Source organism: Leopardus geoffroyi, chromosome B1 (assembly GCF_018350155.1).
Source record: "Leopardus geoffroyi isolate Oge1 chromosome B1, O.geoffroyi_Oge1_pat1.0, whole genome shotgun sequence".
In the NCBI taxonomy this organism is placed as follows: Eukaryota; Metazoa; Chordata; class Mammalia; order Carnivora; family Felidae; genus Leopardus; species Leopardus geoffroyi.
In genome coordinates, this window is record NC_059327.1 from 14,928,748 (window position 1) to 14,984,976 (window position 56,229).

At 44.6% G+C, this 56,229-nt stretch overlaps 1 long non-coding RNA gene across 2 annotated transcripts; it reads right to left on the reverse strand.

The window, feature by feature from the left end:
• Positions 1-12,663: 12,663 nt before the first annotated feature.
• Positions 12,664-54,323, reverse strand: LOC123585099. 2 transcript variants are annotated; one of them, XR_006705904.1, is made up of 3 exons: positions 52,161-53,574; positions 26,835-27,042; positions 12,664-13,022 (listed from the first exon to the last, which is right to left on the reverse strand). It is a non-coding gene; the product is annotated as an uncharacterized LOC123585099 (long non-coding RNA). The 2 variants fall into 2 exon arrangements; XR_006705905.1 differs by lacking the exon at positions 12,664-13,022 and having other exon boundaries at positions 26,831-27,042; positions 52,161-54,323.
• Between the last annotated feature and the right edge of the window lie 1,906 nt (positions 54,324-56,229).

The window sequence follows — 56,229 nt, forward strand, 5'->3', positions numbered from 1 at the left end:
AGAGGCTCTGAAGCAGGCTCTGTACTGACAGCAGAGAGCCCGATGCAGCTGGACTTGAACTCATGAACTGTGAGATCATGACCTGAGCCGGAAGTCGGACACTTAACCAGCTGAGCCACCGAGGCACCCCTGTCCTATATGAATCTAACTGTACCTATAATGACATCTTCTCAAGAGATGCTGTTTTACTTAAGGAGGAATATAAATCTGTGACCTTTCATCACAGAAATGCATTAATTTCTCAAGGGATTTTAGATCAGTGCATTGGATAGATGCACATTAGATAATGTGCATTGGAAATCCTCTGTAGATCCTGTTAAAATCCAGATTCTAATTCAGTAGTTCTGGGGTGGGGCCCAGGATTCTGCATTTCTAATTAGCTCCCAGATGATGGCCAAAGTTGCTGATCCTTAGACCTCACTTTGAGTGGCAGGGTTTAGATAACCTCATTTTTCTTTTCTATAATACCCCTGGAAATGCTGCAGTGAAATTATTAATATTATTTTTATTGTTGCATTGACTTTTGAACTCACACTTCTTGGCTTTTGAACTCATGGTCCTGAGCTCTTGGCAGCTGAACATGTTGCTTCTCACATCCATTAAATATTTTAAATATGTATATGAAATTACATATTAAAATTTTTTTCCCAGAAATTAATTTAAACTCTGTTTCTGAAACCATACAGGCAGTGGCCAGGAAAAAGTCAGCAAAAAAAGGCCATCACTTGGGGCGCCTGGGTGGCTCAGTCAGTTAAGGGTCCGACTTCTGTTCAGGTCATGATCTCGTGATCCGTGAGTTCGAGCCCCGCGTCGGGCTCTGTGCTGACAGCTCAGAGCCTGGAGCCTGCTTCAGATTCTGTGTCTCCCTCTCTCTCTGCCCCTCCCCTGCTCATGCTCTGTCTCTCTGAAATAATAAACATTTAAAAAAAGAAAAAAGGCCATCACTGTGTCCCCCAGAGCCCAGCTGTGGCTCCTGTGGACAGCTGCACAGTTTGAGGCATGCTTTGATTGTTCATACAATATGTCTCTCCAACAGAGAACTGATTGCATCTCCATGAGAATATTTATTTCCCACAACAGCCCACTAAGTTGATAATAGCATTCCCATTTTACAGATGCAGAAACTGAGACTCAGATTAAGTAAAGTGCAGCAAGTGACATGTCTGCTGAACTGCGATTCAGACCTGGACCAAATCCTGTGCTTCTTCCACCCTCTGCCTAGCCCCTTGCCTTGCCGTTCCCTCCTTGAGTGTTCCAGGAGCACTGTCCAGAAGCTCTGGGAACAGGACTTGGTTCTCTTAAACCATGGGAGAAAGAGAAGAATCCAGGGGAAATGAGACCTAAAGCTTGGCTAGTGGAAGAAGCAAGGTACAGGGAGGACACAAACAGGACAATTGATGGGAGAATGTTTGTTTGGTGCCCAGCATTTATTGTACAGACTTTCTTCTGCTCTTGTTTCTATGAGGGATCATTCAAGGTACTTTCCAGCAACTGTTTTAGACTCTTGTTTTGATGAGCAGGAATGATAGTGGTTATGTGGGTGGTGGGAGCCCCCTTTCTCACTTTTCTTGCCTTCTTTCTCTGCCCTGAGACCAGGGGCAATGAGTCACCCATAAAATAGTCGAAGAGTGTGGCAGGCCTGGACAATACCCAGGCTTGTGTTACCATTTCTGTATAATAACTACTCATGCCTCCTACCCTTTAGCAACATGGGTTGAGGGCTTTGGGGGGAAAAGCAGATATCTTCCATAACCATGACATCTTTGCTCAACATTGACCATTAAATGAGAGTTTTGCTTGTGTCTGCAGTAAGGTAGTCCATCTGAAAGCAGATTTCTATTGGGAGAGCTATTTTTCTCAAGTTTTTAACAGGTCAAAAACCCAATTAGATGACTCAGATCATTTTTCCACACAGGTAGAGAAAAATCCCCCTGTCCTTTGATGACAGATAAGCTGGTTAGGCTGTAATTCTTAGACAGAAGGATGCTGTGACATGAACGAACTGGAAAGCCCAGAGCCTATCCCTTCTGGAACTGAGGGGCTGCAGGAGGAAAGGAAGGAGATAGATTAAGGAAGACAGACTCTGGGTCTTGGCTCGTCTCCTGTCTAAGGACCTGCTTGAGCAGGAAGAAAGGAGCATTAGAAACACTCAGATCACTGAAGGGAACCTGGAACCCCAAGATTGATAGTCCATTTCTCTGGAAGGGGAAGTTTCAGGTCCTCAGAGAACACCAGCCTTCAGCTCAACGCCACATCCAAAATGGCACAGTAATGGCAAATGGGTGAAAGATAAACCCAAGGCAGGGCTTCTGGATGTCCTGGGCCTGCACGTGGCATACTGGAGTGCCAATAGTCCCAGGCGCTCCAAGAAGGGAACACAGCCATGCTGAGAAAGCCATCAGCTCTCCGGGATCTGGGATCACTCCAGCAAAGCCTTGGAGATTCTAGACCTCAAGATCACAAAAAATGGCCAGGTCCCCAGACTCCCGTGGGGGCTGTAGCACCTCACCCCCAAAGGGCTGGATGAGAACAGCAGCCCCTCAGGGGCACCGAGGCAGAAAGTCGTCCAACCCAGTCACCTGTTGCTATAGTCTGGTGTGTAAATGGTGGACGCAAAATGAACCCAGCGGGCTGCTCTGCCATGAGGTTGTACGAACCGTAGGCCTCTTCCGTAACCAGGTGAACAACCTTGACAATTCACGCCTGTTGTCATGGCATAGTTATTAATAGTGCTCACCTTCTCTCAAGCTGTAAATTGATTGACATGAATCGTTGTAAAATAAACATTATAAAGTGCCTATAGTGATTCCATTTGTTAGTGAGGAATATAAGTCACCTACAGGTATAAGGCATCTTTGTGCCTATGCATGTGCAGACAGCATGTGTAGGACACTGTTTGCAGTAGTTACCTGGGGACTGGGCGGAGACATGGAAAGCATTGCACTGTTCTCATATGCATGGCTGCTTGTACCAGGCATGTTTTTTTTTTTTTTAATATTTATTTATTTATTTTGAGAGAGAGAGAGAGAGAGAAAGCATGGGGTGGGGGGAGGGGCAGAGAGAGAGGAAGAGAGAGGATCCCAAACAGGCTCTGCATCGCCAGCACAGAGCCCGATGCAGGGCTCAAACTCCCGAATGGTGAGATCATGACCTGAGCTGAAATCCATAGTCAGGCGCTTAACCAACTGAGCCACCCAGGCACGCCCCCCCCCCCCCGCCCCAGGCATGTGTTTGTAAAAATGAAAAAAAAAAAAGTGTCTCATTTGAAGGATGAATTCTAATGGTCACTCTGTTCAGAATATAGGTATCATCTTGGAGAGAAGCCAGGGAGGGCAATGGAAACTGAAAGCCTGAGCATCTCTGCTAAAGGGACTGAGCATTTTTTAAAAAACGGGGACAGTTTATGTCATTGCAAACAGACTGAGTTCCCCAGATCATTCTAAACATAGTCTAGTTTGTTTTTCCATGGTGGGTATGGGCTCATGAGGAAAATCAGATCAGCCAGAGAGAAGTAGAAACATTTGCTATGTCCGTCAGTAGTTTTGTGACCATGCTACTGTTGAATTCTGACTAGTAAACCTGAAAGATGGGTTACTCATTTTTTGCAGTAGACAGAAATTATACTATTCTTCTGTGAGAGCATAACCTGCTTTATTTCTCATTTTAAGGCTTTTGCTCCTGGTCCACACCCAGGCCCGTGACCAATGCCAGGTTCCAAGTTAGGAGAGAGCAGCAGGTCACAGAGTACGGTCACAGTACCTTCAGCCTTCAGGAGGTCAGGTAAGGCTGGGCAGCTGCCACCGCCCCCCAACCCCCAACCCAGTCACTTCCAGTCTGGAGACGCGTCTCCATTGACCCCAATGACTGCATAAATGTTAGCATTTGCTATGTGTGCCATGACATGAAGAAGACTGGGAGGCACTCATGAGCACTATCTCACAGCAAATGAGATCTTGGCAAGTGTTGGGGTGTCAATAGAAGTATTATTACCCCCAAAACTAAGAACACTGTGATACAAGTTGCCTTACCTTGTATAGACTCTCAAGGACATTTTCATGACTTCGCGACAGCAGTTAGACCTCAGAACCTTCCTCCTGCCCTATCACATGTGGCCCCAAAGCTAAACATAAAGGGAGACCCACGGTCTGTAGAAGTTGGCCATTGGGGAATCCCTCCAAGACCAAACTCTTCTCTGGTGCCCTGCATTCCTCACTGTAGGAGGAAGATGTACCTGTGATATGTCACTTAAACTTTATACTGGGGAGAGGGAAAGAAACACTGACATTTACAGAGTTACGAAAAACCGAAAGTGTATTGTTCATACATATGTCTCCCATATATGCTACACAATAGACTAGTCTTTCAGTCTAATCCTTCAGCTACTCTATGATATGCCATATTTCATCAATTCTAAGACACATGTTTCTTCCCCATCATTTGACATCTCTGAAACTGAGAACACCTTAAAATCAACAGCATCTCACAATCATTGTCCACCAAGTAGCAGTCGTGATACAGTTACCATCGCCTAAAAATGATAGAACGTGAGAGGCAGCAGCAAAACTTGAAGTGACTTGGAGGAAAGTCCTAGAAATAATCTAATACACTTTCAACTGTAGGAATCTAATTACTGTGAAGAGGAGGCGGAGGAAGTGGTGAGTCAGACAGTTGTGTTCAGCAACATTTCCGAAGGAGGAAAGGAAAACTAGCCAAGGCTGCATAACTGTAAAGCCAGCTTAAGAGTCAGACCAATGGTTTTGGTTCTTCAGTGGATTATTTTAAGAAATCGCTGCATCACTCATGTTTAATGTCATGTAGGTCACTTCGTTGTCTAATGCGAAGCACTTTTGTTTGACTTGCTGTCTACTACTGGGTAAAAAAAGTTTGTGTTTTGTGGAGTTACATGTTAACTCATACGTTTTGTCTGGTAGAGATCCAAATGACCTTTGTCCATTAGAAAAGATATCTCGAAAGTATATTTTATTGCCCTGTAGGACATTAACCAGCTTTGTTTCTAACCTAGCCAGCTTATTCCAACATATTTTTCTTTTTTTTTTTTTCAGTTTCATTATTTTTAAAAATTTGAGTATAGTTGAGACACTCCAACATATTTTTCCAATGCTCATAAAGCCTTTGTTCCTGTAATTCTCCAAACCAGGTGTTAAGCTTTGACAGTTGTTTATTCTGTAGTTGCATGAGAATCTTGTTTTTTTTTTAACTTTTTGAAACGTGCACACATCAACAGCTAAATGGAAAAGTGATTCAAAAGAGTTAGGCTCTGAGGGTGCCTGGGTGGCTCAGTCGGTTAAGCATCCGACTTAGGCTTAGGTCATGATCTCGCAGTCCATGAGTTCGAGCCCCACGTCAGGCTCTATGCTGACAGTTCGGAGCCTGGAGCTGGCTTCACATTCTGTGTCTTCCACTTTCTCTCTGCCCTTCCCCTGCTCCTGCTCTGTCTCTGCTCTGTCTCTCTCTCAAAAATGAGTAAACATTAAAAAAAAAAAATTAAAAAAAAAAAGATTCTTGATGTTGGCTCAGGTCATGATCTCACAGTTGCATGAGTTCAAGTCCAGCATTGGGCTCTCCACTGACAGTGCGTGCAGAGCCTACTTGAGATTCTGTCTCTTTCCCTCTCACTCTGCCCCTACCCTGCTCACACACTGTCTCTGTCTCTGTCAAAAATAAACTTTCCAAAAAAAAAAAGAGGCTCTGAATGTAAAGAAGTTTTTGGAATGCCTTCACCAACTTGTTCTACATTTACTTTCTTTTTTAGGCTATGTAAAAGGTGATTAATATTCAAAATATAATTAAGGGACACCTGGATGGGTCAGTCGGTTAAGCATCTAACTTCGACTGAGGTCATGATCTCCCAGTCTATGAACTCGAGCCCCCGTCAGGCTCTGTGTTGACAGCTCAGAGCCTGGCACCTGCTTCAGATTCCATGTCTCCCTCTCCCTCTGCCCTCCCCCACTTGTACTCTGTCTCTCTCGCGCTCTCTCTCTCTCTCTCAAAAACAAGTCCAAGAGAGGACTTTCAGTAAGCTTAAAATAAAAATTCTAAGTGGTAAGTAATCATGGTGTCATAATTTAGTTGATGGTGGTACACAAGGGAATGAAATAAATGTAAATCCAACTATAGCAGAAAAAGAAGTCATCTCCAATTTCATTGGGGGTTCAGAAGGAAAAATAAGCAAATGTCTCAGTCCCAGAGGTGTGGACTACTAGACCAGACCGTTTGAAAGGCATGGACTTAATGGAATGGTGCCTCTAAATCACTCTCCCATGTGCCGTCAATGCCATAAGTTAGGATCAGGACTGTGGCCCCAATGGTCTTACAAGTAACCTTGGAGTATCAACATAGGAAGCAGAATGGACTTGGATTGGGTTGACACGATGGTTTCTTTACAGGGTAAGTGTTTTCTAACACCAAGAAAGTTTGGATTAATACGTAAATCAAACTCATTATTAATACTATTGTATTGTGTTACAGGATAATCTGTTTGCTTGGAATTTAATGTACTGATCCTGTGAAAGATAATTTGCCCTATTGAAGGGTCTAACTATTGGGCCTTGTGATTCCAATTTAAAATGCGTTTTTGAAGAGGAATCAGACCTATAAACACTGAGAACAAAATGATGGTTGCCTGAGGGGTGGGCCGTTGAGCAAAATGGGTAGAGGGGAGAGGGAGACACTGGCTTCCAGCGTGGAATGAATAAGTCACAGAGATGAAAAGTATAGCACAGGGAACACCGTCAGTGGTATGTACTAATGTTGTATGTGACAGATGGTAACTACACTTGTGAGCACAGCGTAAGATCGAGAGTTGTAGAATCACTATGTTGTACCCCTGAAACTAATGAAACGGTGTGTGTCAACTATACTCACAAAGTTTTATTTAAATGAGTTTTGAGTTTTTTACACTTAATGATTTCTTTCATGTTAATTTATTTTTGAGAGAGACAGCGCACGAGCGGGGGAGGGTAGAGAGAGGGGGAAACAGAATGCGAAGCAGGCTCCAGGCTCCCAACTGTCAGCACAGAGCCCGACATGGGGCTCGAACCCACAAGCCATGAAATCAGAACCTGAGCCGAAGTTGGACGCTTAACCGACTGAGCCACCCAGGTGCCCCTACACTTATGATTTAAAAAATAATGGCATAATTTTTTTAAGTTGGGAAAACAATATTGGGTCATTTCAGCAACTTAAACTGCCTTATTTATAGGTTTGTTTTATCTGATTTTGAAAAGTTATCTAAAGTATTTGGGGAAACTTTTCATTCAGATATGGTCAAAAAGATACCCGACTATAATAAGTTTATAAAAGAAATTACAGTGTTTGAAGAGGTCCCATGACAATCTCAATTAGCCCCCTTAAACATTTTAAGTGGATTTTTCTCATTTTATTTTTTAATATTCAGGTTTGTTCTGAAGTTTTTCAGTTGCTGATTGACAGACATTCCCAAAGAGTATCTATGACTGAGAATGTATTTTAATTCTAAATAAAAGAGTAAGTTTTGGAAGCTGAACTTAAAACCTAAGAACTAGCATAGCCTTTAAAGTTTGTAACTTCCGTAGGTCGAATATTGATTTTTAAAACCAAATCGTCTTTGAATAATCTTTTCTACAAACTAAAGGATCCCCCCCACACCCACACCCCCGAATTCACAGCGGTGCCCACGCTCACTTTGGAGTGGAACAGGCCTGGTGTGGAGCCAGAGGCTGGGCCAGCCCGGCACGACGCACCTTTCTGAACCTTCGTTGCTTCACAAGAAGCCACTTTTCAACAGATGACAGCTGTTCTGTTTAGGATCTGTTCTTCCCCTCACGGCACGTTTTTATTTCCCTTTCAGTCCTGAAATTTCAAACACTGGGTGTCAGTATTGCTCAAAAGCACAGACCTATTCTCTGAGAAAGGGTGTAGTTTAAATCCACTGACATCTCACCCAGGAAAGCTTCTAAATAGGTTTGCCAGCTTGAGCGCAGAAGACAACTGGTGCTCAGATCTCTGAAGCTGGCCGGCGGGCCCCACCAGCTCTTCCCCCTGACCCTGACCATCTGCGGTTCTGCTGGGCGCAGTTGGGAAACAGCGACTCTCCCACCCCATCTGCCCCTTCCCGTGCCAGGGACCCCTTGTCATAAAACAAATGAGGGACTCTGGATTGTTCGTCCCCTTCCCTAAGAGCAACTACAACATGCAGGTGTGAAAGCAGGGGGACCAAAGGGATTTGAACACAAACAGAGTAGAGGAGAAATGAACAGTGAAACAAATGAGTTGACCTCGGGCTCACGGTTCCTGGAATCATTCCCAGGTGCCTGACTTTCACCTCCAGGATCAGAAATGCTTTTTCCTTGGTTCTCCCCCTCTTATTCTTCTGCTTCTCTGCCCCCAAGCTCAGGTAGAGATTTCGATCTGTTTGGCTGATAACTTGTTTTGTTTTAACTACAACCACCTAGGACCTAGGACCCAGATTATTTTCTCTCTGGGTTTTCAAATTAGACTCTTTATCCGGTTGTCTTATCTTAGTTCGTATCTTATTTTACTGTTCTTCCCACCCTCCACCTGGAGAAAGGGCATGAATTCACTCAGGTTCTAGTGCTGCCGGGGGGGCAGGAAGTTACTTAGAAATAACAACGTTGTCACTTGTGAATATGGAACCCTCTGGTCATTTTCTTCTCTCTCTCTCTCCCTCTTTCTTCCTTCCCTCTGTTCCTTGTCCATAATGTAAAATCGAGCTATTCCATTAAAGGGTTTCTAACTCTTACTTAATTTTCTAACATTCATCTTGACTTTCAAGGGAGACTCACTACTTTATGTGGCATGCCATGTGCTTTCATGACTATGAGCCAGTTTCTGCATTAGCCAAAGAAAAAGGGACTTGCGGGTAGTAACGACCTAGTGTTGCCCCCAGAATGTGGCCTGGTGCTCTGTGCTCCTTACGGGAAATGAGATGAGCTAAGCCTGGAATACATGTTCGCCATCCAGCAAATCAGAGGTGCCCCGTGCAGTTGGGGATCACACTGTAGTCTGCAAAGACCTTCTGGCAGGAGGAGGCCATTGCCCTTGTTCTGACAGAGTCCCTGCTGAAGCAGCTACAGGGAAGAGACCAGACCAACCGTAGGCTGGACCGAACCAGCGAGGGATCAGAATCTCCGGGTAGAGCTGAGCCAGCTCCAGTGTGAGGTGAGACAGATCCGACCCTCAGCCTCTCCATTAGCACCCTGCTCGCTTCTGCTTTCCGCTTAGCTGCCTTGCCAAGCCTTCTTCCTCAAGTTCTCTGGCCTCCATAGTTCTACCATCTTAGCAGGACCATCGTTGCAATCACTGAGATTGTTTGACTTTGGTATTAGCCTTTAAAAAGCTTTTTGGCTAGCCCACTCACATTTTGGAATCTGACATCTCTGCTCTGGGCCCATCAGTGGACAGGTATTTAATAATGTACACACTATTTGGTATTCTGCCTTTTCCCCTTGATGTTGTTGTGAACATTTCCTCTCCACTATTTAATAGACTTCCCAATATTATTTTGATGTTTGTGTTATAACACGTCCTGAGGTATCTTATGATGTATTCCTTGCTGCTGGACATTTTGGCCAGTTCCACATTTTCACAACTAACACCTTGATAAGTATTAGTGTCACAAAATCTTTGCAATCATTTTCTAAAACACTTTTTTAATGTTTATTCATTTTTGAAAGACAGAGAGACAGAGTGCAAGCAGGGGTGGGGCAGAGAGAGAGGGAGACACAGAATCCGAAGCAGGCTCCAGGCTCTGAGCCATCCCCACAGTGCCCTATGCGGGGCTCGAACTCAAAAACCTCGAGATCACGACCTGTCGCTTAACCAACTGAGCCACGCAGGCGCCCCATTTTGAAACAGTTTTAGAACACACACGTAATAAATGAATACACGCTGTTGGCAACAACGTAAAACATTATAGATATGACTAAAGTCCCCATTAATGACCCGTCTAGTCACCACCACTCTTACAGAGATAACGACTGTTATTGGTTGGTGCATACCCTTCACTGTTTCAGTGTGCTTACGTATATTTCCACGTATCTAAGTAAAGTATATGGTGCTGCATGGTATTATTATTTGTGAGGCGGGGGGTGGTACACAGATGCTCTCATGCTGTCTCTGTTCACTGGACGGAGTATCTTGCAGATGCTTCCCCAATAGCACATGCGATCAGCATCCCTCTCCGTAACTGCTGTGTAGGGTCCCGTAATAAAGACAAACCACTGTTTACTGAACTATTGCTGTGTTGTTGGGTATTTGGACTCTTTCTAGTTTTTTGCTAAGACCAGCAGCGCTACGTTAGATCTTTTCCTCAAACACGCGTACACATGTTTGAGATTCAGAACAGTAGGACTGTTAGGTGGTCGAGGAGGCACATGCCTTGTTTGTGCAGATAGCGTCAAATTGCCCACTGGCGTGGTGGCACAGTAGCACTCCCTCCAGAGACCCAGTGAGGGCGTGTGTGTTGCACAACCCAACCCACGCTTTATCTGAGCAAACTTCGGGTTGTTGCCGCTCTGATTAAACATGGTATCATACTGTGTTTTATATGCATTTTCCCGATTTCTAGTGAGATTAAGGATCTTGTCAAGTGTATTGACCATTTTTGCTCACATTCCTCAAAGTTTCATTGCCGGGTCAAAGCATATGCAGTGTGTGTGTGTGTGTGTGTGTGTGTACGTGTCTATATTTCTGTAGCTATCTTCTGTACCTGTGTATTGATGTATGTGTGATGCTGTCCCTTTAAAGGTTGTTTTTATCCCCAAATGCCCTTCTGTGATAATTGAACCAAATGTATATTCTCATCACAGAGTCTATCAACTCTATTTTTTCATACGGTCTATAGCACAGAATTCTAAATCTGTTGTTTTTGTTCTCTTTGACAATTTGGTAGGGAAATATAGCATCTTATTTAGTTTAAGTTGCTTTCATTAAGAGCATGTCAGGGTGCCTGGGTGGCTCAGTCGGTTGAGTGTCTGACTCTTGATTTTAGCTCAGGTCATGATCCCAGGGTCATAGGATCAAGCCCCACATCAGGCTCTGTGCCGAGTGTGGAGCCTGCTTAAGATTCCTTCTCTCTCTCCCTCTGCCCCTCTCCCAGTCTCACTGTCAATCTCTCTCTCTCTCTCTTAAAATAAATAAACACTAAAAAAAAAAGACAGAGAGTTAAGGTTGTCTACTTATAATTTGGGGCATTTTATATCTCTTTTTGCGTGAATGGCTTATTTATTTCTCCCATTTTTGTGTCGGGTCAATCGTCTTTATTTCTGCACGGATTTATAAGAACTCTTTACAGACCTTAAGAATATTAACCTATGTCTGAGGACTCAGTAAGCTTAGGATAGTTCAATAAAAATAATATTCTTAATATATAATATGCATTAATATACCAATATAATAATATAAATTCCTAATAATGTAATAAAAACCATAAATAATAGTGTAAATTCCTTACAGTGTAATAACATTCTGCCGTGGACGGGTGCCTCTGGGAAAGTCCACTTGGGAGATTAGAGCCCCTCAAACAAATAAATATAACTTTTTAGAAGACTGCCCTCCTTCATTCTCCATATTGTCTCCTTACGTATAAAGGTGGCTGAGATCGTGTCATGATAAAGCAGCAGACTGTGTTTGAGTGTGATGAGACTCCAGATGCTCACTGTGGAAGGATCGGTAGGTGACGTGTGCCGGGTGGTCCCAGGTCCCAAATGCCTGGCCACTCTTCAGAGGAGCCGGGACCGCTTACGGCCCCGGGGCTGTCTCTGCTGTCACATGGGCTGGAACATGTGGCCACCACATCCAGCTGGGGGGGACCTGTAGCCCTTTACTTTTCCCTCTTTGGGCAGTTAATCCTCCCTTTCTCCCCATTAGAGAAAGTTTGCCTTGATTTTACTTGTTTCTTGAAGGGCCGTATTTTCTAGGGAAAACCTCACTCAATGAGGAGTTGAAGAACCTATCCATGGTGTTCTCTCTAGAACTAGAAAGCTAGTTGGTAATGGAATGCACACAAATGGCAGACGGTATGTAAACTAGACCTAAGGTGCACTAGCGAGCTCCTTTTACAGCCCTGACTCTAGCCTGGAATCATCTGCTGTGGGTTCAAACCCCAACCTCAGCTTGGCCGATACACAGCTTTGACGCGGGGCCCAAACTGCTAAACGTCAACTCTGTCCTCTGTAAAATGGCAATCATGTTAGTACCCACTTTAAGGCAGGTGTGAGGATTAACTGGATCCTGGCCTAATAAGCATTTTATGTGTAATAGCTCCAATCATTATTTTTCCACTTATTCTCAGAATTGAGACCGATATCTGTGTGTGAATTACACTTTCCCACATAGTACGAAGAGGCATATTAGAGCATATAAATTTCTTCTAAAACACCATAGCTGTAAAGGAGACCGGTATGGTTAAAAGGACCTTTCTTGTTTGTCCTGCCTGGATATGACATTAGGTTTTAAAAAAAATCTCCCTCCAGTTGAGGAGTCTAGCAACCCTGGATTACCCAACAACGGTTACTATGGCTGCAAAAAGGAAGCAGAAAGACCTCACAGCAGTGTTTACCAAAGAAAAGGGAGTCCGTGGCTCCGGTAGTTAACTAAATGACTGTGCTTATGTCCTTGAGACCAGAAGACAGGAATGACTGCAAAACACATAGAGACACGCAGCCACGCTCTTTCCACGGACATTACAGAATGTACTCAGTGCACCAAGAGAACCCCTCCACAACTCCGTCGGTATTTCCCCAGATGGAAAAGCGGCAGAGATCTCCTTCCTTCAACACTGTGGTGATTTTCTGTCGTGAGTTCCACTGTGTTCTATAGTCATGTCTATGCTCTCGGCCTTGGAGAGATGCTCCTTCTCATGAAGTGAAGATTGATGATTCATACTGGCCCGGATTTCTGGATTACTTGCAAGAATTGTGCAAATAGGGAGAAGATTTCATAAAGTCACTGATGCTTCCCTGACCTGTGTAGGGCTGTTCTCAATGATGGTTGGTTTTCATCTGTCAAATGGGGATATTGACAGCTATTAAGGGAGCATGACCTTTAGTGGCGCAGATTTGGCTTTGAATTCTATCTCTACCCGTTAGAGAGTGTGTGACACCTGTTATTTAATATCTCTGAGTCTCCGTTTTCTCATCTGCAAACTGAATGTAACACTTATATTGACTATCACACTCACACTACAGGGCGTTGTGACATTATCTATATGTCAGTGAGCAGTGAGCATCGTGTATGGAATACAGTTGCATTTGGTGGTTGATTGGGATGTCTATGTCCTAATCTCTGGAATCTGTGACTGTTACCCTGCATGGCTAAAGGGGTAATTACACCAAGACTCTTAAAATGGGGCAGTTATCTTGAATTCTGTAGGCTGGCCTGGTGCAATCCCAAGGACCCTTACCTGAGAGGTAGGAGATCAGAATGAGTAGTAGCAGAAAGTGATGTGACCATGGAGGCAGAGACTGAAGCCATGTGGCCACAAGCCAAGGAATGCCGACAGCTTCTAGAAGCTGGAAGAGGAAAGGGAGGGACTCACCCTGGAGTCTCCAGAGGGAACTAACCTGGCCAACACCGTGATTTTATTCCCACAACACACACCCGACCTCTAGGACCACTATAGGATAATAGAATTGTGTAGTTTTAAGCTACTAAGTTTGTGGCAATTTATCACAGCAGCAGGAGGGAACTAATACAATTTTCTATAAATAGTGGCTTTTATTATCGAGCATGATAATGTTCATTCAAAATGTGGAGGGACACCTGGGTGGCTCAGTTGCTTGAGGAAGAGACGAAAACTTAGAGGAAAAAATGCAAAGACTGAGGAATACTGAGGAAAAAGCTAGCTTTGAGGGTAGATCCAGGAGAGTAGACATATGATTACGGATTTACAGTCTCTTATCTGAAAACATCGAAGCCAGAAGAAGTTTGGGAATTTAGATTGTTTCAGCTTTTAGAAATAACACTGAATATTATATATATTTGTACGTATCTATGTATTTGTTTTTATGTACATCACATATATTTCTTACATACATTTTACATTACATACATTTATATAGTTATAGTACATACTATATAATATCCCCAGAAGGACATGGGAAGTACTCAGAAATCAAACATTTTCAGCACCAAAATATTTGGAATATTCACACACTACTATCTTTTTTTAATTTTTTTAAGTCTATGTATTTATTTTGAGAGAGAGACAGAGACAGCACAAGTTGAGGATGGGCAGAGAGAGAGGGAGAGAGAGAATCCCAAGCAGGCTCTGTGCTGACATCATGGAGCCCGACAGCTGGGCTGGCTGGCTGGCTTGAACCCACAAAACCATGAGATCATGACCTGAGCCACCCAGGTGCCCCTCACACTAGTATTTTTTAGTAACTAAAAGTAGTCTCACATCAGTTCAAGTTATGTTTTTCCAATAAATGTGTTGGCTGGAAATTTATTTATTTATTTATTTATTTATTTAATGTTTATTTATTTTGAGAGAGAGAGAGCATGAAAGGGGGAGGGGCAGAGGGAGAAGGAGAGAGCGAGAGTGAGAGTGAGAGCGAGAGAATCCCAAGCAGGCTCCATGCTGTCAGCACAGAACACAACTCGGGGCTCAATCCTATGAACTGTGAGATCATGACCTGAGCCAAAATCAAAAGTCAGACGCTTAACCAATGGAGCCACCCAGGTGCCCCTGGAAATTTATTTTTCAAAAGGCGCGCGCGCACACACACACACACACACACACACACACAAAACAAAGCAAAAACACAAAGATACTTTAGAAAAGGGATTGTGATCCTCTGTTAGAATTTCCAGTACAAGGAAAAGGTGTCCATGGAGAAGAAGTAACCATTAAAGTGGAGGGAAATTGTCCTTGGCTTGAAGAAAGGCTAAGCTGATTTAAAACAATCTATGCAATGTATTAAATACAACGTGTATTCTGAGGCCAGCAGTGCCCCTGCCTGGGGCAGAGCAATGGGATTCTGAGCTCCAGGACAGAACAGCTGGTGCCTTCAGAGAGAGCTCTCCAGAGGCGTGCAGACGCTCCCCCTGGAGACCTTGTTGGAACACTAATGAGAGCATACCTGTGAGGACGAGAGAAAGTCCGCCCAGAAAGAATGCGGGCAGCATGACTATCCTGGCCACAGTCATGCCCATTCAGTTGCAGTACAAGAGCAGAGCTGAGTAGTCAACACAGACTTGTGACCCTAAGCCTAAAGTATTTACTATCTAGCTTTAAATAGAAAAAAAAAAAAAAAAAGTCACTGCCTCCTGATGTAAGTAAGGGATAAAAATACTTTTGATTTGAAATTACCTGGGCTCAAATCCCTTTTTCATCACTGTGTGACCTTGAGTAAATTGCTCAGTGTCACCCTCAGTTTTCTGTCTGTAAAGATGGGCATAATCTAGTCACCTTCCTCATACATTCACACCATGGAAGCAAAAGACTGAAAATGCTCAGAACCCTAACTGGCATCACAGTGAAATAAATCAATGAATAGTTTTGTTTTGTTTTGTTTTTAAGGTTAACCTTTCATTTAGAGGCAATTTTCAGTTGCTTTGGGGTTTCCATCGTAAAATCAGCAACGTGACTTATCTCATCCCAAGTATTAGTTCTCTCTCCCCAGCTTCTATATTGTAACTAAGGGAAGTGGACCAAAATGAGGTTTTTTAGTACTATTTTTAGCTCTCTGTATAGGCACGTTTTAAAATCCAAATTCACATAGTCCCTGACATCTTATACTTAAACCGGATAAAACACGTCTCCAGGGAAGATCCGATTTCTTTACCTCTTTGTCCCTTCCAGGGCCAAGCAGAGGCTCTTCCATTTAGGAACCCTTGATAAATGTTTGGGATGGGCGAACGGATGCAGGGAGGGGTGGATGGATGGGTGTTGTAAGTCATTTCATTGAGGAGACACCGGGAACAGTTCTGTGAGGTGAATGCACAGAAGGAAAGGCACTGGTTTGCCTGCCACCCCCTCCCATCCCCCCCGCCTCCTCCTTCACTCACTGCCAACAAAGCGTAAGGCTTTAGCAAAGCTGAAGTTCACAGTTCATACCTCTTTGCGGTATTTTTGAGGGGTCTGTCTTGGTTTTGTTTATTTGTCGGCGGGTTTCGTATCTCTGGCTACAGAGGTTGAGGATATAGAATTCATGACACGTTGCCATTATCGGTCCAGACAAGGTCTTTCCTTTGGTTATTTATTAGCTTTTACTGCTTACTTCCCCGTAGATAACCACTGAAACACGTTTGATTATGAATTTTTGTTTGTGCCCATTTAAAGAAAGTTGTGGGTGTAGGCCTGTATCTTTAATTGACCTAAAGCCAACTGCGTCCTGTACCTCCTGCCGTTTCTCACCCTTTTCACTCAGCACTGCCTTCGTAAGATCCAACCGTGCTGTCGCGTGTACATCCATTCCACTGTTTTGTTTTTTTTTTTAAGTTTATGTATTTATTTTGAGAGAGACAGAGACTGTGTGGATTGGGGAGGGGCAGAGAGCGAGGCAGAGAGACAGAGAAGCCCAAGCGGGCTTCAGGGCACCAGCACGGAGCCTGACACGGGGCTTGAACTCATGAAACTGAGCTCATGACCTGAGCCGAAACCAAGAGTCAGACACTTAACGGACTGAGCCCCCCGGGGGCCTCCATTCCGCCGTTTCTAAGTATTCCATTGCGTACGACCGCACATTAGACTTGGTGCTCTCTGTATTTTGTTTTCCTAGGGTATAGTGGAAAGTTATTGCCAGTTTAATCAATCCTGTTTCCACGGTTTGCAAAAAGATTAGGCACTCCGTCTCCTTGACCGTGACTGGAATAGGAGTGAGCCCCTGGGGGGAAAGAGGTCAAGGAGAGGTCAGCCTGGGTGTAGGAGCAGCTCCATCACCCCTGGTTGTCCTTGGCCACTGGCCTAGCCTCTCTGTTTTCTCACCTGCAGCAGAGTCAATAATCCCGGCCACACCTATCTCACGAGGCTGATATGAGGTTTAGGAAAACAACAGGTGAGAAAAAAAGACTCTGAATAGGGTTCCTAACCACATATAGGGAGTCAGCCCTCATGGTCCCTTCTCTGGCTGGCACCCAAGCCCGACAGGTGACTGGAAAAGCAAATGCACCCACCCCCGTGCCACAAAGAAGCATCATTCTACTCTCAGGGTTGTGCAATCCACTAAGTGTTCAGTCCTAGGCAGACTTCTTGTGTCCCCCTGGTCACACCCCACCTCCTCATGGGGTGACCTTCCTGGGACTCCACAGGGAGGTATATGCACCCTCAGGCAATCAGTCCCAACCTCTGTTTCCTCCTAACCTTCTCCAGTCACCTTCTCCCCTCCTCTTACACCCCCTGCCATTATTTCTATTCTATTCACTTGTTTACAACCTTGTGCCTGGGAACAGAGTCCCTCCAGGTTTCCATCCCTAGGGGTAGCCCACAGGAGAGAATCGTGGCTGGCTTTTGTGACTATTAGCTCAATCTTCTTCCACATCCCCTCACCAGGAACAACAACAAAAACATGAATTCTACGTTTCAACCAAAAAAAAAAAAGCCAAAGAGTACACCCAGCGGGGTAGGTGCGGTCACAGCCTCTTAACTCCTTTGTACAAAGATCTAGAGCCACTTCCCCTGGGGGCCCTCTCTGCTCAAGGCAGAAGGACTTCAGCCAAATCCACTCAGCAGCTTTTCTCGCAACCGGCCCCCTCTCTCACTCTTGCTCCCTTTTTGCTCAGCATTCCCCCGAGGACTGGCTTCTGTGCTTCCCGTGCCCCTGCTCCGCTCCGGTGTGTAGTGTGGCCGTTGTCACTCAGTATTACTGATTGGCTTGCAGGTCTGGCTTTCCTCCGAGACTGTGAGCTTCCTGCAGGCTGATGCCAGTCATGTTCCTCTCCGCCGACACCTGTGAGACAATACATTTCTGTTGCGTAAGCCACCAGTCTGTGGAACTTTGTGCTGGCAGCCTTAGGAAACTAATACAGGGGGCAATCATGTCCTGATTCCTGCATGTTTTTTGTTTGTTTGTTGCCACCGCATCCGTAGAGCTTAGCATAGCAACTAAGGCATAAGGAGAGCTCCATACATTTTTACTGGTAGAAAAACCTGTACTCAGGAGAACAAAGAGGAGATGTGCTTCCCCGCACTTGAAGGTCGCATAATGCGATTGAAAACACAAGAGAATGAGAAAGACCGTTCACAGTACATGCTTAATGCCAGGTCAGACACATGGGCGGTTGGGCTACGCGAGTGCCAAGCCCTTAACTCAGATAGGGTGGGCAGTGCTGGGCAGTCATCCCAGAAATCTCCCATAACCTGAATCTTGAAGTAAGAGTTAGTCAAGCGGAAAAAGAGAATTGGAACAGAACGAAACCAAACAGCAAGGGAAAACTATATGGACTATATGTGGACCTCTGAGATAAGCAGGAGCCTGAACATCAGGGGTCTGGTACAACCTGCTGAGTCTGAGAACCAAAGAGTGCATTTAAACGGGGGAGTAACGTGCATGGTCAGGCTTAGTTCTAGAAACTTCTCTCTGGCAAAGTGAGGATACATTCCAGGGAGATATGGCTCACCACCAGGAGGTTCACTGTTCTCTGTGAACATTAGAAATTGGAGGAATTCTTTATCAGTCCTCAACGTCAAGGGAAGGCAGCACCCCCAGGGCTGGGCCTCACCGGGAAAGCTGGGAACGTATATGCACGACCCCACAGACCAACTCCTATTTTGTCCTTTTAATGGGCAGTAATATCCCCTCACCAGATGTGTTGTGCTACTATTTTTAAGTTCAGGCAGTCCCCACCCTCCTAGAATCTGCCTCTAATTCTTGGAAGTTGGGGTAAAACCACATGTTTTTCATCATTCCTCAAAACCACTAGCTCAAAGCACATACGTAGTTCTGTGACACAAGGGAAGAGGCTGTGGACATCTGTGTTGTGTTTCTGTTCCCATTCATATTTCTCTGGTGTATTAAAGCCAAATTGCACTAGGCTATAAAGACCATCGGGGAGAATCAGCGGGCAGACAGGATCCTGAAAGAATAAGGTTCCCCAGAGAAACCATTCCCCAAAGGGGACAGGAGGCAGCGGAGAGGCTCCAGATCCCGGGCCATTCCCTTCACGGCATGACGCACATATGGGGTCTGATCAAAGTAAAGTCTATTTTGGGCCTGTCGTCCTGTTCTCATTATTTCTATCACCTCTCAGAGGACACGTGGTTGCCCTGAACACCGTGCTCACGACAGGAGGGAAAGCTGGCTAACACCACTCATTCTGCAGGGCAGGGAAGGAGAGCCCACTGGCGGGGCCCGCAACCATCAGCAGAGGGCTTCTCCAACACTGTTCCAGCCCAGCCCGGGGCCCTGCAGAAGCCAACTGGATGGGCACAGTCTCAGCACTGCAGGTGTTTCCAGTACTAGCGCCCCTGCAGGCCCCACATGCCAGAGGACACATCTGCTGACCTTTAGATTATGACAGGGGCTGGTATTGACATTCGCATCAGCACATTAAGGCAGCCCATGCACAGAGGCTCTGCAAGATAGCTACAGAGCTGGGCCTCTCTGCGGAGCCCGGCTGCCACCAGTGGTGTGGGTAGACCCTGGCTACATGGAATTTCCCTGCTGTTCTGGATGGGTTTTGATGGGCTTTCCTTTCACTTCCTCTTGTAGACCTCTGGACAGTGTCGTTACTGATGCAGTGGACGCCACGTGTCCTGTGTCACCCCAGCAGGGCTTGCCTTGCAGCAGTGGGAGGCTTTGCCCCATGCCCAGAGGGGCACCTCCTAGGAGTGAGGGCTAGGGGTGCCCTCATCGGGCCCTGGGGACCCGCTTTGCCGCAGAAAGCTGTTGAAGCCTCTCACCCCTGCCCACCTCACAGGATGCTCAGGGGAATTCAGCAAGCCATGTATTCTGAGCCCCAGGAGATGGAAAGGAAGGAAGAGGGAGAGTTGGAGCCCTACAGGTCAATGTTATTAGCGTTGTCAGGGACAAATATGTAGATGATGTATGACAGCAGAGTGTTGAGACAACAGACCCTCAACTTCAATGTCATAAACTTACAAAGCGGTTTTTAAAAACCTGAACTGCTATCAGTATTCCAGTTGAGATATTTCACACGAAAAAACAATCAAGATTTCCATCTCATCTCAGATAAGAAGACATAGCAACACTCTCGGCCCCTCTAACTGCGGGTCAGCACCCAGCTCCAGCTCGGAAGTGGCTGTTCCCTCCCAAGGGACCCATGTTCTCCAATCTGCCAGAATCCCACCCAGTCTCTTGTTAACAGTTTCTATTGTTGCCTGGTCCCTACAGGCAGTAGAGTTGGTGGGATCATGCTTACTCAGTGGACCCCAGGAATCCGATCTGGGGAGTGCCGGGCCAAAGCCCATTCTGGTGACATCCAATCCTCCGGCATGGGGTGGTGATCCTGTCTGCTTGTCCTTCTCGCAGAGGGCCGCCATCGGCTTTCCAGCCCTTAGGAACAACTGCACAGAGAACGCTACAACTGTGAGGGAGGAAGACCCAGCCACTTACAGTCCAGGCAAGAGTGCAGGTCTCGGTGCAACTTGCTCTAAGTTCTTACGGAGCCAGGAATCGTTGCTTCTCTCTTTGTACCGTCTTCCATCAGTGCCGCCAAAAGGGGGCAAAGACAGAGTCCCCAGGACAGTGCACAGTTCCATCTGGTTAATGGTGAGGGCCCCGTTAAGTGGGAGCAGGCTGCCCCAAAGAACAATTTAAGCTTGATCTCTCAGGAAACGTCTGCTCGTGATTTTTAAGGGGTCCGTTCTCCAGAATTTTTCCTATGAAATTATTTCAAAACAACCAAAGACTGAAGATTTCGCATCTATTGACCTCATGTCATGTATCCCGGTGTTTGAAGATACTGCAAAGTGCAGCCCACAGTAACAAAGGCTAAAAATTCAGACCCTGATAATCAAAGATGGTGGGGGGGAGGGGAGGTGGTTCCCATAAGGCTAGAGCATTCGGCCTGCTGTGGGCATGGAAGAGGCCATGAGAAAAAGAAGAACTCGTTACCTTCTGTTTACATGGGTGCACAGCGTGTCTGTCTTGCTTGGCCTCGAAAGAGTAACAGAACCACCAAAAGGTGCCGGCTTTGGGAAATCCCATGTCTTCTCCGATGCTGACTGAGAAGGGCAGCAGACCCTCTGCCACAGGTTTGCTCCCTGAGGTCTGCTGACCGCAAGCCCGGGCTTTAGGGACCACCACCTCACCCTTACTTAACAGCCTGGCGCGAGGATAGGCGTATGGCCCTTCTGCGAATACCCTCCCTCCGTGTTTCTTCACCCACCCACTTTACACAGCTAACACAACACGGAACCGTTGAACTGGAAGGGCTTAATGGAACGGGATGGCAGCTCTCTGTGAACGCACGGAGAATTCCGAATATCCTGAAGTAGGAGATACACCACCGTGATCTCCAGGGTACCAGCAGCAAGCTGCCCTCCAGACCCTGGGGTCTTAACTGAACTCCTACCACCTAGAATCCTTTAAAGCATTTCTTGGTTCCTCCAATTTCAGACCCAAGAAGCCAGGCTCAGAAAAGCCTCAGGATTCTTTGTCTTACCTGCCAGAGGCCCACTTTCTGAATTCTGTAGACCCGTTTGAGGACCCGCCCCTTCACAATAACTCACAACCGGCAAGCCCGTCCGTGTGGAAGACCGGGTGTGCCCGGTTGGACCATGACATCGTGTTTAATTTCTGGACTAAAACCGGATAATCACCTCCAGTGACAGAACCCAGCCATTTGTCCTAGACACTCATGTGCGTGATGTGGGACCCTCGCTGTTCAATTAGAAACGTAGTTCTGCCGTGGCTGAGGATATCCAAGCTTTCCTGTGAACGGAGAGCTGAGTGTGCTATTGGCTTCTTCGCCCTGAAGAACTTTCATCAGCTAATTCAGCGAAGTGTGGCAAAGCCCTGTGCCCTGCTCCTTCTTGAAGCCATACTCTCCAGTGCGATAGAAACGGACTCCTCAGAATAGCAGGAAACGTGTGGGATTTACGGGGTGAAGATTGAAGTTCAATCTCCTCTGCAATTTAAATTCTCTACAGCTCACTTTCCTCACCTGTCTGCTCTCCCTATCCCGTGTGAGGCTCAAATGACCTAACACCAGCAAAAAACTCCATTGTAAATTCTCATATAAAGTTAGTTATTAACTAGTACTGAGAATGCATGGAAATTTCTGTGAGATGATTTATAATGATTACATACGTGCCAAGCGGGCATGCACAGCCTCCTGAGACGTTCATTCTGTGTGTCTGCATTGTGTCTCTCAAGTCTGATGAATGTTTCCGGGGTTAAAAGTCTAGTTTCATGGGTTGCTAAGAAAATAAGGCCAACTGGCAAAGCAGTAATATCTATTGGGAGACCTTTTAGAGAATCCTGAATAAAGAAGGCCAAAATTAATTTTTTATTTCATTATTAATTACTAAGTGGTTGCTTATAATTATTACAGATAATTATTTTTCATTAACTTTAATCATATTATTAGTTACTTAATCACTTGCAATATGCTTATTAAAATAATTATAATTATTGATCAAATAATAATTAATTCTGCCATGTTTGTTAATGAATGAATGATGAAGAGGGTGTTGGAGGCTGTAATTAAAGATAAAACAAAATCAGAGGGAGAAGGCGGTTCATGTAATCAGACTTCCAGAGAACTGTAAGAATCCATATCTTGGAACTAGAATACACATTTTCTTCTAGAATGAATTCTCTGCATAGGTGTTTTAAAGCTTTAAATAGTTTTATCTTTTTTTATTTAAGTGTATTTATTTTGAGAGAGAGAGATGGGGAGGGGCAGAGAGAGAGAGAGAGAGAGAGAGAGAGAGAGAATCCCAAGCAGACTCCTTGCTGTCAGCATAGAGCCCAAGTGGGGCCTGAACCTAAAATCATGACCTGAGCTGAAATCAAGAGTCGAAGCTTAACCAACTGAGCCACCCAGGTGCCCCATTACCTGATTTTTAAAGAACGAATAATCATTTGTGTAGAAATTTTATTTAAAAAAATTCATGTTCCCTGGGGCATCTGGGAGGCTTAGTCGATTAAGCTTCCAACTCTCAATTTCAGCTCAGGTCATGATCTCATGGTTCTTGGGTTCAAGCCCCACTTAGGGCTCTGCATTGACAGCTAGGAATCTGCTTGGAATTCTCTCCCCCTCCCTGTGCCCCTCCCCAGCTTGCTCACTTGCTCTCTCTCTCTCTTTTTCTCTCAAAATAAATACAAACATTTTTAAAAATTCATGGACCCCAAAATATAATCAGCTGCAAACATGTTATCAGGTGAGCATTTTCTCATGACACAAAATTTAGGACATAGAGAACGTGATTTCTCCAGGATACGGGGAAAAGTTGAAGCCCTGGGCACTCAGGAAATTAATTCAATCTGGAAATAGGGAAATCATAACCTATTGCCCTAGGTTACCTGTTTATTTTAAAAAATTTTTATTAAAATTTTTTTATGTTTATTTATTTTTGAGAGAGAAAGAGAAAGAGAGAGAGATATGGAGCTTAAGCAGGAGAGGGGCAAAGCGAGAGGGAGACAGAATCTGAAGCAGGCTCCAGGCTCTGAGGTGTCATCAAAGAGCCTGATGCAGGGCTCAAACCATGTAATCATGACCTGAGCCAAAGTCGGCCATTCAACCTACTGAGCCACCCAGGCGCCCCTTAAAAACTTCTTTTTAATGTTTACTTATTTATTTTGAGAGAGAGAGAGAGAGAGAGGAGGGGCGGAAACAGAGGGAGAGAGAAAATCCCAAGCACAGAGCCAATGCTGGGCTTGAACTCACGAACCATGAGATCGTGACCTGAGCAGAAATCAAGAGTCAGACACAACCTACTGAGCCACCCAGTCACCCCCAAGGTTACCTGTTTAATATGAGGGCTAAGGCTTTCCACCAATATCTGTGGAGGAAACTTTTATTAAGATTTTCTTTTGCCCTGATATGTAGTTGCTTCTGGGAGTCCTTAAATTCCTTGAGAGCCCCTGACTGGGGACAGGGGGCCTCAAGTTCAAGTGACTGTGGGAACTGAGGGGCTGGAACAGGAAAGGAAAAGTCTGTCAAGGTGGACAGAAGGATGAAGGAGGCAGGGGACTTAAAGGCGGATACATGAAAGGATTCAAGGGAGCTAAGGGAAGATCAAAAGTGGTACAAAGAGGAAGGAGGAATGGAAGTGATGTGAAGGGAGAGGTCTTAGATTAGTCAGTCCGGGGAAGCTACCAAAGTTCCAAATTATCCCGAGTAAAATCATGCCAGCGAGACATTAGCACGGTGGCGGTGAAACATACAGTCAGGAGGGATTTATGAAGGGGAGGTTCAGCTGACTGAGAAGTTCCTGTAGAAAAAGGATCAGGAGGCGCCTGGGGGGCTCAGTTGGTTGAGTGTCCAACTTCAGTTCAGGTAATGATCTCACAGTTTTGTGAGTTGGAATCCCACTTCGGGTGAGCACAAACCTAGCTTTGGGTAAAACACAAGCCCCAGGTGAGCCCGCCTCCCTCTCTCTCTCTCTCTGTCCCTCATGGGATTCTCTCTGTCTCTCTGCCCCTCAATCGCTTGCACCCTCTCGCTCTCAAAAATAAATAGAAAGGAAGAAAGAAGAAAGAAAGAAAGAAAGAAAGAAAGAAAGAAAGAAAGAAAGAAAGAAAGAAAGAAAGAAGAGGAAGGAAGAAAAGGAAAGAGAAAAGAAAGAAAGAAGGAAGGAAAGAAAGAAAAAGAAAAAAGGAAAGAGTCTGAAAGAGAAAGGAAGAGAAAAGAAAAGAAAAGAAAAGAAAAGAAAAGAAAAGAAAAGAAAAGAAAAGAAAAAAGAAAATTACTAAGAGGAGACATTACAGGTAGGGGATTCTTGCTAAATTGACTTAGGATTCTTGCAGACAGCAGACCAGAGTGGTCAGATATCAAGGGTGGGGGAAGTCACTAAAGTGACTTAGCAGGATTCTTGCTACAACTGGTCTAGGGAGGCCAAAGATAGGGCCCACTGGTGAGGCCCAGTGAGAAAGAGGGCTCAGAGGGGCCTGGCTAAAGTTTGGTCAAGAAGAGTGTCTTTGCCAAAGGCCGCTGAGTATGGTATTTATGATGGGGTTTTGGCTGGTATTAACAGAGCTGACACTGTGGCACTTTACTAGCAAGTCATAAAACATCAGGTCATGTAAGAGTTTCAGAAAGAAAATGTTGGAATTCAAATGAATTACTTGAGGCAAAAAAATCACTTCCGTGGGCAGATTGCACTGATGAGCCGGTGAAGGAACCAAGCTCTAAGCTCTTAATGCATCACCTTTGAAATAGGGCTGATCCAAGGCATAGGTGTGAGAAGACAGGCCTGTTTGTCTACAGACAGATTCTGTCCAAGACTCCAGACCACAGACACAGGAGAGAGAGGGCTCTCTTAAGTCCAGAGCCCAGTTGTAGGTCTGGGTCCCCCATCCCCTGACTGGGCTCTGATTAGAAACAATAAAGTGTCTTAACAGAAATGCTATAACGTCTGCAATGACCCTCAAAGGACTTCAGCATAGGCAGTGTGGGATCAGTCTCTGGTGCAGGTGCAGGTAATGTTGAAAGACTCTACCAGAGGATGAATACACACTCCGGGGAACGTTTGTTGGAATTGGAAGGGGTATCAGATGCTCTAGAGGCTGCTAGAAAGCACTTCCCCTGTCTCCACTCCCCATAAGAACCAACGGCTTTGTTGTTTAGCATAATGGATCTTAGAAGTAATGGTCATTGGTGGCATTAATGATGGTCAAAATACATGAGTTTGTTGAAAATACTGTATCAGACACAATTGACCTTACTTAAAACAGGGTATTATCGGGGCGCCTGGGTGGCTCAGTCACTTAAGAGTCTGAATCTTGATATCAGCTCAGGTCTTGATCTCAAGGTCATGAGTTCAAGCCCCGAATTGAGCTCTGAGCTAGGCATGGAGCCTACTTAAAAACAAAACAAACAACAACAACAACAACAAACAACAAACAACCCAAAAACAAAACAAAGTATCAACACAGTTGATAATGCATGCCCTTCCCAATGCAATCTCTGTTTTAGGATTTGAAACTGATCTGTATCCACAGCTTTGTAGGAAGTTTCTCTCACCTGACTCTGACTGAATGTGGAGCTAAATCTTGCTGTTAGAATGTTGTCACGTCTGCCTTAAGCGAGTCTGTTATGCAAGGAATTTGTCTGAGAGCCAGTAGGACAGAGAACTGTACTTCAGTGAGTTTACAGAACTGGTTGTACAACTTTTTCATGCCTGCTGGCTTCCAAATGTTTATTTTATGGCCAAATTCAGTCTGAGACTTGCTTTCATTGTAACAAAGCACCTGGTAATGAAGTTCAGAAGCACATAAGCCCACATACGAATGTCTGTGTCCCTTAGTTTAACGAGTTCCCCCCAAAGCTCTAGAAAGCAGGCACGTATTGTTAAGGACCTTTGTTGTAACAGGTGTTGTTATATTTCTAGGACCTTGCATATTGGTTCTTCACCATTAAACCCTTTTATAGCAAACCTCCCCAGCTCGTTTATTAGAAGGAGTAATAAAACTAACTAAATGGCATTGAGCTAGGGGTGAATTAAAAGAGGACACGTTGCTGCCACTCCAGGAACCATTTTTTTTTAAATGTGTGTGTTCCTGTTTGTATGTTCGTGTGTGTGGATGAATCAGTTCAGCTTTTGAATGATACTAGGATACCAGACTGGTGTCCTGCAGCCAGCAAAAACCCCTTGAGGCCACAGTTTCTCCCCTCTGGCCTGATTCCAGTGTTCTTTTTACATCATTTCAAAAGGCACAGAAAACCTCCCCGCTCAAACTCACTTTTGCACTATTTGCTGGTCCTTTTAATATCGGTACGTGCTGCCACCCATTGTGGTCTGCTTCTTTCTTTGTTCCCAATCTCACATCTTTGTACCACGGATACACCAGTGTGGGACTCTCCGTCTGTGTCCATCAACTTTTGTTTTGCTAAGTAAGAAGATGCTTACTTCTGGCTGTGGAGTGCGCCGTGAAATTCCTTTGGGGAACCCTGCAAATAAAATAAATAAGACCATCAGGAGTCTTTAGACTTATTAAAATTCCAGACTCTCTAAAAACAACATTTCCTGTCTAATCTGAACGTTAACAAAATGATCAGTTGAGAGCCAACATGTGATTTGAGGATGAGCTCTTTTGGGCATTATCTGCGTGACATTTAGAATGGCCAAGTCATGGTCTACCTTAACTGGTCAACGTGAAACTTCCATTCTTCTCAGATGCACTTATAAATATCACATAAAGGTGTGTACGTGTATGTGATGTGTGAGGGCTCACCCACCGCAAAACAGCAGAGAAAGCTGATAGAAAGTCATACTATCAGTTTAACTTCTTTTTCACTCCTGGCCTTGCACTTAGCTTTGTGACCACTCCGAGAACAAAACCAACAGGAACATAGGGTCCCACAAAATTGTCATGTGTTGAATGATTCCACAGAGGTGTTACTGGACAGCAAAGTTTTCAGAAAGGGCCTTTGCTGTTTGTTAGTGGCAAAAAAAAATTTAAAAAAATAAAAAAAATAAAAAAAATAAATTCCTTGAAGGGCAACTACCTCTTTAAAAGCCAGAGGATGGGAAATAGGGAAGGGAAAAGGCTGTGTGATAGGAATTTATGCCAATGGAATGCAGACGAGTTGTACTTATAAGGCCTTGTACTTGTCCAGCTGGGAGTGGGGCTGTTCAGGGAAGCCAAGGAGATGGTGTGCTTTTGGACACAGAAAAATCCAGTGATCATTCTTGATAAAAGCTTGTGATATTTATCATCACGTTTGATGTAGTAGAACGATTCCTGGAATTTGAATCAAAACTCTGGGTGGGAGGACCACTTACCTAGTTCCTTAACCATTCTGAGCCTAGAGCTTTCTTTTGTTAAATGCAGATAGTATCTCTCACCGAGGTGGACAGCCTAATCAGAGGGGTAAATGAAAGTTTCTATGCCAGCACCGGGAACATAGGAGATCCTCCATGAAGGTTAGTGCTCCTTTATTAAAATCAGTAATATAAGTGTACTTTGTGTATAGCCTTAGTTAATTTTATGTTTGATTCCCAGTTATAAAATCTTTGAGGGTTGGGACCTTTTTTTTTCCTCTGAAAAATTAATAGCAATAAACATAAAGAATTGATGTGTATTAAATTTTTGTTAAATGAATTGCACTTCTTAAAAATACGTTAAAAATGCTAATATAAGGCAACTTCCTCTTACCTCTGGAGACAGCCTGGAGGTTATCTTTATGACTCAGTGAAGAAAACCCCTCTGTACTGATGGGATAGCTGAGCTGAAGTTAGGAATTTAGGGAGTAACAAATCCCCTCTCCAAATATAAATTTGTAGAATCCCTTTCTCTGTACTCTAGGACAGGAATCAGAGTGCAAATATTGCTCGGCACCCAATCAAAACACAGGCTTCCCCTTTGCTCTCACTTTTAATGCATTGGCACCTGTGCAGGTAAAGAGCAGAAAAGGAATGCATACTCTGCAGGCTTCCATGGCCCCTTCTGTGTTCATCTGTAAACTGGAGGTTGGAGAATCCCTGCACGGAGGCATGCACACAGCTGACTCCTCCTTGGTAACTGGCCTGATCAACAAACAGTATGTTATATACTCCATGAGGGCCACATGGTTGAACTTGGGTCTGACAAAATATCTTGTCTTCTGGGCTCACCTAGAATCCTCTTAATCACGATCTCCCGGTCCGGGAGTTCGAGCCCCGCCTCGGGCTCTGGGCTGATGGCTCAGAGCCTGGAGCCTGTTTCCGATTCTGTGTCTCCCTCTCTCTCTGCCCCTCCCCCGTTCATGCTCTGTCTCTCTCTGTCCCAAAAATAAATAAACGTTGAAAAAAAAAAAAAATTTTTTTTTTTTAAAAAAAAAGGTCAGGACGGCCAGTTGTAGTAGCCCTAGGTCACTGACATCAGGAGTATCCGCATTCCTTTGCCTCGACCAACTGGTCACCCTGAGTGTTTTAGAAACTAGATTTATTCTGGTTCATAGAGGCACAAGTTCTCCATATTACTCTTTTTAATATAACTTCCTTCACTAAAAATGAGGTTGGGAAAGTATTTTGAAGATTAAATTCTTTTTTTTTTTTTTTTTTTTTTTTTTTTTTTTTAATTTTTGTTTATTTTTGGGACAGAGAGAGACAGAGCATGAAGGGGGAGGGGCAGAGAGAGAGGGAGACACAGAATCGGAAACAGGCTCCAGGCTCTGAGCCATCAGCCCAGAGCCTGACGCGGGGCTCGAACTCATGGACCGCGAGATCGTGACCTGGCTGAAGTCAGACGCTTAACCGACTGCGCCACCCAGGCGCCCCTGAAGATTAAATTCTTGAACAGGCCGTCAGAATCAGGAGGTTCCCAGTATTTCTGCTGTTCTTTCAATTTTTCCAGAATCAATCTCCTTTCTCCATTTACCCTGTCATCTCTGTCATTAAAACACAATTCTCGGGGCACCCGGCTGGCTCAGTTGGAAAAGCATGAGACTCTTGATCTCAGGGTCATGGGTATGACTGCCACCTTGGGTGTAGAGATTACTTAAATAAATCAACTTAAAAAATAAAAATAAAATATGATTCTCTGTTAATTCCACTTGTCTTTGCCTTGGGACCACCTAGCCTGGGGTTTGGTAAAGTTTTTGACTCCATGACTGTCAACCATTTGTCTTTCCATTATTCAAGGACTCGAGCTTTCGCTGCATTCCCCCTATACCACTAACCGAATTTTATAGATGAGCAAAACTGAAGCTCAGACAATATATAACTCAACAGATCTAATTTCAACATCTAACAAAAATAAACTGACTATAATCCACCTATGATTATGGATCCCTTTACTTTTTTTTTTTTTTTTTTTTTGGACTATTTTGCTCTTAAATAGACTTTTCCAGCTATTCTACCTAATTAGCTGCCAGTGTTACTCGTCTAAATATCTTTGTCATTATTTTCTCTAAGTCGATATACCGTCAATTCAAGAGGAGAATAGGTTTGAGACTGGAGATTGGTAATATCTGTTCAGAGGGGTCAAGCCTTAATCACAAAATCTCCTATATTTTGAATGATACCATAGGGGAGATAAACCTTTCTTTTTCTCTACCTTCCCACATTCAATAGCTGGAGGACCTGCAAATAAAGTTGACAGAAGACAGATAAACAAGAAAAAAAAAAAAAAAAAAAAAAACAAGAACAGATTTCGTTATATCAGAATGCACTGGAGTTTGCAAAGAGACATGATTCAAGGAGGGAATTAGTATTTGGGGCATATGTGCACACATGTATATGTATGTATGTATATATGTGTGTATATATGTATATATGTGTGTGTGTGTGTGTGTGTATATATATATATATATATATATATATGTACACACATATCATTTTAGGCGAGACAAAGGAAAAGGAGTTGGGGGTTTCTGGCGGTAACTTATGGGAAGTTAAGGGAAGGAAAAGTAAATAGAGTTGTTCAGAAAGGTTTGTCATGCAAATAAGAGTCACCTCTGGGGCTCAGAGTTCTCTGGAGGAGTTCTCATCTTGATAGGGCAAGAGACACACCTTTATAAATGGAAATTTATGTTCTGCTTTTAGACTGGGAGAGGGGAGAAAGCTAATTTCCTTTAGCTCGAGACAATCCTTACGCCAAGGTGGCACATTTGGGGGTGGGGTGCTTGGTTTTCTTCATACCCAAGAGCCTGAACAGGTAGGGCTACTGATTTGGTATTGGCACACAGCACCCCCATTGTTATTTCTGTTTCCTGCAAAGGGGTATAAGCTCCTTAAGGGGAGGAGAAATGGTTTCTTTAGTTTCAAGTTCGTAGTGTTCCCTCTTAAAAGCTACCCTTTGTTCAGTGCCCATGCTACGTCACGTGATGTGGATATGTTCTCTCCAGGACACTTCAAGCTAATATAAACATCTCACTTTATAGATGAAGAAATTCAGGCTCAGAGAGGTGAACTGACTTACTAAAATTATTCAGCAAATATATAGCACAGGACTCAGGCCTAGATCTGTGTATTAGTCAGGATTTTCCAGAGAAGCAGAACCAAAAGGATATGTGTATACAGAGAAAGAATTTTATCCAATGGAATTACCCCCACGGGACTATGGAGGCTGGCAAACCCAAATCTGCAGGTGAGCCAGTAGGCTGGATACTCGGGAAGGAGCCAATGCAGTTCAAGCCCCAAAGCAGTCGGCTGTAGAACTCCCTCTCGCCTGGGGGAGGTCAGCTTTTGTCCTATTTGGGCCTTCAACTGTTTGGATGAGGCCCGCCCACACCATGGAGGGCAATGTTAATCACATCCAAAAACACCCTCACAGAAACATCCGGAATAATGTTGGACACATAAAAGTAACTATCAGCATCTGTTAACAGCCAGTTCCACATTCATTTCTCCTTATTATACATAGGTTCTTCTCAAACATGGGTTAATTGCGGGGCATCTGGGTGGCTCAGTCGGTTAAGCATCCCACTTGGGTTCAGGTCATGATCTCACGGTTTGTGGGTTCGAGCCCCGCGTTGGGCTCTGTGCTGACAGCTCAGAGCCTGGGGCCTGCTTCGGATTCTGTGTCTCCCCTCTCTCTGCCCCTTCCCATGCTCATGCTCTGTCTCTCTCTGTCTCTCAATAATAAATAAACGTTAAAAAAAAAATGGGTTAATTGGTGACCTTGAGTCAGGTTCAAGCCCTGCACACTGCTCTTGGGCAAAAGCTTCCCCATCTTAGGTGAAATATATAATCAGTTCTATGTAAAAGGTCTTATTTACAAAGAAAATCTTTAAGGGATTTTCTGCCTCCTGAAACATAAAAAGCAAACCTGGTATGAGTGGTTATAAAGAACACATTCTCTAAGCATCCTAGCCACAGAGCCAGCGTGAGAGACCTCCAGGTAAATTTTAGAAACCCATCTAATACAAGGAAGTAACAAGAGGTTAGGTTGTTATATTTAAGCAAGGCCATTTTATTCTTACTTTCTGAGAGAACAGCAAAGGAGAATAAAAACAGGCCGATCACATGCTGGGAATCGATACCATGTGTAATGAAGTTCCCCTAAAGTTGCAGTTATATTTTAGCTTACTTTATATAGCAATTTTGCTCTTAAAATATTTAAAAATTTTTGGGGCGCCTGGGTGGCACAGTCGGTTAAGCGTCCGACTTCAGCCAGGTCACGATCTCGCGGTCCGTGAGTTCGAGCCCCGCGTCGGGCTCTGGGCTGATGGCTCAGAGCCTGGAGCCTGTTTCCGATTCTGTGTCTCCCTCTCTCTCTGCCCCTCCCCCGTTCATGGTCTGTCTCTCTGTGTCCCAAAAATAAATAAACGTTGAAAAAAAATATATATTTAAAAATTTTTGATTAAAACCAAAAAATGATGGCTTCAAATAAACCCATTCCCCAGTCTTTCTGTCATTCTGGAAAGTTTCACTGGTGGGTTTGAGGCTAGAAGCTGAGTGGTAAGTTCAGTAGAAATGGTTGGGGAGGGGATGTCCAGCTAAAAGAGGAAGTTTGCAAGTGATCTGGGATGGAAAAGCTTTGGAAACATAGTCTTGTCTGTTCTTTCAGCAAAAGGGCACTGCATGGAACTCGATGGCCCAAGGCATCCAGTATTTTATTTTCATTTTGGTATGTTTATATCAAGGTAAAATACACACAACATAAAATTTACCATTTTAACCATTGTTAAGTTTACAATACCGTGGCAGTAAGTGCATTCACAAGGTTGTACCACCAACACCACTATTGCCAAGACTTTTGTCATCATTTCAAACTCTGTACCCATTAAACAGTAAGGCCCCTAGTAATTTCTGATTTACTTTCTGTCTCTAAGAATGTGTCTATTCCAGGTACCCTACATATGCAGAATCATACGGTTTTTGTCCTTTTGTGACTGGCTTCTTTCACTTGGCGACATGTTTTCAAGGTCCCTCCATGTTGTAGCCTTTATTCCTTTTTATTTAGAACTTTATTCCTTTTTATGGCTGGATAATATTCCATGGCATGTGTATACACCACATTTCGTTCATTTCTCAATCCGACTTATTATTTGAGAAGATGTTCACTGAGAACAAAAAGGATGTTTTCTCAAAGGATGATAAAAAGACATTCCTTTCTGTTGAACAGGATGTGGTAGGCAGGTATCAGTGTGAGGTACGTAGCTAAAAGCACACGTATAGCATTGCCTGGATTGGCACGAGAGCCCAATAAAAATCCTTCCCTATTGCCTTAAATAGGTAATCCTAGTTTGCTAAGAGTTTTGGGGTTTTGTTTGTTTGTTTGTTTTTGTTTTAACAAGAATGGATATTGTATTTCTACATACTAACAACAAACCATTGAAATTATAAGAAAAAAACACCTTTTAAAATAAGATCAGAAATATTTAAGAATAAATCTCACACAACTAAAATATCTGTCCACTGAAAACTATAAAATACTGCAGAGAGCAACTAAAGAAGGTCTAAACAACTAAGGAGATATATACCATGTTCTTAGAAAGAGGACTGATCTAACATTGTTAAGATGAGCATTCTCCCTGAAATTGGCCTCTAGATCCAGTGCAATTCCAATCAGAGTCTCAGCAGGTTTGTATGTGTGTGGAAAGTAATAAGCTGATTCTAAATTTTTTTTTTTTTTAAATTTACATCCAAATTAGTTGCATATAGTGCAACAGTGATTTCAGGGTAGATTCCTTAGTGCCCCTTCCCCATTTAGCCCATCCCCCCTCCCACAACCCCTCCAGAAACCCTCAGTTTGTTCTCCGTATTTATGAGTCTCTTCTGTTTTGTCCCCCTCCCTGTTTTATTATTTTTGTTTCCCTTCCCTTATGTTCATCTGTTTTGTCTCCTAAAGTCCTCATATGAGTGAAGTCATATGATTTTTGTCTTTCTCTGACTGACTCATTTCACTTAGCGTAATACCCTCCAGTTCCATCCACATAGTTGCAAATGGCAAGATTTCATTCTTTTTGATTGCTGAGTAATACTCCATTGTGTATATATGCCACATCTTCTTTATCCATTCATCCATCGATAGACATTTGGGCTCTTTCCATACTTTGGCTATTGTCGATAGTGCTGCTATAAACATGGGGGTGCATGTGTCCCTTCAAAACATCACACCTGTATCCCTTGCATAAATGCCTAGTAGTGCAATTGCTGAGTCGTAGGCTACTTCTATTTTTATTTTTTTGAGAAACCTCCATACTATTTTCCAGAGTGGCTGCACCAGCTTGCATTCCCATGATTCTAAAATTTTTATGGAAATGTAAAAGACCTAGAATAGCCAAAACAAGTTTTTTGTTTTTTTTTAAAGAGCTGAATTTAAAAAGAAGGGGATTAATATGACTAGATTACAAAGCTTACTATAAAGGTACAGTCATTGAGAAAGAATAATTTTGGCATAAAGATAGACAAATAAACTGAGGGATCATAAGAAAAAGTTGAGACGGGACAGGGGACCCACACATGAATGGAGAATCAATGCTTTACAAAGATGCAAAAGCAAGTAAATGGAGAATGAGTCTTTCCTATTTTTCTACTGTGTCATCTCAACAAATGATGCCAATGCAATTGGTAATCCATACACAAAAAGAAGCTCAATCCATACCTTGCACAATATACAAAAACTATGGACCATACAACTAAATGGAAAACCTAAAACTATAAAACTTCTAGAAGGAAATATTTGTGACCTTGGGTTAGATCTCTTACATATACCGCCATAAACACGATGCATTCAAAACAAATTGATTAACTTTAACTTCATCAAAATTTAAAACACCTGCTCTTCAAAAGATGCTATTAAAACAGACAAGTCACAAGCTAGGAGAAAATATTTTCAAAGCACATATCTGAAAAAGGGCTTATCTCCAGAACATATAAAGAATTCTCAAAATTCAATAAAACAAATCCGATTTTTAAATGGTCAAAATATTTTAACAGACACTTCCCGGAAGAAGATAAAATAACTACATGAAAATATGATCAACAGAATTTGTCATTAGAGTAAATTAAAACCATAATGAGACACCGTTATACCTTATTAAAATGGTCAGAATCTAAAAGACCGAACACAACAAGTTTTGCGAGAACGTGGAGGAATTGAGCCCTCACATACTGCTAGTAGGAGTGTAAAATAGTGTAAGTATTTTGGAAAATAGAGTGGCAGTTTCTTAAAAATTTAGATATACACCTATTATATGATCCACTCATTCCACTCCTAGATTTTACCTAAGAGAAATGGAAGCATATGTCCCTACAAAGACTTCTACGTGCATGTTCATAGAAGCTTGATTGGCAATAGCCCAAAACAAGAACCGACCCAAATGTCCTTCAACAAATGAATAGATAAACACACTGTGGTGTTATCTGTGCAAATGAAATAGTACTCGGCAATGTAAAGGAATAAGCTGTTGATATATGACAGCACAGACGAATGTCCAGATTATGCTGAACAGAAGAAACTAGAGAAAAAGATGCAGAATGTGTGTTTTCTATATATAATTTTGGAGAGTACAAACTAATCTATAGTGGGCTTTACTTGATGGGGGCTAGAAATGGGGGAGGACTCACAAAGGGGCACAAGGAAGTGAAACTTTTGGTGGCGACGGATGCTCATCATCTCAGCTGTGGTGATGGTTCTGTGGGTAGCTACATATGACAAAACTTCTCAAACTGTACACCTTAAGTACATGCACTCAAATATCGTACATTTTGCCATATGTCAATTATGCTTCAATAAATCTCGAAAAAATCCACCACTTTGTGCTCCACACACTATTTCTCCAGTTTAAAAAGCCCCTTCTGTGGTTACTGCCACATTTATTGGGTGAGAGACCCTATATTGATGGCAAGTTACAGCTCACAGCGGGATCATCGGTCCTTATAAGTGCCTGTTGAGAAAGGCCAGGCATCTTCAAGATGCGAAAATACGTGAGGAAACTAGATTGGAAGCAACTGGGGAGGCAACATGGATACGTGGAAGGTAAACAGGACAGATGTGGGCTCAAGTTGCAGTGCTGCTGCCCACGGCAGAATGACTTAGAGGTGGCTTCTTAATTTGTCACAGTATATCAGCTGGGGGTACTTGGTCACGAGCATCAGAAACTGATTCAGGCAAAGATTTGGAGCAGATAAGAACCCACAGCTCCAAAGCATCTTGATGGCAGAAACCAGATCTTAATAGTTTTATCCAGAATTTTCCTCCCTCTGGTCATGAATCAAATTCCAGAGACAGAGCATCCAATGGGACCAGTCCAAGTCACATGCGTGCCCCTTGACGGGGGGTGGGGATGTGCATCTTATTAGCAAGTACAGCAGAAGGGATTTGGGATGCTATCAGCAAATGAAGGTAGGAGAGAGGCTTGGTGCAAACAACAAATGGCACTTTATCAGTTATATATTGCTGACTATAGATTTAGTGGCTTAAGAAAATAACGATTAGGGGCACCTGGGTGGCTCATTAGGTTGAGCATCTAAGTTTTGATTTTCGCTCAGGTCATGATCTCATGGTTCATGAGACTGAGCCCCAAGTCGGGCTCCATACTGACAGACAGAAGCCTGCTTGAGATTCTCTTTCTCCCTCTCTCTCTGCCCCTCCCCCATTCACACGCTCTCTAGCTAGCTCTCTCTCTCTCAAAATAAATAAACATAAAGAAGAAAGAAAAGAGTGATGATTTCTTATTTCTCATAAATCTGTGGGTTACCCGGGTGGTTCCTCTTCTAGTTTTGTCTGGCTTGCTCATATAGTTGCTTTCAGTGAAAGGCAGTTTGTTGGAAGGTCCGAGATGGCCACACTCACATGCGAGAAGTGGGTACTGGCTGTCAGCTGGTGCATTTTGCTTCTTCTCCACACAGCCTAACATCCTCTAATAGGGCTACACAGGCTGCTGTTATAGGCATTATAGGACAAGGGTCCAAATGAATGAGGGCAGAACCTGCCACACCTCTTGAGCTGGGGCTCCGGAACTCACATGCATGTCTCTTCTGGCACGTTCTATAGGCCCGAGTAGGTCACAAGGTCATCACGATTCTGGGAAGGGGGAGGCGGTGAAGAACTAAACTGCGCTGCTGCATGGGAGGGACGGCTAGGTTACACTGCAAAGAGGGTGCATACTAGAGAGGGACGTTTGGCCACTAAACAATCAACCAGTGCCATTAAAATATTTTCCTCATTATGAAATTAGAATAATAACTAAATTCTAGAGTTATTTTGATAATTAAATATAATAACATATTTGGGAGCCTTAACATATAAAAAACACTTGGTGAAAGCATACCTGTTATTAATGTCATTAAAGGTTAAGGTTATAGGGGCACCTGGGTGGCTCAGTCAGTTAAGCGTTGGCTTCAGCTCAGGTCATGATCTCACGGCTCATGAGTTTGAGCCCCACGTCAGGCTCTGTGCTGAAAGCTCAGAGCCTGGAGCCTGATTCAGATTTGGTATCTGCCTCTCTCTCTGTCTATCCCCCAATTGCGTTCTCTCTCTCTCTCTCTCTCTCTCAAAAATAAATGAACACTAAAAAACATTTTTTTAAAAAAGACTAAGGTCAGAGACAGGCCTCCCTCAAGGAAAATTTCTTCTTTTAAAATACTTGTGTTGCTGGGGTGCCTGGGTGGCTCAGTTGGCTGAGCGTCCGACTTCAGCTCAGGTCACGATCTCACACTCCGTGAGTTCGAGCCCCACGTCAGGCTCTGTGCTGACAGCTCAGAGCCTGGAGCCTGTTTCGGATTCTGTGTCTCCCTCTCTCTCTGCCCCTCCCCTGCTCATGCTCTGTCTGTCTCTCTCTCTGTCTCTCTCAAAAATAAACATTAAAATTTTTTTTAAATAATAAAAATTAAAATAAAATACTTGTGTTGGGGCAAATGGGTGGCTCAGTTGGTTGAGCACCCGACTCTTGGTTTCAGCTCAGGTCACGATCTCACGGTACACGAGAGCGAGCCCCGAATCCGGCTCTGTGCTCACAGCGCAGAGCCTGCTTGGGATTCTCCTTCTGTGTCTGCCCCTTCCCACACTCGTGCACACTCTCTCTCAAAATAAATAAACATTAAAATAAATACAAACGATAAAATACTTGTGTAACTTCTTTTCCGGCTTGGTGGAACCTGCAGGACATATGGCAGGAACTGAATTTTGCTAAATTTGGGGGGTAAAGTGTTGCCTATCCTTTCCTTTCTGTAAATTCCAAAATACAGGTGGAATAGGGGATTAAACACATTGAAACGGTAGTTTGGTTTGCCTTCAATGTTTGTGTTTAGTTTATATGTGTCTACGTTGGTCAGTGTCCAGTCAGCAGGACAGAAACTACTCGAGGAATTTCAAACAGAGGGGCGGTTCACAACATGTGAAGGGCTGGAGGAAAATAAAAAGGAAGCTGAGATCATTCAGAGATCAGTAACAGCAGGAAGCGACTACCATCCCAAGGCTGAATGAGCCCAAGAAAAAATGGTGTGATCCAGAGTCCGCAGCCGCTCTGCTGCTGAGGCTGCTGGTATACCCACTGCTCCACTGCTCTTGTCGGGCCATCTTTCAGGAAGCCAGGAGGCTGAACTCCCACCCAGGGTTGCCTGTCACTGCTGCTGCTGCCTGAGCCAGAGCCAGAGCCAGAGCCCGGGAACTCTGCCCTGCAGAGGCTGCAGAAGCCCCCCTGCCCCACTGCTGTTGAAACTCTACCACCTGAGCACAAACCCACATTCACCTGCTGTTGCCAAAGCCTTCAGCAGACATGGAAGAAAAATTGGCTTTTTCTCCCACCTCCCTTGCAGTCTCCCACTGCTGTCTGCCCCACGGGTAGAAGCTAAGTGGAAGCCAGCCCGCTGGGGAGTCTGGGAAGTGTAGTTCACAGGCTTCCGGTCCCTCTAGAGAAAGGCGGGAAGGGTGGGAATGGAGTCAAGAGCTGGCAAATAGCAAGCAGCCCAGCGTATGAGTCACACACAGATGTTTCACGTAGCGCTGCTGTGTGTACCTCCAGATGTTTTCTGTTCGGGTCTGTGGGAAGCAAAGGGAACATATGGTGACTTGTTTCAAAACTTCTCGTAGAACGCTATCATGCCACGTTTAACCATCTGATAATCAAACCCCTCTCCCTCGCGGCCATTTACTCCTTTCCTCCTTGGGCTTTGGCAGGGGATGTGTAAACACTGGCAAAAAACTTGCATTTCACACTCACTGTGCAAGATACCAGGGAAATCTTCCTAGTCTCCTGCCTCCTATCCACTTGAGAGCATTTCATTAAATACCCGATGCCTGTGTACATTGTATGGGACCGCTTATGCGAAGGGACAGCAGAGCCCTTATTTTGCCTTCAACGGGTCCCAAAGGTGCTCCTGGTTTTCTCTCCAAAACTGTCATCTTTTATCAGTGATCGCACATGAAGGGCAACAGAATGTGCCACCCCAAAATACGACATAGCACCCCCAAAGATGCTGCTTCAGTGAGTTTTTCTTTACATTTTTTATTATTTTTTTAATGTTTATTTATATTTGACACAGAGAGAGACAGAGCGTGAGCAGAGGAAGGGCAGAGAGAGAGGGAGACACAGAATGTGAAGCAGGCTCCAGGCTCTGAGCTGTCAGCACAGAGCCTGATGCAGGGCTCGAACCCACAAACTGTGAGATCATGACCTGAGCTGAAGTCAGACACTTAGCCAACTGAGCCACCCAGGCACCCCACTGCTTCTGTATATTGATTATTTTGAGCTGTAGGCAAATACGGGGAGAGGCTTTCTCTGAACTCCCCTCATCTGCTTAAAGGCAGATACTCCAAGAGGAACTCAGTTGTCATAAATGCCCTCCTGTGAGTCTCATCAACCTGGGAGAACCGACTCTTGTCACAGGAAAGGAGCCTAGAAGTCAACCCCGCACCCAAACTAACTTTGCCACAAACTGTCACACCACCCATCTATTCTTCCAAGGGCCCATTTGTCTTTCCTAAAAATCATTTCCTCTCTCCTGAAAGGCCTATATTCTCCTTCCCCTTTCTCTATTAAGATGGCTTTTAAACACAAATCCTAACTCACTTCTTTGAGTTGTTCGTTTGTCCCTGAGTATCTCCCACACAGATAGGAAGTATACATGTAAATGCATATACATATACATTATATCAGGTATATACAGGAGGTATACATGTTAATGAACATCTGTTTTTCTCTTGCTAATCTGTCTGCTATCACATAGGTCTCGGCTAAGAACTCAGAAAGGTACAGAGAAATTATTTCTCCTCCCCTGCACACATGAAGTCTGGATGCACGATAATGCTAATGAGCTAGCAATAACTGTCCCTTATGAAACAAGGTCATTTCCCCTGGACACCTGAGCACAGACTTCTTTAGACTATTCTTGGATTTTCTCTTAGGTTTTCCCTTCATGGGCACAAATCAAGCTGCTGCCTGCAAGACCAGCCCTGGAAAGGAGAAGGGTAGGGCAAGTGTGATAGGGCAGAAGACACTCTGACAAATGAGGCTTGGTCGGAACTCAGGGGAACTCTATCCTGACGCTGGAATTGGCTTCTCAGGTAAAATCAGGTCACACTGAACAGTGAAGGCAGTTGTAAAAATGGAAAGTGAAGCAAAGCTTGTTTTGGAAGTGGCCGTCCCTGGGACCTCGAGGCAGCTTAGATCCCTGGCTGGGGCTCCCGAAGGGGCTCCAGCTAAGGCAGTGTCAGGGGTACAGCTGCACATGGGGCATTTCGGGGTGCATGGATGGCACATTACAAAGAAGTTTAAAGATGGAAACCAGCTCTACTGCTTTCTGTTTCCAATCCTGACAATGACCTTCTAATATCATGTCCTTTTTGGGAAGCGGGGAGCTTGGGGGACCTCAAAGCTGGGGAGCAGCAGAGCCAGATTCAATGCCCTGTCTGTTCCACCCACACAGAAATGTGAACAAATCCCTGTGACTGGCTCCCCCTAAGGGGCCTGAGGAACAAGCCTCCACTGAGCGTTTGTCGTGTGCCAGGCACCGTGCTGTGTGTTTGACACGCACATTATGTACTTTAGTCTTCCCAAGTACCCTGAATGGTAGGTATTGGTGCACCCATTTTACAGGGAAGGATCATAAAGCCTAACATTGTAACGATACACAGACAGAAGGTTCGAACCCAGGTCTGGCTTATTCCAAAGCCATGCTGTTTCCATGACAACAGCCTCTCTCTTTAGAGAGAGCGCAGCGTGGAAGAGGACTGGAGGTGGATGACTGGTGTGGACAGATGTGTGTGGAAACAGGAGAGGGGAGAGCCCAGGTCTGGAATGACCACGCACTCGTCACAGTTGCCTTACCCCTCATGTCCCCTCTTCCCTGCCAGCGTCTCTCAGTGGCGCACACTACCTGGGCCACTTCCTTTTATTTTTTCCCAGAACCCAGTATAATTTTGAATTTGGGATCCCAGACGAATGTTTCTGCTGGTCTCCCCCACAGCGGGGCCCCTTCCCTGCCACTTTCGCTGCCTACATCCCAACCTACCAGCTCTAGGAGTAGGGCCTTTCATTCTACACAAGACCTCCCCCTTCATAAGGTTGTAAATACAGCTGGGCAGAACCCAAGCCTGCTCTTTAATTGCTATCCCTGAAGACCCATGACATCACTGTGCACCCAGGGGATGGTCTCTAAATATCTTCTGACCAACTGAAAAAACACATTAACCTTTAAAAAAAAAAAAAAAAAAAGCCCCAGCATTTTAGGAAAAGCATAGCCACTCAAGTCAGTTTCATGGGGCTCACTTTGGGAGTTGCAAGCAACATTTTGAACAGCTACAAAGCATGAAGAAGTCAGTGGCATTGAGCAAAACGAAAGAAGTAAACTAAAATATGTTGCCATTTTTCAAAAATCTCTTCCTTTTAAATTTGGTGTCACGGGACAGTATTTCCTGCCTAGGCAGCTTGGCATGTCCTCACCCCACATACCCTGCTCCCCTGTGAAGAAGAAAAAAAAGGAGGAAAAGGAAAACTTGTGCTATTGGGAAATTGCTGGCTAAAATTTCCTTCTATCTCAACACTTTGTCCTCCTAACCCAGTTCTGAGAATGATCTCAGTGGTCGAAAGGTTTACACATTTAAAGCCAGACAGAACTCAGAAATAGAGAGACGAGGGAAAGAAAACAAGATGATCTGGTCATAGAACGAGCTATTTTAGACAACATCGTCTATAGAAGAATGTTTTAAACACCATTTGATGAAAAATCATTACGGGGAAGCAACTAACCAGGGATTTCCTCTTGGCAAGGAGTTTGGTACTGCTTTTTTGGTATGTCACACCCTCCACATTTCTTTCCAGCAGGTGACTAAAAAAGCAATAATGGTGCTGGGGAAATTCTTCCATTTCACAGCAGCTACAAGACAGACCATCCCAAGAGTCTGAAAAGATGTATCCCCGGCGACAATTTCTTAGGAGGTTTTAAAGACAGATTGCTTTGGGAAAAAAATAAAATAAAGACAGATTGCTTTGTTAACTCTCCGTGAACTCCATAGTATTTTCAAAATGCTGCCTTCCTGCCTTCAATTTCACTTCCTCTTTCAGCTGTGGAACAGCAAACGCTGTTGCAGAAATTACCTCTCCTACGGTTCCTGAGTCTTCAGCTCCAAATAAGAATGGATGGATGGATCCATGTGCTAAATACTCTGTCTCTGGGACCGGGAGCTCACACTCGAAGGGGCTACCTTACTTCTCAGCACTGTCAGATTTCTGTTGACTCAAGAATCCACCCAGAAATCTGGGGAAACATCTCCGGTAGAGTGACACCAACTGTCCCTCCTCCAGTTTATGCACCGGCCACAACATACAGGAAGGAAGTCACAACTTAAAAATATAATTCACACAGAAGCATTCGGCCAACATTTAAATCTTAATCTGAAGTCTCATGATTCCCACACTGACATTGGAGAAAGATCCAATGTCATTAATCGTCACACGGACACCTTAGACCATCTCCTCTGAGCTGGGATCATCCTGGGAGAGCTGCCTCAGCATAGCCGGTAGAGTGCCCTCTGATGAGAACTCTGCCCATGGCTGGATTGGAGTCCCACATCCATACTCCCCTATGTTGCGGCTATGTCCTTGTGCCTAGTGGTAAATTCCCCAGGCTTTATGACACGTCCTTGGATCTCCTCAAGTTCCACTTGAGAAGGGTTTTGGAACTTGCCTCCTGACTCTAATGATAGGTGCAAAAAGCTTGTCATTGCCAAAGAAGCATTCATCAAAGTCTCTGTTCTTCCACAAAATGATCCAAGTAAGGCTTCCTCCACTGGAGCCTGCCCACCAGACAGAGGTCCAAAGGCTCGGTCTGGTCACACTCAGAGCCCAGAGCAGCAAGGAGGAAATTTCAGTGTCTCCACCCAGAGATCAACGGGGTTTTAATCCCTTGAAGTCAGTGGACTTCTCCAGATTGCCTTTCAGTAAAAGATCTGTTCTGACTTCTGATATGCATATCTATTTTCATTTTTTAGATCACTTCCCGGTAATAGCCAGGACTCACAGATGACCGACTCCTTTTATAACACCCCAGTTGGCCTCAATTCCTCCCCAATGCCTGCTCCCTGATGGTAAGGTTCTGCTACCCAGAGGTCAGTGTGAGGCCAATAGGAGAGCCATCTGGCACCCAGGACATGGGAAGTCATCATTTTAATCCACTGACCATCTGGGTCTGTTAAGAGGCCTGTGTCTGTGGCCTGGTGCTCTGTTAGAAAAATTGTTTTTCTGAATGTAGACTCCAAATCATCACTCCATACAAATGAAGTAAGATACCTAGCCCCAGATATGCCTTCAAGGTACTGCTCCTTGACTCTTGGTACACGCAGACCCTACTCAACCCTTCTCCCTGCCTGGCTGATGTGAATTGTGTATTTATCAGCCGACCGAAGTTCTTTCCATCCTGGTTTTGCAGTCCTCCCCTGATCAGTGTTAGGAGTTGCATAAACAACCTTATCTTTTGGCAGCAGTTTTGAAAAACACGTAAGTCCTTTTCTTTTTCCTCCAGTGCTCCCCCGCCCCGCGCCAGGTACTGTACTGAGCTAGTGCTGACTCTCTAGACTTTTCCCTGGAGCATTGTCCTGGAATATAGTAGGTGGAAAAAAACCACCTGATCATGTTGCTAATCCAGTGGGATGATGGGAGTTCATTTCTCTGTGATGCTAATTGAAGGCCAAGGTCCACACTACTCCATGTGCCTCTTTTAGAACACCAAGGTCAGTATCATTGTCACTGCACCAGTTTATCATGGGCTCCCTTGGAAGCAGGGGGGTGTGGCCGGACAAGGATTTGCTGAACAAGGGGCAGGCAAATATTTACACCTGCAGGTGCTGCTCACGGGCGGGCGGGCGGGGCTGAGGGCGCTGCACCGAGAAAGCTCCCTCCATGACCCTTTCCTCCTCTTGCTTTCTACAGTCCCCATTTAAACCTAGTTTAATCGATCCTCTTTTTAAAGTCTTCCAAAGGAGGACTGATAATTGCCCTCGAAAGAGCTCCTTAATGCGTAATTTAAATCCAATTCACTTACATATTCAATCTGTGCCTTATCGGCACTTACTAATCCATTGCGCGGAACTCATTTTTCATTATTATTTCTTGAATACGTGACTGGAAAAAGTTGCACACACATAGCTCATCCTCCAGTCTCTTTCTGAATCTTGTGATCGTGACAGAGCACCCCCCCAAGTCACATTTACAAGTCCCCCAGCGGCCTGCCTTCTTTTCCGGGTTGTGTGGCCTCAGTTTCCCCGGAGGTGGAGGAGTGGGGACCGACCCCACAGGTCAGGGAGGATGAGGAACAGACGTGGGGTAAGAGTGGCTCAGGCTGAGAAATGGGTACAAATTCATTGTACACATTAATACACAGGAGGTTCTAATATCTGTCCGTGGGGTGTGTATTTGAAGGCCACCTCCCCACCCTATGGTGACTTTGTTGGTGAGGCTTTTTCTCTCAATGATATCTGTGATAGGCAGAGGCACTTATATTGTGGAAGGACCTTGTGCTGGAAAAGTTGGAAAAGCGTGCATGTCTAGAACCTACTCTTGTATATTTTTATTTCCTCTAAGAGTTCCAGGGCCACAAAATCACAGGAGGCTGACGTGAAGGGGGAGTTACAGGGGCGAGACAGCTTGAAGGATACGTGAGGAAGTCACGGTGTACGTAAGCGTGAGCGTAGGGGTGGCACTGCCTCCTTGAGAGAAGCTTCTTGGTGCCTGCAGTCCAAGACCATGAGAAGCAACCCCGAGGATAGGAGGTCTGCCACCGGCAGCCATCGTGACTGTGCCAGCCGCTGGTACTGGAGCCAAACACAGTTCACCAGGCACACCCCATGTTGGATGGTGCCGCCATTGTTCTTCGCTCTGCCTGGAAGTTACTCCATACCCTCCACAGTCTTACCCATTCTCAAGGCTCTGCTCAAGGCCACCAGCAGGAGGCCTTTGCCACCACACTGCCACCTTCATTTAAATTCCTAGCGCTCACTGTTTCCACCAATTACAGTCTGCTTTTGCTCAATTATTCCAAGCAGATCACCATTTGGAAGCACTGATCAGCAAGGGTTTCAGAGTTAAATAGAAAGTTTTAGCACCAAATGAAAACTCGAAGAAAATCTGAGACTCCGAGCATCTTGCCAAAGCGTCTCCCATTAGTGCAAGTAGGAACTGGTTTCACAACTTCAAGAAATTGGACTTTCCAATATGTCTGGGGAAGTTGTAAGTGGAAATGAAGAATTTGCAGAGACATTTCCTCCAGTGCTTAAAAAGAAATGATTGACCAAGAAGGCTATCTCAGGATTGTACTTAAAAAAAAAATGTTTGGGGCGCCTGGGTGGCACAGTCGGTTAAGCGTCCGACTTCAGCCAGGTCATGATCTCGGGGTCCGTGAGTTCGAGCCCCGCATCAGGCTCTGGGCTGATGGCTCGGAGCCTGGAGCCTGTTTCCGATTCTGTGTCTCCCTCTCTCTCTGCCCCTCCCCCGTTCATGCTCTGTCTCTCTCTGTCCCAAAAATAAATAAGCGTTGAAAAAAAAAATGTTTATTTTGTTTTTGAGGGAGAAACAGCATGAGCGGGGGAGGGGAAGAGGGACAGAAGATCTGGAGCTGGCTCTGCGCTTAATAGCAGTAAGCCAGATGCGGGGCTCGAGCTCACAAACCATGAGATCATGAGATCACGACCTAAGCTGAAGTTGGACACTCCACCAACTGAGCCCCCCAGGCGTCCCAAGATTGTACTTTTAATTTTCATGAAGCAGATCACTATCAGAAACAACTGCCCTATGAACGTTCCATTCTCAAGGAGAAAGCAAGAGGTAAATGCCATGCCAGCAGAGATTAACTGTACCAGTATTTTTATTGGTGTTGTTATTGTTTTAGTAGTGCTCTGATTCTAAACTCCATAAGCTTTGAGTGATTTGCCACAATCATACTTTCACTTAGAGCCCAGTTACTTTTCATGCTTGATTTTACAGACGGAAGCATTTGTTGTTGTTGTTTGTTGTTGTTGTTGTTGTTGTTTTAGTAGGGGAGGATACATATCGCATTATAGTAGAAAACCCAATATTTGACGATTTCTGGCTACTGACCCATGGCACCATTTTCTGGATTTTTGTCTCATTTAACTTTGCTGTTTGTATTAGTTTCCTATTGCTGCTGTAACAAATTACCACAAGATCAGTGGCTTAGAAAAAAACACAAATATCTTATCTCATGGTCTGAAGATGAGAAGTCCAAAACAGGTCTTACTGAACTAAAATCAAGATGAGGCAGAGCTCTGTTCCCTTTTGCCTTTTTCAGCTTCTAGAACCTGTTTTCATTTCTTGGTTCATAGCCAACATTGCCCAGTCAATTCTCATATTGCATAACTGACTTCCTTGCCTCCCTCTTTCACATAAAGGCCCCATGTGATTACACTGGACCAAGTTGGATAATCCAGGCTAACTTCCCATCTCAGAGCTTTGATTTTATCATATCTACATATTCTTTTGTTGTGTAAAGGAACACATGCACAGTTTCCAAGGATTAGGGTGTGGACCTTTTAGGGACGCCATGATTCTGCTACCACTCTGTTACCCTTCTGTGCGTTCACGCTTCCTTGAATGCCTCTTTGTCTTTTTATTCCCCACAGCAATTGCCCAATTCAGATACACATAGGGCATTTTTAAATTAACTTTCCTTCCTCACTCTTGATTTGAATAACACCCAGGTGTACTCTCAGGCATGGGTTAAGTTGAGCCAACTACGGCATCTTTCCTACCTTTCTGCTAGGATACAAAGGTGATTAACTATTGCCCCAATTCTCAATAACTTTGCCTTGCAAAATGTTCAAGACGACTGGTCAGCATCCAGGCTTTTAAAAACATGAATAACACATATATCTAAAGATAAGAATTAGTGCAACACAGGATCAAGCGCAGTTTTACAGAGCGAGGAGGGAGCTGGAATTAAAGGAGCAGACAACCAAGGAGAAAGAGAGTCCAAGTGGGTCCATTCTCTCCACATTTCGAATAAGGTCTTGGGGAAAACTGAAGTGAGTGGGGGCAAGATAAAGTGTGCAAAGATGTAGCATAGACATCAGAACCCAAGGGGCACCTGGGTGGCTTAGTCGGTTGAGCATCCAACTCTTGATTTCCACTCAAGTCCTGATCCCAGGATTGTGGGCGTGAGCACATTGGGCTCTGTGCTGAGCAAGGAGCCTGCTTAAGATATTCTCTCTCTCTCTCTCTCTCTCTCTCTCTCTCTTTCCCTCCCTCCCTTTGCCCCCCACCCCTACTTGGCACACTCTCATGCTCTCTCTCTCTCTCAAATTAAAAAAATGAGATCCTTAAAGATGTCAAAGTATGTTTATGCTTAAATATATCCCAAGAGCAAAGGAGTACACATTTTATTTAAAGCACTACAAATAAAATGTTAAAATGTAGAGACTCTTAGAGGGAAGGGGAGGGCAGGAGGGACTGATATAAGCAGTTCCTCCGGTCTTTCGCTTTGTCAGTCAGCTGCTGAGACAAATCACAGTTCCATGGACATGTCAAATTTCTCTCCATCTGCCCCAGAGCCCCTCTCCCAATATTGTAGTCTTAGGATATAGTCACATTTCCCTGTACTTCCCATCTCCCTGTATCTAAAAGCACGATCTCCTCTGCCTAGTGTCCGCTCTGGTCTGCTTCGTCTTTCCAGGTTTAGCTAAAACGCAACCAGACTCATGTCGATAAGGAAAGATTTTTCCCACTCCGGGACCCCTAGGGCACTTTGTTTGCAAAGTGCAGAGCACCGAACACGTGTGGCTTCAAATTCTGCAACGCAAATCCACACACAACCTCTAAAAGCAGAATCCACTGTGGCTGCCTGTATTTTCCCAAGATAAGAAGATCACAACATCTTCCATCCAGGCCCTTCCGGAACCTTGCCAATAACCTGTCAAGGCACAAGGTCTAATTCTGTTTCATTTGAGTCTGGGCAGGGTTGTGGCTTGACTGCCACCGATAGAAGGCAGTGGAAACGGTGCTGCATGACTTCCAGGTCACAAAGGCATTCATTGAGCTTTCATCTTGCCGCGGAAGCACTTAGGCTTTGAGCCCTGAACCTCCATGTTAGCAGTCCAGCCACCCTGAGGCTGCCGTGCTGTGTGGAAACCACACCACATGGAGAGGCCCTGGATGGGTGCTCAGTCCACAGTGCTCATCTTCAAATATCTCATCCCAAATCAGGGACCAGATATGTGAGTGGAGGAGTCCTCAGATCACTTTGTCCCCCAATTTCATGTCACTCCAGACATTATGGAACAACCCTAAGTGCTATGGAGCTGGGAGATGGTCCCTCCCATGATGACGGCACAGACGGATGAGGTCGTGCTGGCCTGGCTCTCACTCAGCCAAGGCTGTCTAGGCCCCCAACATTATGGAACAGCCATTCCCACTATCTCGATTCCAAAACCACACAATCCATAAGCATAATAATAAAGTTGTTTTAAGCCACTAAACTTTGGGGGTGACTTCTTATGCAGCAACAGTAGCTGGGGCACCAGGTATGAACTGTATAGGTATTTTCACTGAACTTACAACAGTAAGTAATCAGGGGTATCCTGATTCAGAGTTATGACCACAGCCATGAAGTCATCAGATAGACGAACGCCCAGGAAAACTAGGGCAGTGTCAGTGGATTCTCCAGTGCTGGATGAGAGAAAAACATTATGAGCATCACTTCTAAGACAGTTTTTTGACTTGAAGCAAGAAAAGATATTTGGGGGGAGTCTATCACTTTTCTAGAAAAGAAAAGTGAGCAGAATTTGGGTGCCTACAGACTGCTGAAAATAGGCACAACTCCCTCCCCAGGACCCCCGGGTACACTGCCTTCCTGCTCTAGGGAAGACCCACTTAGGCAGGAGGGGCCCCTGTGGGAGGAAAACAGCAAAGGACACATCTCAGACAGGTTAGGGATTTCCAGGCAGTCGCGGTAATAGTCCTTTCTGTTGTTTCTTATATATGTCTTTTTTATGCCACATTGTGGGTCACACACACACACACACACACACACACACACACACCACAGCTGACGGTGCACAGGACTTCCTGAAGCTTGGACAGAGTAATTGTTGCTGGGAAGAAAAGGGAAGTGAGTTTTGCCTTCTGTGGCTGACATGTGAGGGGCTGGGCAAACTTCCCAGTCCAAGGAATCTCTGTGACAGGCTCATAAAGGAAAGGAGAATAATCCCCACAGAAGTTGCTGGAGTGAAAGTGAGTTGTCCAAACACGGGACCCATTCATTATATGGGGAACGGCTGAAATGAAAAATAAAACTTGGTAGACTTTGTAACGTCTTGACAGTTAAGTAGACGTCAATCGATATTGTGAAGACATTTAGGAATCCAAGAAATTACTATTAGGACTATTATTTTTCCTTGCTTAAGACAACTGAATAATTTTGCATGGACCAGGATGGGAATATGAAGTTCTTGGATGTTTCAATCAATCAATCGATCAATGATTACTGAGCAGGAAATTCCAAAACTCTTTGTTTGGATAAAGATATTCCAAGAAAGAACTTTTTAAAGTCTGTAGTAAATGGATGTTTCCTTCCGTATTAGCTGTGATTTATTATGCATTACAGGTCTACTTGAGGCTCCAGACTTATATTTTAAATATCAGGCTTTCTTCTTCTTGTCCTAAAAGGTGTAATCATGAGCTGAGTATTGGTTTAAGGGACTTCAGTCTTTCTTAGTGTAATTACCTGCCCAACATCCTCAATTATCTGATCACTAACTAGTCAAATCTCCAGTTTACCTATGGTGACATTCTGGAAAAAGTCAATTACAGATCATCTTGTATTAGTTACAATGGTGCTGGCTGTTATTACACATAAACCCGCAAAATAGTATTATTGATTTATATAAAATATACAATTTTACTTATGAAAGTTATGTCCCACTCAGTTATGTCCCATCAGTAGAGTCCGACTGATACAAGGCTCCACTCTGCACAGCCCTCTGGGGACGCCAGCTGAGACAGCAAACGCATGAGTGTCCTCACAACACATGGCTCACAGCGCTGTCCGTGGCACAGACATCCAACCAACATACAGAACACAGGGAGCAAAGCGTCATATTTTTATAGGCCAGGCTTAGATGTGTTTACATGACTTTTGCCCACATCCTGATGGCCAGAGCTCATCACAGGGCTCAAATTAGATGCAAATGTTTCTGGGCGATGCTATCCCTGGCTGACCATCCACTTCCCAGCAACACAGAAAGGAGCATAGTTCTTTGGTGAACAACCAACACTTCTCCACCCATCTCATTTACACCGTGGATGCTACCCATCCCCAAGCCTATGGGGTAGTGCCACACATTATTATTTGAAGTCCAGTCACAACAGACCCATGCTTTGCTGCCTTGGTCTGCATTATATTTAGTTTGGAGAAGTGCTATGGAGCTGGCAGACGGTCCCTCCCATGACGACATAGCACAGATGGATGAGGTTGTGCTGGCCTGACTTGCGCTCGGCACCGTGGTGCTATGACCTTTCATGTTTCCCATGTTCCTTCACCCAAGGGGTTGGAGGAGGACCATATATGGGAGGCCTTGTGAAGGAGAGTGTTCCTTCCATCCTTAATGACAGATAGACACATTAGCATGGCGGGTGCCCGCAGGCCAACTTTAAGAAGCCAGCACTGGGCATCCAGAAGATTTGCTGCGGGGTGCCTGGGTGGCTCAGTCGGTTAAGCGTCCAACTTTGGCTCAGGTCATGATCTCACAGTTTGTGGGTTCGAGCCTTGGATCAGGGTCTTTGCTGACAGCTCAGAGCCTGGAGCCTGCTTCGGATTCTGTGTCTCCCTCTCTCTCTGCCCCTCCCCTGCTAATGCTCTGTCTCTCTCTGTCTCAAAAATAAATAAAACATTAAAAAAAAAACAAACATATTTGCTGTGAGGTTAGGCCTTGGCCAGGATTTCACTTAGTAATAAATTCTAGCTGCCCTATTCTTTTGTAAGCAGCTACTAATAATGTAACGCCTGGGGCAAGCGAGCCTGTATAAAACCCTATTCATTTGCATAATAAACCGGCCTGCTGTGCGGGCCCATCACCCTCCTTCTTTGTAGATCTAAATTATTTTTAAAGTAACGGCAATGTAAACTATCATGGACTGTTATCCCATTGTACTAGGCACTGTACAAAGTCCAGGACTTCTATAATAGTAACAATCATTCTGTAAAGTAGACATTGGTTTTGTTTTAAAAGGAGGTACCTGGGCAAGGTTAAGTAGGTTGTTCAAAGCAAATGATGAGTGGCTGAGCTGAAATTCAACTCCAGAACTATGTAACTCTAAAATGTGTTTGGGGGCGCCTGGGTGGCTCAGTCGGTTAAGCGTCTGAACTTTGGCTCAGGTTATGATCTCATGGTTCGTGAGTTCGAGCCCCGCATCGGGCTCTGTGCTGACAGCTCAGAGCCTGGAGCCCGCTTCAGATTCTGTGTCTCCTTCTCTCTCTCCCCCTCCCCACTTGCGTTCTGTCTCTCTCTGTCTCAAAATAATAAGTGAATATTAAAAAAAAATTAAATGTGTCCTCCCTCCACCGTGCAGTGTGATGACGACGGCCAGCCCCCCACTATCACGCCATGAGGTGCTCACCACCAGCCAAGAGCAAATGCTCTGCACACACCAGGCAAACACCAGCCCACTCCCCGCTCCATGGCAAGACTCACCCACATAAGGCTTCTCAGACTGCTCGGGGGCCTGCCTGGGGCCTTCACCTTGACAGAGTAGCCCCCACGAACGGCAAGTTCGGTGACAATGTATTCATTGCCAAGTGAGCGTTCCTGGCCCATAACCGTGCACAAGGAGAGCGTAGGACCTGTGGCCACACCCACTCCTTTCCAACCTTGCAAAGGGCGAGCTGCCGAGACACCACAGCTGTTCTGGATCATCGTGTTCAGGTGGACATCATTACAAGGCCCTTCACGTGTCTGCTTCCCAGTCAACAGTCAGGTGTCCCTCCTCTGTCTCCAGCGATGTCACAAAAGCAGCACTGATTTAAACAGTGACCAGTGGGTCACCAAGAGAGCCTTTTTGCCCAGCCACAGAATATTTTAAAAGATAGCGAAGCCAAGAATCTGTATCACTTAACACCTTCTCCAGTGGGACAGGTGTGTGTGTTTCTTTGGAGAAGTCAGGCAAAGGTAGAGCATTTTGATGCTGGGCACAAGAAAGAAATGAATGCTGCAAGGTCCCTTGGCACCAGAATTAAAATAATGACTTCACTTATCGCAGTACCTAAGATTGCCAGGCCCTGTGCTGGATGATTTACACACATGGTCTTATTCAATCTCCACAAGGATCCTACAAAGGCTAAAATGTTACTGTCTCCATTTTACAGAAGGAAGGTTCAGTGAATATGTCACGAATGGCAGCAGCAGAACTGGAGGTTTGTCCGTCTGTCTCTAAAGCCCAAGTTCTCTTCTCTGAACCAGCCCACCTGGAGGTCCCAGAGCTGTCTGCAAAGAATGCCAGCCAGAAGGAAATCCTGACATGGAGCGGAAAGACATTCCAGGGCCCTGTGGCAGTGCTTTTGTTGTGCAATTACAAGAAAGGGAACACGATGTCCTGAAATCGCACAAGGAATGTAAACAAGACAGATGGAATCTCAGAACTGGTGCTAATCCCTTGCTGGAAGTGGATTCCAGAAAAAAGGTCTTTTGTATAGCATTTGACTAGGTAGATTGGCCCCTCAAACCCTGAAAAAAAAGTGCTGAGCTGAGCACAATGGCAGAGTTTTGCAAAGGTGTATGCACTTAAGATAGTTTATCTCTTCCTAAGCAAGTGGTTTCCTTGCTTCTACTGGATCTCAAACAAGCTAGTGAAAATTCCCAGGAAAACGAGAATTAGCTTTTAGAAGGAAAATCCCAAAGCTGACATTTGTTGACAACAGAAACTTCACAAGGTTTGATGGAATGATCTTGGTATTTCGCAGTGAACCCCAGTGCCACCCACTTAAGATCTGTAACCACTTATGGGGACAGCGGTGGGATGGAGTTATGTGAAGGACCCCTGCCACATGCCTCTTCATATACAATAAATAAAGAGACCGAGGTCATGAACTCCCTAGAATTGTTTCGGTTGCTTCAAGTGAAAACACTCACATGTGAAAATGCATGCATATTTTGTCACATTTTATTTATAACTCAAGCTTTAGGAACTTACAGTAGAAATGAGTTCATACCATGTAACCATTTATTGAGCATTCACAATGTGTCAGGCCCTCCAGGTAGTGTCTTACTGAATGTTGACAATACCCTGAGAGTTTGTGGACAAAAGAATTCTCATGCCCATGCTATAGAGGATGAAATTGAAATTCAGAGAGGTTAAGTGATTTTCCCAATGTCAAATGACAAAAATAAAACCGTGCAATGACTTTGATGTCCTTTATTCACGGGGAAACGACCCATGCATTGGGGGAGGACAGCGCTTCTCAAGCAGTAAAAAAGCACTCTTCCTGAAGCAGTTGGGGCAAGAGCAGATTTTTTAGAGCATAAGAAACGGCAACTCAGAGAATCAATGGCCAAGAGGGTGGGGACTTCCTTATAAAGCTCAAAGTTCCTATTTTCTAGGCTAAGGTAAGGCAGAGCTGAGTTGGGTGATTGTGACTGGCATATGCTAGGTTTCTGTGACAGTGACACCTTTCCCTTAAGTGCTACACACTTAGGTTTCTATTTGTGTGGTGGGCCATGCCACTGGGGAAGCCTCGATTTTGCAGGTCCCGATATAAGAATTACCTTTATCATTGAAAAGGAAGAAAAATGGGGTGCCTGGGTGGCTCAGTCAGTTAAGCGTCCAACCGGCTCAGGTCATGATCTCAGGGTTTGTGAGTTGGAGCCCCTCGTCACGCTCTGTGCTGACAGCCGGAGCCTGCTTTGGATTCTGTGTCTCCCTCTCTTTCTGCCCCTCCCCTGCTCACACCCGGTCTCTGTCTCTCTCAAAAATAAATAAACATTAAAAAAAATTTTTTTTAAAGAAAAGGGGGGAAAAACAGGATTGCCTTTATCACCAAGAACACAGAGGTAGTAAGTGGCTGAGTCCAGATTCAGACCCAGGTCTTTGCTTCCAAAGACAGGCTCTCTCTCTATCAGTTCTCTGAATAACAGACTTGAAGTTTTCTAGCACGGTTGTACAACAGGTCACCCGAGAAACTATAGGACCTTGCTTGGCATCACTTTGAAGTTTCTATTCCACCAAAGCATCTCAGGAATCCTTGAGAGTAGCAAAAAAAAAAAAAAAAAAGGGTTTGTGTATGTATTCAGAGGTTGCTTATTTTTTACACATAGCCCTTTCTTACCCAACATTGTTCACCTGCCAAAGTCCCCCCAAGTCTACCATCCGCTATATGAAGTAATACATAATTTCATCGAACCAAAAGTCACTTCTTTTGAGCCCTAAGAATTTGCCCATCATTTCCCATTTGGAACCTACAGGAGCTATATTAGCTGTCTGAAGATCTCCTGTAGCTCAGTCCTCATGGGTTCTGTCGAGACTATAGTCATTAACAACTTACAGTCTCGTTTCACTGAGATCTCTGTTAAGTGTTTTGTCACAAAAAGCCCACAGGTAAACCTGTATCCCTAGCCTTTGGAAACCAAACTTTAAAAAATATATTGACGTCACTTCTTTGTGTGGTTAACCTGTTAGCCAGACGAGTCCCCTTGTGGGTGGGGGTGTGGTTCTCCTAAAGGGTGTAACATTCCAACTGTTAATCATCCTGGCAAAAAATAAATTCTGGGACAGGAAATAAGGACCTGGGATTGAGATGAAGGGATACAACTTCCTCCTCTCTGAAGCCATGGCTCGGTTTGGGCTGAGTTTGAGGATGGAGGTGCCCCAGGGATTTCTGGCAGTAGGGATGAGCTGCCCCTGGCCACAAGCCATGAAGACAGCAGGACAGTGGTCTGGTAAGAAACCCCAGCACAGATATTAGTTTATACAATATTTGTAAATTCATTCCAGGGAAATCTATATCAGTATGTATATCATTCTCTCTCTCTCTCTCTCTCTCTCTCTCTCTCTCACTTACTCTTTCCAGCTCTGGGGCAGGAGATATATATACATATATGTGTGTGTGTGTATACATATATATTTCATCAACCACATATGTATGTTCCTTCCTTTATCTTTGAAACTTGAGTGAAAACTTGTTAAATGCTATAAGGTTGTCTCAGTGATGCCATGAGGAATTAATGAAAATCCAGGCACATGCAGTTGGTTGGCAGAGTACAGAACAGAGTGGCATCCCCTCCCTCAAGCTGGTAGCAGGAGCAGTCTCCAGAAAAGGCCAGGTGCACCCAGTAGATATGCCACCCTCAGAAGGGTCAATTGCAACGTGACCAGAAGGTCAAGATGGAAGACCCCGAGAGACCTACCCTTGAATTCAGGTCAGACAAAACCTCGGGAAACAGCCCCCGAGAGACCTACCCTGGAGTTCAAGTCAGACAAAACCTTGGGGAATGGCCATGAATGTCCAGCAAACAACTGTGAAGACAGCCAGTGTCTTGCAATAATACAGCCAGGGGCCATGTCATCAGGATCGTCCGTTGGCTAGGTTGTGTCCTGCCAAGGACAACCAGCCAAGGGGGTGAGTTGGGGTTGAAACCCAAGCTGTCCTTCACTTACCGAGCCATGCACACTTGCATGGGGCTGCGTCCACCTGGAGGAAGTCGATGCACGTTTCCAATGTTCAGAAGTGTTGCAGGCACTAAGGCAGCCCAAATGCCACTGTAGTTTGAC